The sequence below is a fragment of the Zingiber officinale genome, chromosome 7B, assembly GCF_018446385.1.
Source record: "Zingiber officinale cultivar Zhangliang chromosome 7B, Zo_v1.1, whole genome shotgun sequence".
Taxonomy (NCBI): Eukaryota; Viridiplantae; Streptophyta; class Magnoliopsida; order Zingiberales; family Zingiberaceae; genus Zingiber; species Zingiber officinale.
Genome location: NC_055999.1, coordinates 99909357 through 99981445, shown reverse-complemented (window position 1 = coordinate 99981445; position 72089 = coordinate 99909357). Strand labels below are relative to the sequence as shown.

General features: G+C 39.4%; 2 protein-coding genes and 1 long non-coding RNA gene across 3 annotated transcripts; all 3 read right to left on the bottom strand.

Moving 5' to 3' along the window:
- Positions 1-7052: 7052 nt before the first annotated feature.
- Positions 7053-10357, bottom strand: LOC122006513 (probable linoleate 9S-lipoxygenase 5). The gene is made up of 6 exons (XM_042562043.1): positions 10042-10357; positions 9658-9947; positions 8931-9519; positions 8366-8864; positions 8029-8292; positions 7053-7955 (listed from the first exon to the last, which is right to left on the bottom strand). The coding sequence occupies exons 1-6, from the start codon at positions 10223-10225 to the stop codon at positions 7208-7210; spliced, it is 2574 nt and encodes an 857-aa protein (XP_042417977.1). The 5' UTR covers positions 10226-10357; the 3' UTR covers positions 7053-7207.
- Positions 10358-22371: 12014 nt separating this feature from the next.
- On the bottom strand, positions 22372-40929 carry LOC122004615 (E3 ubiquitin-protein ligase RGLG2-like). The gene is made up of 4 exons (XM_042559473.1): positions 40828-40929; positions 22858-22950; positions 22654-22738; positions 22372-22589 (listed from the first exon to the last, which is right to left on the bottom strand). The coding sequence occupies exons 1-4, from the start codon at positions 40927-40929 to the stop codon at positions 22372-22374; spliced, it is 498 nt and encodes a 165-aa protein (XP_042415407.1).
- A 5678-nt stretch (positions 40930-46607) lies between these two features.
- Positions 46608-48215, bottom strand: LOC122003980. The gene is made up of 5 exons (XR_006118180.1): positions 48070-48215; positions 47774-47812; positions 47578-47641; positions 46762-47227; positions 46608-46669 (listed from the first exon to the last, which is right to left on the bottom strand). It is a non-coding gene; the product is annotated as an uncharacterized LOC122003980 (long non-coding RNA).
- Between the last annotated feature and the right edge of the window lie 23874 nt (positions 48216-72089).

The following is a 72089-nucleotide window of genomic DNA, read 5'->3' as shown; positions in this document are numbered from 1 at the left end:
GATCGGCGAGCACCGTCGTTAAAGATCAAGAGACGACGGCGTCTATAAACCCTCCGGCGGAAGATCGGCGAGCACCGTCGTTAAAGATCAAGAGGCCCGGCGTCTATAAACCCTCCGGCGGAAGATCTGAGCACCGTCGTTAAAGATCAAGAGACGAGGCGGCGTCTATAACCCCGCGCGGAAGATCGACGAGCACCGTCGTTAAAGATCAAGAGGCAGGCGGCGTCTATAAACCCTCCGAGCGGAAGATCGGCGAGCACCGTCGTTAAAGATCAAGAGGCGAGCGGCGTCTATAAACCCTCCGGGCGGAAGACCGACGAGCACCGTCGTTAAAGATCAAGAGACGAGCCGGCGTCTAAACCCCGAGCGGAAGACCGGCGAGCACCGTCGTTAAAGATCAAGAGACGAGCCGGCGTCTATAAACCCTCCGAGCGGAATACCGACGAGCACCGTCGTTAAAGATCAAGAGACGAGCCGTCTATAAACCCTCCGGCGGAATACCGCGAGCACCGTCGTTAAAGATCAAGAGGCGAGCCGTCTATAAACCCTCCGAGCGGAATACCGGCGAGCACCGTCGTTAAAGATCAAGAGACGGCCGGCGTCTATAAACCCTCCGGCGGAAGACCGTCGAGAAAGATCAAGAGGCGTCTATAAACCCTCCGAGCGGAATACCGACGAGCACCGGCGTTAAAGATCAAGAGGCGAGCCGGCGTCTATAAACCCTCCGCGTCGACGAGCACCGTCGTTAAAGATCAAGAGACGAGGCGTCTATAAACCCTCCGGGAGGAAGACCGTCGAGAGATCGGGCAGGCGTCTATAAATAATCCGAACGGAATATCGTCGACACTGCGATCATTCGTATTCCCCGCCGATTGTCGGACCGAAGCTATTTTCCGATCGGACTCGAGGTAAAAGGTTCGGATCGGCTTATAGCGAGCGATTCTGGCTAGCAGCCCAGATTGATATTCGGCCGGACGGAAGAGCTGGGGAAAACACTTCATTCTGGAAGAATGCACCTCGAATGCCCAAGGTATGATGTGATAGAAGACGAGCGGACCGTACAAGTGTCGGCCAGGGAACAGTGCAAAAGATAGAGTACACGAAAGGAAAGCATTTCATTAAAATTAGAACCTTAGGTCGAGCGGCCTAAGTACAAAAGGTTCATGTTCACCGAGCTGCGAAATTACAAAATTACTCGATATAGTCGTAGAGGTCCCTCGGAATGTTGCTCAGAGCTCCACTTGATCGCCGGCCGGAATATTGGTGGACTCCGGAAGAAGGCCCTTCGACTTCAGATAGGTCATAGTGGCCGTAATTGCCAGGTCGAAAGCCGAGTACATCCGCTCGCAAATTTTCTCCGAGAACTCGGGCGATCGGATGTAACTTTGTCGGAGAGCGGCGACTCGGCTCGGCTCGGCATCCTGGTATTCCTTGAAGGTTGCCTGGGAGCTTGTCAGGGCCTCATTCAGACGTTCAATCTTCTCCGCATCGGCCGAGCGGCCTGCCTTCTCCCGATCGAGCTGCTCCGTCAGCTCCTTTATCTTCAACTCCAGGCCCCGGGCCTCCACGTTTTTCTTCGCTCGGACTCGGCTAGGGCGTGGGCCTGATCACTGTTTTCTTCTGCTCAGCAGCCAGCAGAGTTTGAGTTTTCTTCAGCTCTTTTTGCAGCTCGGAGTAGGAAGGTCCTTGGGAGCCGCTCGGACCACCTGCCGCCCGCAGTTGCCTTATCTCCTCGTCCGCCATAGCCAGACGGTTGGAAACTGCTATCTCTTCCACCCACCTCTGAAACAAGAAGTCGCAGTTGTTAGAAGCCGAGCGGAAATATTTTAGGTAAAACAAAAAACAACGAAGAACTTACCCGTAGCAATTGGAGAGGGATCGCTACCGAGCCGCCGGCCCACATCTCAGGGGCCTTTCTAACGGTGTGCTCGGGCACGGCGTCTGGTCGAACTCTTGATCGGAAGGTGAAGAGTAACCGTGTGTGCTCGTGTGGGATCGTCGGGCGGCCAAGGTCGCATGGCGATTGCGGACGGACAAGTCGGCGCAGAACGGGGGCAGCAACGCGACCTGGTCGCACGACGGCCAGCGCATCTACCTCGGCAGGCGTCCGGTCCGATGAAATGGTCTCGGCCTGCCGTCACGGCGGCCCGGTCGGAGGGTTGGACCGCGAGCGGGGTCTCCACTCGGCGTCTCTTTTGCAGCGGCTGATCCTCCTCCCGAACGGACCCTTCCTCGGGGCCGTTGGTTCCCTGGAGGGGTAGCGCCGCTGTCCACATGCTGTTGAGAGGCTCGGCCTGGGTGCCGCTTTCTCCTTCGTGAGAACCGGCCATTTGAATACAGTTCATTTCTTTTGCCATGACCTCCCAGCCGCCTCTCTTTAGAACGCGGCCATCACGGTCCATGACGATGTCACTGCACAAGAGAAAAGAAATCGGTTAGCAATTAAAGCAAGTGCCAAAGCAAAGTTCTTACCGAAGGAAGCGGGGTCCGTATAGGACTCAGCCAAAATGTACATCACTCCCTCGTGAAGAAGCTTGTTGATGTCAAGTCGTAGACCGGCTAGTACATTTGCGGCGTGAAGATATCCGGTCGGGTCTTGAATTTCTTGATTCGGGAGGGATCAACACTTCTCCGGGTCGGAAAGTTTGGCTGGCCGGGCATGCGGAGGTAGAAATAATAGTCCTTCCAATGTTTATTGGAAGTGGGTAGTTTATTGAAGAAGACTAAACCGGGCCGAGCTTGGAACATAAAGGTGCCGGCTCTTGCTTAGGATAATAGAAATAAAAGACTCCTCGTCGGAGGGAATGTTGTGAATCTTGAACAAAGCGACAACGCGCAGAGGGAGAAGAAGGTTTGGTACTAAACTTCCGAGCAAGACGCCAAATATTGCAGACGTCGCTATAAAAGGATGGACGGGACCGCAGACGGCGGTGAATTGGTCGCGAAGACACAGAACCGGGCCTGATGGCCGGTGGATACAGCCGGCAGGCAAGATAAGTGACTTCGATATCCTCGGATTTCAAATGTAAAATATCAAAATCCCGTTGTTCAAACGAGATCGCATGGTAGTATACCATGGGCCTAAGGATTGTTCTTCGGGATGAGAAGAACTGGCCATGATCGGGACAGAAGAAATCAAAAAGGAAGTTTCAAAGACGGGGAAATGGAGTTTCAAAAACTAGAGCAGAAGTGCGAATTAGATATCGGAAAGGAAAAATGAGAGATCTAAAACCTTACTGAGGGGAGATGAATCGAGGAAAGGCGCCGGAAAGCGTCAGAAGGCAGCAACAAGATCGCCGGAGCCCCGCAACGCAGAGAGCAACAGTAGAGGTAACGGAGGCGTGCGAAGATGAGAAGGAAACGAGGAATTTATAGTGTGAGGGCCGGTCGGCCTCCACCGTCGGATCCAGGTCACGGGAATCAATGCATACATCTAGCCGTTTATTTCGAATTGCTTCGGTTACATCAAAATGCCATGCAACCGCCTCCGTCCTCTGATGGCATTGCTCCACGTGGCAGTCAATCATTCGTAGCATTTATTGAAGGTATGATCGACATTGATGTCGAAGATTGACGCAGAACGCGAGGAGATCCGGCAAAAGCCATCATTGATTCATTCAAGGATATCTCCGCCGCTGACCGGGCGTAGAATATTAGCATGGATGAGCCGTTCGGCTAGACTCACGATCTCGATCATCGGACTATTCGCCTCCTTTCGACTAGACTTGAAGGAAGGCAAGTGATCCATAGTGGGCCCCCCCCTTTTTCTTGCAAAGTCAACGCTAAGTGGAAGTCACCGGGCCCGCCACCCGGAGGAGAATGTGGTCCGACGACGGACGGGCCATAGAGGGTCCGATTGCGATTGAATTCACGTACCGTGGATGGAATCAGTACCGGAAAGGTCCGGCGGTTTGCACTCATAGTTGGTAGGCACCCTGTCAAATCGGGGTTCCGGCGCTCAGTTAAAAGGTCATGGGCCGAGGTGACCTTTTGACCGATCACATCATAAAGCACCCTGTTTGTTAGTCTCCACAAAGCACAAGTAAACCACTGCGGATGTCCGGTCGGATGTTTAGGTATCTTTCCGCTCGGACTACAAGTTTGGAGCAAAGGAAATGGCCGGAGGATTGTCATTCTCCAAATCTTGTGACAGGGGATTCTGCTGTCCCATCGAGGGCATGCTTTGACTGTAGCGATATGGGTCGGTAAACTTTCGACAGCCACGTACCTAGGAAAGGACAGTAAGCTTTCGACAGCCGCATACCTAGGATAGGACGGGGACACTTATGCACCTTGGTACACGTGCGAACCTTTCACTCTCTATATAAAGAACCTCGGCTGATCCAGGAGGAGGAGGGTATGTACTCACGAGACTGAGCCACCTTGTTCATCGTGATTTACCCGACTTGAGCGTCGGGGTCTCGACACTAGTTGGAGACCTACATCAGGATAGCCGGAGCATCTCGACACTAGTTGGAGACCTACATCAGCGAGCCTTGGAGCGTCACGTGCCCAGCGTCTGCTGACTTCTGGTTCGGACAGGATCACTAGGGATGGCAACGGGCGAGTTTAGGTCGAGTTTGATCAATCCCAGAACTCGTCCTATTAGAAAAAAAATAGGTCCGAACCCAAACCCACTCCGCCTACTTTTTCAACCCACCCCGACCTTGCTCAAAACCCGGGGGGTTCGAGCAGGTTGGACCAGCCAAACTGCTAAGCTTTATATATATATATATATATATATATATATATATATATATATAAGATAAATGATAATAATAATAATAATATATAGGGTGGGTTCATTGAAACTCGTAACCCACCTTGAACCCACTTCTAAACCCGGTCAACGGGTTTAGACCCAACTCGTAACTCGTTTGATCGAGTTTAAATCCACCCCGAATGGGACAGGCGAGACCGAATTTAAGCATGACTTATTGTCATCCCTATTTAAAACCAATCTCCTTAGATAGAGCAATGTTACTAGACAAACTAATGGCCCAAACATTAGGTCAAGGTAGGAGCATTAACAAAATTAGTCTATGAATAACTCCCTCGGATGATGTATTCTTATGTCATCTTATAATTGTTATTAAACTTTATTATTTAAATAATGAATCTTCATACGCCTAAATTTTCAACTTAATGTATATGTAAAATTTACTAGCTTAACTTCAAATCAAATGTATAATAAGAAAAAAATTAGAATATTTGACAGATCACATATAAATTTATTCTAATAAAACAAATATTCATAATATATATATATATATATATATATATATATATATATATATATATATATTCCTGATCGGTCTACAGACCGATCAGGGAAACCCCTGATCGGTCAGGGAACCTCCTGACCGATCAGGGAAACTCCTGATCGGTCTGTAGACCGATCAGAAAATGATCTGATCGGTCTACAGACCGATCAGGAGGTTCGGTCCAGAGACCGATCAGGAAGGCAATCCGCAGCGATCCTCACGGTTTTATCCGCAGCATAGCATTTCTCATATATATATATATATATATATCATAATTTTAGTAGGATAATTTTCCCCCAAATTCTAAATTAATTTTTTTTATTTCAAATATTTTAAGATTAAAAATTATATAGAGTAAAAGTGACTCTAATGCCAACTATTATGTATTTAAATCATACTAAATAAATATGATAATTGAATATAAAAAAATAAATCATTGTTACTTTTAATAATTGATATTTGAAGAATTCTTAAACATCACTTTTATTCCTTAATACTCTAGAACCTTGTAAAACACTCCAAATTTCTTCTAAGATGGTGTTATTATTCTCTAAATGTGTGTGTTTAAAGGTTCTAAAGGTCACTATTTATAAGAGTTTATTACCATCATTCAGTTAATTCTTAATATTATCATACTATATAAAAAGATATGATATACATTCAATCTTTAATATTGTCATACTATATAAAAAGATATGATATACATATTAAAGTAATATTTTAATTAATTATATATATTTAATTTAAATGTTACTCCTCTTAATTAAATCAAAATATTATAGATAAATAAAATCTCGACAAATATACATACTTAATAAGGAACAAATTATAATCGACATCAAATATTTCCAACACTTGTTACTTACAAAATCCGTCCCATTTCATTGCCCCGGGGCAATAAAAATGCTGCTGGCTTTAAGGAGGGTGATGCAACTTAATTATTTATTTCTCAAAAGCATTTAATTGTTAGTTTATTAAAATAATAGGATATATGCTAATCGTACATTTACTCAGTAAGTAAATTAGGCGAAAATAAAATTCAAAATCTATATATTTTTTTTTAAAAAAAAATCACACCGTTTATGGATAACATTTTGATTTTTGAGGCAAATGCTCTTTTTAAAATGAAAATAAATGACTAATAAAAAGAAAACTACCGAGAGTTTTGAGATGTTGAATTCCTCAACTTGGATCTAGACTTTTAGACTTCTTTAAGAACTTTAAGAGTTTTAGAGTATTTTTTCTATGAGCTTTTATGGCACTAAAAACTCTTGAACAAGTTGCATATATATATTCTACTGACCAAATACGTTTTGGGTTAGTCGATCAAACAAACAAACTTGTTTGATTGATTAAAATAGAGTTCAACAAAGTTCAAGGGTAGAATGAAATTCTAACTTAATTCTTATGACCCTTTAATATTTGATGGTCAATCCCAAACCTCATGACAAGCTTGCAAACTTCCTTCAAATATCTATAATCCTCTAAATCCAAAACCCTAAATCTGCCATCAATCATTCGTGCCTTTTAACATTATTGATGAGTGATGAGCTTGACTGACTCAGTCTTCCAGCAACCTCATTTTATATTTTATTTTTAATAATTTATTGATTTGTATATGTTATCCATATCACGTCCCATTCCCATGCAATAAACGTGTTCCTGCCTGCCATTAAATAAAAATTTAGGTAAGGAAGGCTTCCACAACCATTTCAACAATATGTATCGTACAAAATTAATATTTATTTTTTATTAAAAATAATAAATAAATAAAGGATGATCAAGATCTCGTTTAATTTTGACTGGGCATTTTGACGAACGACGAACAAATAATCGAATTTAATATTTAGTTTTAACACAAATAGTTTTTATTTATTTACGACACGGTGGTCGACTATGCAATAGCAACATCAGCAAACAGCAAACAGCAAACAGCAGCAATATCAAATGGAAACACTGTTCGGGATGCCCTTCCCGGTGATCCCCACTCCGCTGGTGGGGTACAGCAGCGTGTAGGGGACCTTGACCGGGCCGTTCCGGTTCTTGAACCTCCCTTCGCCGTTTCTCGCCACGATCTCCGCCTCGATCCCCCTCAGCGCCGCCCCGAACCTCTTGAAAGCGTCAAGCGCCGTCCGATCTGCCGTCCACTCCGCCGTGTCCCGCTGTCCCAGGTACACCTCGTCGGCCGAATGCGTCGACAGGATCTCGATCAGCGACACGCCGAGGATGGTCTGCAGCTGGCTGGTGATCGTCTTCAGGAACACCTTGTCCGGATCCCTCTCCAGCTCTGCGAACTCCTCCGTGCCGCGCTCCGGCATGAACCGACGACTGATGGTCGGCCGGTTGGGGAGGTAGCCGGCGTAGGGGTACTGTCCGAAGTTGACTGCTGCGTGGAGGGCAGAGGCCACCCAGATAATGGTGGTGCAGGTCTCCGTCAGCTCCGCGACGGTCTCCATCTTGGGCCACCACGGCTCGTGCTTCTTGTCGCCGTGCCCCTCTTCGCGCACCTCCTTCCACCACGCTTGCAGCTCGGCGTCGGCACGCACCGCCGCGTCGTTGGGGTAGTAGATGGCGCAGTAGTCTCTCACCCACGTTTCGATCGCCGACCATATCGCGAGGCCGTCCACGGCGTAAGGGTAATCCTTGATCAACAGTTCGATCTCGTCATTTGAATCCCTAACCGCGATTCCCCTGAATCAAGAAAATTTAACTTTTAATCTCTACACAAACAAAAAAGTATCCAACAAATGAGGAACAAATTTACCTCTTGATGAGATCGGCAGGAAGACCCTGCTCGGCGAAATTCCAGCTCTGATAAACCACCGACGACATCTCCATCGCGTACTTCGCCGGGAAGACCGTCAGCTCGAGGATGCCGCCGGCGTTGATGAGTATCTGCCGGGCGAAGGCGTTTATGTTCATGGTGTCGCGGTAATGGGGCGCGAGCAACTTGTTGATGGGGTGGAGCACGCTCAGGTGGCGATTGGTGGCGATCACGAATGGCTCCATCGTCGCGTGTGTGTTCAACCTTGAAAACACGAAATCAAAAAATGGGCATACGTTTGCTTCTGATTTGAGAGAGAATTGGCATAAGCACGCACCAGTGGCTGATGAGTTGGTGGACGCCAGAGTCGTCGACGGTGACATAAGCTTTGGCGAGCTGCCAAATGGATGCTTCGACGCCGGAGTCCGCCGGCGTATACACTTTGCTCACGGCGCCGTGTTGCTCTCCGTCGGGGTGCGGCAGGCTCAGCTCGATCGCCAACGGCTTCAGCGTGGAGTCGTCTCTCAGGAACAGCAGAGTTCTCGTGGCGTAGACCTTGTTGGCGGTGGAGTTGATCCTGTTCAGATACGGCATCAACGAGTCATGGTGGTCCAAGATGAACAGCCGGTTGCGGCCCAGCGCTTCTTCAATCATCAATCCTTCGAGGTTGTGCTCGATTTGAGCTGCCGTAATGGTGCTCCTGTGGTCGCCGTACTCTCTCTCGTCCAGCTTGCTCACAGGTGGGAACTCCTCGAGCCGTCTAATGCTTACCGGATTCACTCCGGCCAACATTTCCCGAGTAAACTCTTCGTCTGTTCTCCAAGCATACTTGTCCTCTGCACAGCGCCAGATGATCATGGTCAAAAACCAAAAATCTTAGCGGTAGATTACATGATACTGACCTTGGATGACTTGTGGCAGGGGAAGCTTAAGCAACCTCTGGTTGTCTTCCGTGCGGAACAACTCTCTGATCATCTCCAAGGGAATGCGTTCCCTTAGTTCGTCGATGAGCGTCTTGTTCACCACCGGCAAACCTCCCTCGTACAGCTTCAAAACGTCTTCAAAGGAGTCAAACTCGTTGGGCGTCTCGTCGCAGATGGCCTTGAGGACGGGGAGCACCGCTTGGCCCAAGGCTTTGATGGCGTAGGTGAGGAAGTCCGCCATTTTCAAGTGCCCGAACCGCTCGTCCCTGGGCACGTAGATGTCCAAGCTCATCGTCGCCGGCAGTCTACTCTCTGTCTCCGGATCTGTCTTGGAGGGCTTCCGGCCCGTCTTCCCACGGCGAGGGTAAGGGTAACGGGCGGAGCCGCCCAAGACCGGCCGAGCGAGAGATGTATTGCTGTCGGGATCGCCGAGGTCGTTGTAGTAAGCGTAGTCGTAAACTCGATCCCATTCTCGAAGTGGACCAGCCACATCTTCGCCTCTCAAGTTCTTGAGCTCGTCTTCTCTGTACGGTTTCAGTGGCAATGGCGTCTCCGCCGCAAAGTATGTCTGCAATAATAACAGTCGTCAAACTTCTTAAACGGCAAAAGACTTCTGATCAAATTAAATCTAAGTGATTAATGATTACATTTGAAGACAAACGCACAATTAAACTGCTAATCAATTGATTAATGATTAATTTCTCACCTTATTAGCGAAGAAGATGCGCTTGTAGTTGTACTTGTCTCGAGGGTAAACCCACGAGTTGCAGACGAAGTAAATCCGGCCCTCGCCGGGGAACTCCTTCAGGGTTATGCTCTTCAGGTAGAACTGCGAAGAGTGCCGGTTGACGACGATGACCGCACCGGGGATGCCCTGCTTCCCCTCCCATTTGAACGTCACACGGAAGGTGGACTCGCCGGCGGCTATGGCCGGAAGCTTGCTCACGTAGTCTTCCAAGTAGGCCTTCTCTCCGACGACTCCTCTGTTTCCGTTCTCTACGTGCAGACATCAAAGCCGACTCAGTCGCATGCTTTAATCATTACAGTCCCGTGACAAAAAACCACACAAAATGGAAATGAACAGACTTACTTGGGTCGCCGACGGTGGCGCTCACAAGCTGGAAGGAGATGCTTTGGCCAAGGAGCTCCTGCACGTTGTCGATGAGCGTGGCGGTGAAGTCGTTGAAGTCAAGCACGTTCTTCCTCATCAGCACCACCGTGGCCTCGACGGCCACGGCGTCGCCTTTGATCACGTGTTCAAGCACACTGTGCATCGTCTCGATCGATAACTGATCAGAAACAGCAGGGGATGGAAACAAACAAACAATGGATCATGAATGGAAACAGAGGCACGCATTTATAGAGGGAGGTGGAAGACGAAGAACGTGTCAATGAGAACTTCTCTTCATAATTTGGAATTGAACAAACAAACTCTCCCTTCTTTAGTACGCGATGGTTGACTGAGTCCCTCCTCAGTCAGTCAGCTTCACCGCGTGCGTTTACATCGCCGCCATGAATGAAAAAACCATTGGAAGGATTGATTAATCTACGCTGCTTATCCTTGAACAATACAAGGGTTAGGATTGGTAAACAACTGCGCATGGCAAGGACCAACCAAACGTGTACGACATGCATAAGTTGAACAGGACCAAGCTTTTGAAATTTACATAAGGGTAGCATCCATAATCGTTGGACCTCTCGAAGAACTCCTTAATTGTCACATTCGTATCACATCAAAAATAAAAAATCTTACATACCTTTCCACTATCAAAAAACCTCTCAACAATTTTCTTTCATGATCTCATACTTTTTAAATTAAACCTCTACACCATATATATATATATATATATATATATATATATATATATATATATATATATATATATATATATATATATCTTTTCTTAAATAAAAAAACATCTCTAATATTATATTTAAATTAAAAAACTTATTTTAATTAAAAAAATAATAAAAAAAGTGAAAAGCGAGTTCCATATGTATGAAGAATATATATATATATATTCAATCTGGACTTGTGAAGGCACATTTGTTGATCTAGTGTTTTTTAAGTATAAAACGAAGGAATAGAACAAATAAGTCAATGTTAATTGGAGTAAATTGATATATGAGGAGCTGATGAGATAGGCGTTGGGTGTAGAAAAAACAAGTTGTCTCCATTCATATAGGCTGGTCTAACTTGTGAAATTGGTATAGAATAACAAAATGATTGTTTAGATGAGCAAGTAAGAGTCTATTTATGACTGAGGAACCTTCCTCCTCCTCCTCCTATGCTAGTCGTTGCCTTGCATCGACCTCCTTTGAAATCTCATTATCAATCAAACTTCAAATTGGACGATTCCTCCTCTTAGACTAATCTCCAGCTATATTAGTCACTCGATGAGCTAAGAATGTAATTAAACATTTACTATGAATTAACTTGGCAAACAAGAGAGGGTGTAATGAATTTAAAATAAAAAGCAATCATGATTTATTCATTGTAATCTTAGATTAATCCAACAAAGAAATGTAACCAATTCAATCATAATTCGACAACCAAATAGCATAGCCTATCAATATTTCATCATAATCGAGTCAAAAATACTGGTGCAATTTAGAATTTGGACTTCTTATAAATTACGTTTTGGAGTCAAATTTTTAATGACATGCAATGCTTGCACCACGTATCCAGTAGCTCAACCAAAGTTTCTCGTGCTCATTTGTCTCAGAATTTAATATTTGTTTTATCTGTCTAATCAGCGAAATCTATCAATTGATTATTGAGGTGTCCCCTAAACACCAATAAATGACTTCACTTAAAAAAACAGGAAAAAGCTCAAAAGTCTTATAAGAAATGAATGCCTTTGGATCATATCACATGCACATTATACGTTTTCTTAAATCAAGTCTAATCGAATCAAATTTTTAAATATTTGAATTTAATTTATTTATAATCAAATCGAACTCGAAATTTATTTAACGAATATATTCATATCTTATGAGCTTATTCAAATTTTTATCGAGCATAAACGAATTTAATAAATATAAATTATAAATTTAAATATTCATTAAAAATTAAATTATATATTTAGAAAAAATTATAATATTTTTATTAAAATTTATAATTTTATTCTAATAAATAAATTTAAAGGGCATTTGATTCATTCTTAGGAATATGAATCGTAATAGAAATCATAGTATTGTGAAATGGGAATGGATATGAGCATGAATATCACTCTTAAAAGTAATGTTAGGTTAGTTGAATATTTTCTATCGGAATAAATTAAAATTTTTTTTTTTACCCTTAAAGGAAAATAAGAGAAAAAAAATAGATGTGAGAGAAAAATATGATGAGAGAGAAAGTGTGATGAGAAAAAATGAAAATAGAGAAAGTGCGAGAGAAAATGAGGAAAGAGAGTGTGATGGGAGAGAGCATGATGATAGAAGATGAGAGAAAAAATATGATGAGAGATGATGAAGAGAGAGAAAGTGTAACGAGAAAAAATTGAGGAGAGAGAGTGTGATGATGGATATTGAAGAGAGAGAGTATTATGAGAGAGAAAGTATGATAAGAGAGAAAGTGTGATGAGAGAGAAAGTGTGATGAGAAAAAATAGGAAAGCGAATGTGATGGGAGAGATTGAGGAGAGGGAAAGTATGATAAGAGAGAAAGTGTATTGACAAAAAAAGGGAGAGAGTGTGATCGGAAAGATTTAGGAGAGAGAAAGTGTGATGAGATAGAAAGCATGATGAGAGAGAAAGTGTGATGAAAAGAAAGAGAAAAGAGAGTGTGATGTGAGAGTAGAGCTGTCAAACGGGTCAACCCGTGGCGAGGCGGGTCGGCCCGTGGCGGGCCAACCATTTGGTGGGGTGGGGCGGGCCGACCCGTCAACTTGGCGAGTTGGGAAATCTCCAACCCAATCTAATCGAAAGCAAGTTGCGGGTTTGGCAGGCCAATCTGCGGGCCCATAATTTTTTTTAAAAAAATTCAACTTCTCTAATTTCCTCCAATAGGAAGATTTGCTTTCCATGTACCATCCTTAAATTGTATCTACCAACATGAGTAAATAAGAAAAGGAAAGAAAAAGAAGCACAAAAGATGATTCGGTCATGTAATGCCCCGCCTTCTACTGACTAGGCTGTAAGGCCGGGGGTTACATTATGCTAAACTATTCTAGAAATATCACTGAATATTAAGGTGCGGAAAAGTTGAACTAATTAAAACTCTCTGCTATTTGCTGTAAAATCTGGAATTTATATTTAGGATACACCTCTGAAGTTGTACATATGCTAAAGAAGGAAACTTAGCTTTCTATTCGATCAAAAACTGAAATTGGACACTTCTGGCTGAAATCAGACATTCCAATCGATCGGCTGATCAATTGGAGTTGTCTGATCGATCCACTGATTGATTCAACGTGCTACTGTGCACGGGGTCAATTCTGGATCAATCGGCTGATCGATCCAGCCTGGCCAATCGATCCAATGATCGATTCAGAGACTCTCTGTTCGCGGGATTAAATTCCCCGATCGATCGGCTGATCGATTGGAGCTCTGATTTCTGCCATTTCTACTGCATTTCACCTCTAATCCACATACAACACCATTGTATCAACTTAAAAGCATTGCTAACCTACTAGGCATGTCATTACTTTCATCATTCCTAGTTATTTAACTAATATCAAGACAACTAGGGGTCTAAGCATGATATAGTGCATACGTTCATAATTTATGACACTTAACATCCCAAAAGTACAGAAAAGTAACTAAACAGAAATACTAAGTCTTTAGGTGGGCTACTCCCCAAGGGTCTTTATTCCAAGTTCCTTCTCACACACATCTTGTAGCACTGCCCTCCAGCCTCTGCTAATCCATCTTCCCTTTACCTTTATCTGCATTATAAGGAAAATGAAACTATAAGCTTGGGAGCTTAGTAAGAACCATCTACCTCACAAAAACATGCATTCTAAGAAATCATGCTTTCAAAAGATGCTATTTGAAATTCATGCTAATGATCATGCTGAAAATGCTAAAACATGGCATATGGACATACAAGTCATAGAAATTAAAGACTGAACATAGAGCTATTCATTGTATCAACAAGCAAACTAAACCAATACATAAGTTAAGCTATTTGTTAAATCAATAATAAAACTAAACTGAAGCTAAGCTGTAATCACATATCTGGTTTGTGAAGTTTGAAAACTATTTTCATAAATAGGTAAAAAAATAATAATCATGCTGCTGTTGGGCCCGGCAACTGTACTTGCTATGCGCGTATCCCTAACTAGGCCCGAGATAGCAAGTCCCGAATCTAGTAGGGGTACTAGGTTATCTAAACTTAAGGACGACTATGGGAGCTCAACTCAAGGACAACTGAGAGTCCAGTACAGTGTCACTGATAAAAGTAAAATACTGTTTATAAACTGATTTATCTTATCTTTCTTTTACTAGGTTATTTGAACCTAGAGGCGACTGTGGGAGCCCACCCATTGGACCGTAGTCCCATATAAACTGTAGCAAGACTAATTATACGATTTAAAGTGCATCTAAGGCACCTAACTGAACTATTAAAACGCCTACTGTAGCATATAACTGTTTTAGGCATTTTATCGAGCACCTGGTGTGCTCTAACTCTGCATATGGCTGCACTAAGAACATAAAAGCATACGACTAGCTACTTATACTGCAGGTGAGGGGTTACTCACATCCTGTGCTAGTTTTCTTACAAATCCGATCGCTAGGTTTTCAAAGAAGAAGATCTCCTCTTTCGTCTAAGCGTTCTTCTCGCGGAGAGGAGCGTCCTCGTATCGGAGACGTCGCCGGAAGGTGCTCCTACGACCCTAGGGATGGAGCCCTAGTTCTCTTGGGCTTGGGCGCCGAGAAGGTGAGGAGGAGAAGGGGTCGGCGGTGAGGGTTTGAGGGAGAAAGGAAATTGTCGATTAAAAAAAAATAACTCTCCACTTAAATTCCCTATTTATATTAAGTGATTAATACCACCCAACTCGCCCATAAATACAATTGTTCTCCTCTTCTTTCAACACACCCCTGCTGGGGCCCCTTGATTACTAGAGTCATCTATAAGTCATAGAGTCCAATAGGTCTCGGGTTCAATTTCCGCTTAGGCTGTTTTACGTTTTTATTTAATTTTGCTACTTCTGTTACTCTAAAATTTCTATAAAAATATTCTAAAATTTCAGAAAAATAATAGAATATTTCTAAAATTAATTTGAGCATTTTTTAGCGTTGCAATCCCCCATACCTTATAAAAAGTTCATCCTCAAACTTAGAATAACTCTGGATACTTCTGTCTCATACTAGCTTCTGTCTCCCAAGTTGCCTTTTCTGTCATGTGATTTTGCCAAATGACTTTTACTAATGGTACCTCCTTGTTCCGCAATTTCTTAACTGCTCGATCTATTATCTGAATAGGCTGACTATCATAGTTGAGGTCTTCGCAGACTTGTACCTACTGGGGCTCAATCACCTGGGTGGCATCTAGGATATGCTTCTTCAGCATTGAGACATGAAATACGTTATGGATAGCTGACATCTCTTGGGGTAGCTCTAGCTCATATGCTACCTTGCCAACTCTCCTAGTGATAAGGTATGGTCCCACATATCTGGGACTCAATTTGCCCTTCTTCCCAAATCGCATTACTCCCTTCATGGGAGCCACTCGGAGGAATACTGTATCCCCAACTGAAAATTCTAAGGGTCGGCGCCGTGCATCACTGTCTCTATCCTCTGGCGGATCTGCTGTATAGTTGTTGTGGTATCTGCTACTAGATCTGTCTGAAGTTCTAGTTCTTTCTGTTCACCACTTTCATACCAGCAGATTGGAGATCTACACCTCCGCCCGTAGAGAGCCTCGTAGGGTGCCATGCCGATGGTGGCCTGATAGCTATTGTTGTATGCAAATTCTACTAAACACAGATATTTACACCAACTTCCCTTGAAGTCTAGGGCACATGCTCAGAGCATATCTTCAAGTACCTGATTTACTCGCTCCGTCTGGCCATCTGTCTAAGGATGGAAAGTTGTTCTAAACTTTAACTTGGTGCCCAATGCAAACTATACACACTCCCAGAAGTGTGACGTGAATCTACTGTCTCTGTCTGAAATAATGGTCTGTGGGACTCCATGCAGTCTGACAATCTCCTTGAGATACAACTGAGCTAGCTGCTCCATGGAGTAGGATATCCTGATACCTAAGAAGTGGGCTGATTTAGTCAATCTGTTGACTATGACCCAGATGACATCAAAACCATTCGTGGTTCTGGGTAGTCCCACTATGAAATCCATGGAAATATCCCCCACTTCCATTCTGGAATCTGAATAGGCTGCAGAACTCCTCTTGGTCTCTGGGGTTCTGCCTTGACCCTCTGACAGGTCAGACAGATACTGACATATCTAGCGATGTCTCTTTTCATCTCAGGCCACCAAAAACGTTTCTTTAGGTCTTGGTATATCTTAGTGGAACCAGGATGCATCGCATAAGGAGTCCTGTGAGCCTCGTCTAAAATCTTCCTCCGTAGTTCCTCCTGATCCGGAACGCATAGTCTGTCACCAAAATACAGTACCCCACTATCAGATACTCTGAACTCTCTACTTTGTGATTCTGCCAACCCTTGCTTGATTTTCTGAATTTCAAGGTCCTGATCCTGAGCTGTCTGGATGTTACCAAGCAGGGTAGGTGCTAAGGTCATAGTAGAGAGCTACCCAACTATCAATTCGAGACCGAAATATGTAATCTGCTTCTGTAGGGGCGGTGACATGGCTGCTAGGGATAGTAAGGTAGCACTGGACTTCCTGCTAAGTGCGTCTGCCACCTTATTGGCTTTTCCTGGGTGGTAGAGGATGTCTATGTCATAGTCCTTGACTAGCTTGAGCCATCTGCGCTGTCGCATATTCAGATCCTTCTGAGTGAAGAAGTACTTCAGACTCTGATGATCTGTATACACTCTACACTGAGCTCCATACAAGTAATGTCTCCAAATTTTGAGGGCGAAGACAACTGCTGCAAGCTCAAGGTCGTGAGTAGGGTAGTTCCTCTCATAGTCCTTGAGTTGTCTGGAGGCATAGGCGACCACCTTGCCATTTTGCATCAGTACTGCTCCTAGTCCCAATTTAGAGGCATCACTGTAAATATCAAAGTTGTCTGTGTTTTCTGACAGAGTTAGAATGGGGGCACTGGTCAATCTACTTTTGAGCTCAAGGAAGTTGTTCTCACAGTCCTCTGTCCACTGAAATTTTCTGTTCTTCCTGGTGAGAGCTGTCAGTGGGGAGGCTATCCTGGAGAAATCCTCTATAAATTTTCTGTAATAACATGCTAGTCCTAGAAAACTTCTGATTTCACTGGCGTTCTTAGGCATTTTCCAGTTACTCACAGCCTCTATCTTACTGGGGTCTACCATGATACCATCCTTGGAGATGATGTGACCCAGAAAGGATACCTGATCGAGCCAGAATTCACATTTCGTGAACTTGGCGTACAGCTGGTTCTGCTGAAGGGTCTGCAGTACTATTTTCAGGTGCTCTGCGTGTTCTTCCTGAGTTCTGGAATAGATAAGAATGTCATCGATGAATACGATAACAAACTTATCTATGTATTCTCAGAATACCATGTTCATGAGGTCTATGAAAGTAGCTGGATCATTCATCACGCCAAAGGGCATGACTACAAACTCATAATGTACGTATCTGGTCCTGAAAGCTATCTTGGGTATGTCACCTTCTTTAACTTTCACCTGGTGATATCCCGATCTGAGGTCTATTTTAGAGAACACTGTTGCTCCCTTTAGCTGATCAAACAGGTCATCTATCCTGGGAAGAGGATACCTGTTCTTAATCGTGACTTGGTTTAGTGCCCGGTAGTCTATACACAGACGCATGCTCCCGTCCTTCTTCTTCACGGACAATACAGGCGCTCCCCATGGTGAGTGACTAGGGCGTATGAATCCCTTGTCGAGCAGCTCCTGTAGTTGCTCCTGAAGTTCCTTCAGTTCTACTGGAGCCATGCGGTAGGGTGCTTTGGAGATGGGATTTGTACTGGGGATGAGTTCTATCTCAAATTCAATCTCTTTGTCCGGTGCTAGACCTGGTAACTCCTCGGGGAAGACTGCTGGGTAGTCACATACAACTCGGACCTCTTCTAGCTTTTGGTCCTTGTCCTGACTGGTATTGACTACATGTGCTAGGAACCCTGTACATCCTGACTCCAATAGTTTCTGTGCCTTCAAAGCTGAGAGAAACTTCTTGGCCTTTCTCTTTGGTTCTCCGATGTACCCAAACTGCACTTCTGCTTCAGGTTGGAATACAACTTTCTGTTTATGACACTCTATAGAGGCACCGTACTTGATCAGAAAATTCATTCCCAAGATGACATCATAGTCAGTCATATCTAGCACTATCAGATCACCAAAAAGCTCTCTGTCTGCTATAATGACTGGCACTGCTCAGAGCCAGTGCGTGGATGCCATGATTTTTCTTGAAGGTAATGTTGTCAAAAATTGACCACTAAGTATATCTGGAGGTATTGCTAACTTTTCGGCACATGCCCTGGATATATAAGAATGGGTTGCCCCAGTATCGAATAAGACAATTGCACTTTGCTGTAAAATACTGATCTGACCTGTAACAACTGTTGAGGCATTCACTACGTCCTCTCTAGTGAGTGAGTAGATCCTCACGTTCGTTGTGGTTGAGGGGGCTTCTAGTCTGCCTTGGCTGATGCGTGGACCATCTAAAGCATCCTGCATTTGGTGCGACTGTGCTGGCTTGCCTCCGTACTGAATCGGCTGTGATAAGGGAAAACTGGTCTTGTTCGGGCATTGCTTATCCATATGCCCTTTCTGGCCACATTCGAAGCATCCTCGTGTGCCCTTGCGACAAACTCCGGGGTGGAATTTCCCACAAGTAGAACACTTGGGATAGCTAGGCTGTTTACTAGCTGGTCCTCCTTTTGGGTAACTCCCTGGTTTACGTTTGTTACCGGAGTTCCCTTTCCAGTTAGAGCTGTGGCCTTGGTGTTTCTGAGTGCCTGAGCCTCCTTGGCTTTTGGACTCTGAGAAAGCTTGCTTCTGCTGCTTGATGCTGTTCTGGTAATGCTCGGTGATCAGAGCACTACTTATCAGTTCTTCAGTAGTTTGCGGCCTATGAACGCCGCTGGCCACGTTCATTGCTATTTCCGGCCTTAGCATTTTGAGCATCAACCGGACTCGTTCTCTTTCAGTGCTGACTAGTTCAGGGCATAGACGAGCTAGTCTGTTGAATTTCTTCACGGCCTCCTCAACTGAAAGGTTGCCCTGACGAAATTCAGTTAACTCATCGTAGTGGCGGTTTGTGACCCGTATGTGAAAGAACTCCTCAAAGAATTCTCTCTTGAAGTCAGCCCATGTCATCTGGTTCACTGGGCGCTTCGCTCTAATCCTCTCCCACCACATACGTGCGTCTCCTGTCAGGCAGAAGGATGCGCATTTCACCTTTTCATACTCTGGCAAGTCCAGAAGCTCCATCGTACTCTCCAGTGTTTTGAACCAGGCTTGGGCATCCCATGGTTCACTGGTTCCTGAGAAGTTCTCTAGCTTAATTTTCTGCCACTTGATCAGATAGGCTTCTCTCCTTGCCCCTACTGCTGGGGCTACTGGTGCTATAGGTTGGACTGGTGGAACCTCTATCACTACTGGGGTTGCTAAGTTAGGTTCCTGAGTGACAGTAGGAGTGCTCTGCTGATTAGCCCTTAGGGTGGCTATCTCCTGTTGCTGTTCAGCTAGTTATTTCTGTAACTGAGCCACTACTACTGTAAGGTCTGGAGGAGGCACTGAGCTACCTGTCTTATGCTGGGGCTCAGTAGCTGGTGCCCTTTTAGCTGGGTGTCCTCGTACCATTTTCTAGAGAGATAGAGGATATACATAACTAATACAATCATGTTTATATAACTACTACTACCATGTTAGATGCTATCATATATGAACATGCTTGAGTTATCTATAAACATGAAAGCAAGAAACATAAATAAAGTGAGAGATATTCTTACTTGGAAGCTGTAGGTTCAATGCTGATGTGTGTGTGGAGGAAGTATGGAACTTTGCTCTGATACCAGTGTGTAACGCCCCGCCTTCTACTGACTAGGCTGTAAGGCCGGGGGTTACATTATGCTAAACTATTCTAGAGATATCACTGAATATTAAGGTGCGGAAAAGCTGAACTAATTAAAACTCTCTGCTATTTGCTGTAAAATCTGGAATTTATATTTAGGATACACCTTTGAAGTTGTACATATGTTAAAGAAGGAAACTTAGCTTTCTATTCGATCAAAAACTGAAATTGGACACTTTTGGCTAAAATCAGACATTCCAATCGATCGGCTGATCGATTGGAGTTGTCTGATCGATCCACTGATCGATTCAACGTGCTACTGTGCACGGGGTCAATTCTAGATCGATTGGCTGATCGATCCAGCCTGGCCAATCGATCCAATGATCGATTCAGAGACTCTCTGTTCGCGGGATTAAATTTCATGATCAATCGACTGATCGATCCATGTCTAATCGATCAGCTGATCGATTCAACATCTTACTGTTCGCGGCAGATCACTTCCCAATCGATCGGCTGATCGATTGGGGACCCTCCAATCGATCGGCTGATCGATTGGAGCTCTGATTTCTGCCATTTCTGCTGCATTTCACCTCTAATCCACATACAACATCATTGTATCAACTTAAAAGCATTGCTAACTTACTAGGCATGTCATTACTTTCATCATTCCTAGTTATTTAACTAACATCAAGACAACTAGGGGTCTAAGCATGATATAGTGCATACGTTCATAATTTATGACGCTTAACATCCCAAAAGTGCAGAAAAGTAACTAAACAGAAATACTAAGTCTTTAGGTGGGCTACTCCCCAAGGGTCTTTATTCCAAGTTCCTTCTCACACACATCTTGTAGCACTGCCCTCCAGCCTCCGCTAATCCATCTTCCCTTTACCTTTATCTGCAGTATAAGGAAAATGAAACTATAAGCTTGGGAGCTTAGTAAGAACCATCTACCTCACAAAAACATGCATTCTAAGAAATCATGCTTTCAAAAGATGCTATTTGAAATTCATGCTGATGATCATGCTGAAAATGCTAAAACATGGCATATGGACATACAAGTCATAGAAATTAAAGACTGAACATAGAGCTATTCATTGTATCAACAAGCAAACTAAACCAATACATAAGTTAAGCTATTTGTTAAATCAATAATAAAACTAAACTGAAGCTAAGCTGTAATCACATATCTGGTTTGTGAAGTTTGAAAACTATTTTCATAAATAGGTAAAAAAATAATAATCATGTTGTTGTTGGGCCCGACAACTGTACTTGCTATGTGCGCATCCCTAACTATGCCCGAGGTAGCAAGTCCCAAATCTAGTAGGGGTACTAGGTTATCTAAACCTAAGAACGACTATGGGAGCCCAACCCAAGGACAACTGAGAGTCCAGTACAGTGCCACTGATAAAAGTAAAATACTGTTTATAAACTGATTTATCTTATCTTGCTTTTACTAGGTTATCTAAACCTAGAGCTAGGTTATCTGAACCTAGAGGCGACTGTGGGAGCCCACCCATTGGACCATAGTCTCATATAAACTGTAGCAAGACTAATTATACTATTTCAAGTGCATTTAAGGCACCTAACTGAACTATTAAAACGCCTACTGTAGCATATAACTGTTTTAGGCATTTTATCGAGCACCTGGTGTGCTCTAACTCTGCATATGGCTGCACTAAGAACATAAAAGCATACGACTAGCTACTTATACTGCAGGTGAGGGGTTACTCACATCATGTGCTAGTTTTCTTACAAATCCAATCGCTAGGTTTTCGAAGAAGAAGATATCCTCTTTCGTCTAAGCGTTCTTCTCGCGGAGAGGAGCATCCTCGTATCGGAGACGTCGCCGGAAGGTGCTTCTACGACCCTAGGGATGGAGCCCTAGTTCTCTTGGGCTTGGGCGCCGAGAAGGTGAGGAGGAGAAGGGGTCGGCGGTGAGGGTTTGAGGGAGAAAGGAAATTGTCGATTAAAAAAAAATAACTCTCCACTTAAATTCCCTATTTATATTAAGTGATTAATACCACCCAACTCGTCCATAAATATAATTGTTCTCCTTTTCTTTCAGCACACCCTTGTTAGTGCCCCTTGGTTACTAGAGTCATCTATAAGTTGTAGAGTCCAATAGGTCTCAGGTTCAATTCCCAAATAATAGAATATTTGTAAAATTAATTTGAGAATTTTCGAACGTTACAGGTCATGATACAGCTTAGAAAGCATGCATTCAAGCAATGGTTTGAAACTACATCATTAAACAATATTTTAAACCTTGGGTATATTAATTGGTGTAAGTAGCATATATAATAACTTAATATCATGATAATCTACTTCACTCCCAGAATTATATCATCAAGGAAAGTCAATATATTGTTTTGATTGAGCAGGATGCATGTATGCTTACCATCTCCGAAACCAAAGCATGGGATTAAGTTATCTTCGTCAAATGATGACAAGGTTCGTCCAATAATGGAAATTGCTTGTTCATAAGGATTTTTAGTAGTTCCAACGTGGTGCAAGCTGCTGCCATGGAATGAGTTCTTACCTGTCGATGGAGACAATCAATTAGATTTGTGCTTTAATGAACACAAGAATCCATCGACCTGTACCTGTCCACTCATTGCTTTTTGTGAAGTCAATTCCTACAATGAGATTTGATGATTCAAGCCCAGATTTTGTCAGCTCCTCTGTTACCTGTTGAAATTGCACGCCACAGAGCAATATAATGTGCGTTAATTATGGGCTTCTCAAACAGCTTTATTCTTAGGATATATAATCTGCACATCATGTCTTCCGTGAAATAAATAAATTACCTGCTGTAAGGAGGTAAAGCCATCGGCTATCCTCGAGAACTTACGTTCCAACTTGGGCTTCTTTACACTGGTCGGTGAAAAACTCCCCCTTCTCTGATTCGATTTCGAGGTCGTGTTAGTTGGAGACAGCGATGGGTATTTTAGAGAAAAGATAGAAAAGGTTGCGATTAAGATATATACATACAACAAGTTACCAAAAAAATTTACCAAACTTAAAAGTGGAGGCAATTACCATAAGAAGTCAAACTATGCAATTAATCTCACTTGGATATTAATCCCTAATAGAAGCAAAAAAAAAAAAAAAAATCAACTGTATTATTAGTACAAGGGAAAAGTTGTGAAACCTGACTAGTTGTTAAAAGAGGCTGTCCTTCAAGCCTCTTCAATTTATATTTGAAAACTGTAAAGCCCCATACCCTTTCTCAGCCCAATATTTCACCACCTATAAAAAATACAATCAATGGATTTTTGTTTGCAACAATTCCAATTTATAGTCCAGCACGAGCTGAAATAGGCCAGCACTAAAATTCTTTAAAAATTCAAAAAACTTTCATCGACAAGCTTCTACATCTTGATATGCAATCATTAAAAAGAGAATAAAAAATTACAACTTGAGATAAATTCACATAAAACGTTGCTTGAAGAAGAGATTGATGATTTAGGAAGATCAAAGCAGCGAAGGGTGAGATAGATGCATTGTGGGCTATACAAGAGTTGATAGTTGATATTTCAAGTAAAAAAAGATTCAACCATCTATGACCTCAATCTTATGATCAATAAAGTCGACAACCAGCTAAAAAAACTTTCATATCTTAAACCGTATCGTGTCCTTTTCCACGTCCATGAACATGTGTTTCTTAACTCGCGGGACAACCCAAGTCCATCGTGGCCCGACCCACGTGGGTCGTGGGCCTAGACAGGTCGGCCCGCGGCGGGTTTGGATTGATAAAATTCTGACCCAACCCACTTAGTTAGTTTGGCGGGGCGGGCTAATCCGACGGGCCCAACCCAAATTGACGGCTCTATGTGAGAGATTGAGGAGAGAGAAAATATGATGAAAAAAAAGAGGGAAGATAGTGTGATGGAAGATATTAAAGAGACAGAAAGTGTGATGAGAGAGAAAGTGTAATGAGAAAAAAAAAGAAAAAAATATGATGAAAGAGACTAAGGAGAGAGAAAGTGTGTGATAAAATGATGAGAGATAAAATATGATGAGAGAGAACAAGGAGAGAGAAAGTGATACGCAAGAAAATTAAATAAATATATTTTGATATTTGATATTTGATATAAGGGGAAAATTTTAGTTTTGGGTCAAAGGTATTTTTGGAATAAGTAAATATTTTGATTGTTGAAAATAGAGTAATGACTTATTGAAGGGGGAGACATGTGAACGAATCATTACTCAATTATAAGGATTCATTCCCTTATTTGTATTTCCATTCCTATAATTCAAACATCAACAATGGTAATCAATGATTGTTATTCTCATTCCCTACTCTTATTTCCCTAAACCAAACGCCTCCTTAATACATTTATCTATATATTTCATAAGTAGAATATAAATTTTTTAAACTAACATCAAAATTATTATTTTTTTATTTAAAAGTTGATTCATTAGCTTAACGAACATGTTCACGAGCTAACGAATCGAATATTACGAAGCTTGAGTTTGATTTGTTTATCTTAATGAATCTTATTAAACGAGCTCAAATAAAATTTTATCAAATCGAGTTTCGAATAATTTATGAGTAACTTGATTCTCCGTATCAAACAATTTTAAATTTTATATCAATAAGATATATGTAATAATTTTATATCCGGTATACATGATATGCCAGAGGACCATATCACAAGCACATTGTACTTCGGATCAGGCCATCATGCACGTCTCTGTCCGTATTAAAAAGAACATCTTTATAAGTTTTATATTATTTATATTATAATTTTAGTATTAAAAAAATATATACTATATATTGATACTAAATTTTATATTGTATTGAACAAATAATTTTTTAGCGAATCAGCAGATAAATTTTTAAAATATTTAAATTATATATCATAATTTTAAAATTACTAAATTATATTTCTATTTTATATTTTACTTTCGTCCTCAAATTAATTCAACTAGTAAAAAAAATCTATCGACTGTTTTTTTTCAGTCGAATCGATTTATTACTATATTTGAAAAATTCATCAATCAATTTCAACCAAAATAGATTGATAGATCTAGATATCTCAGAATAGTATGAAATTAGTTCCTATATGTTTATCCAGTTCTCCTGATTGTAAAAATACTATCAAATATCAATTTGACTTAATATATTGAGAGCGGTAATTTTTTTAACATGAATATATCAACTGATGGACCTAGAGATTTTAAAATGATATGAAATTAGTTCCTATATATGTGTGATTATAAAAATCTACCCAACATCAATTTGACTCAATATATTGAAAGTAGTGATTTTTTAATACAAATTAATTTTTTAAATATAAATTAATTTTTTGAATATATTCATGTTTAATAAATCATTGCTCTCAATATATTAAGTCAAATTTATGTTTAATAGTATTAATATAATCATAAGAACTAAAAGAACTCATAGGATCTGGTTTTACTTTATTCCGAACTGTCTGGGTCCATCAATTGATTTTGACTAAATGAACCTAAATTGATTTTTTTTAGGTTCATTCGACCATTGCTTTAAAAAAATTACTGCTCTCAATATATTACGTCAAATTGATATTTGATAATATTTTTATAAGCAAGAGAATTAGACGAATGCATAAGAATTGTTTCATGTCATTTCAAGATCTTTAGGTCTATCAAACAATTTTGGCAGAAACTGGTTGATGGACATAGAAACTTCAAAATGACATGAAACCAGTTTCTATGTGTCATCTAGTTCTTCTAATTGTAAAAATGCTATCAAATATAAATTAATCTAATATATTGTGTCATCTAGTTCTTCTAATTGTAAAAATACTATCAAATATAAATTAATCTAATATATTCATAGCAATGATTTTTTTAACACGAATATATCTGAAAAACTAATTCGTGGTAAAAAATCAATGCTCTCAATATATTTGATCAAATTGATGTTTGATAGTATTTTTGTAATTAAGAGAACTAGACACATTCCAAGGTTTTTATAATCCATCTATTTTGGTTAAAATTAGCTGATGGATTTTTCAACACACAGGAAAAAATCGGTTAGAATTGATTTGCGGACTATGATAAAATGAAAAGTGAGGTGATTTGATAATTTTAAAATTATTATAATAAACTTATCTATTACTGGTCCAGTAAAAAAATTATATATATTAAATTTTTGATTTTTTTTTCACACCTAATCTATCGTCGTGTTCTTCCGTTTTGTCCTGTTGATCATTTTGTTTACTTGAATATCTACGAGCTTGTGTGGCATTGGAGAGTCCTTTCAGATGAGTCTAATGGTTAGCGTATGAAGTATTGTCATAATGAGGTCTGGAGTTCGAGTCTCGATAAAGCGGAGGTAAATATCTCCCTTATGTGTTAGTGACTATTCTAAAGATTAATAGCCGCCCGTGATTTACCTCCTCAGTATTAACCTTGGGACGGATTGATGGGAATACTGAGGCATATTCGTCTTTTTTTTACCACAATTGTGTGGCCTTGGAGAGAAGAAGCCAAATTTGGAAGCTGATGTGGGAAGAAATATATATAGAGCTACATGGCAGGAGTCTTGATCAGCATAAACCTGGATGATGGGGAGATGAGTAGAGGTCTTATGTGGCACCTGATCCATATAGACTCCACGTCGGATACCCTTGGCTTAGTTAATATAGACTTAACTTGGCATGCTCTGGACTCGGTCAGCGCAAGTCGAGTCCTATAGAGTTCCAACTGCGTCTGGATTGAGATGGGATGACTTCGGAAGAGCTCGGCAGAACTTTTGGGGAGTTTGACAATGCAGTACAACAACACTCACAAAGAGTTTGTGGATATCATCCTGTCCATGAACGTCGACGAGTAAACCTCTGTTACCAACTTTGCCAATCACTTAATAACAATGAGGATGATGACGTTGTTAGGAGTCTGAACGAAAGTAAATAAGAAGAAGAGAGTTAGAATGATAATCAGGGATTCTCCGGCACAGTCGCTTCGATGCTCAAGTTAAAGGATGAAGAAGATAAGTATTAAGTTTTTGATATACGTAGATGTTTTTATATACCTGAATACCAAAAAGGATTATCCTTTTTCCATGTTGTCATTATTTAATTCCTTAAATAATGTGAGATTTGTTCACGTCATTATTTTTTTCTTGAAATAATTCAAGATTTGTATGATGATTATCCTTTTCATAAAATAATCTAAGATTTATGTGATGATTTATCCTTTTTCTAAAAATGGTCTTGTGCCCTGTGTCACCATGAGACTGGGAAGCCAAGGAGGTAGTGACTCGAGACTCGAGAGCTGGAAGGCCCGAGAGTCAAGAGCCAAGAGGATAAGGAGTCAGGAGACCGAGAGTCGAGAGGCCGAGGAGTTGGGAGGCCCGAGAGGCCGGGAGGCTCGAGAGGTCTAGAGGCTAAGGAGTCGGGAGGTCTGAGAGGTCGGGAGGCTAAAGAGCCGGGAGTTAGAAGGCTGAGAGCCAGGAGGCTTGAGAGGCTGAGGAGCAGGAAGGTCTGAGAGGTAGGGAGGCTGAGGAGTCGGGAGGCCCGAGACTTTCCTCTTGGAACCGCCTCAGCAGGTTTCACTAATCTTCTCTTATCCATGTGACTCCTACTGATCATTCCCTGAATCACAAGTTTCTCCTTAGTCCAGTCGAAGAAGACAAGAGTCTGACTGATTGAACTATTGTGTAATTTGAATGATCCCAGCTGCCTTGACTACTTAAGCTATGTGGTGGATTCATTACATATTTATGAAAAGATTATGCATTAAATGTCAGCATGACTGGGTTATCATATCCTTAAATGTAACCATTCTTTTTAAGCACATCGCCTGCATCATCCATCCCAATTCTTGTGCCCAAAAATGTACCAGAAAGTCTCTGAGGTTGCATCACATAAATGTGATGGGACTCACAGCAGGGAAAACTAGGAATCTTTTAACAAGTAATGATTACTCTTGAGTTTTTATTTGTCCCATGTATTTGATCCCACGGTGGAAAATCTATCCCGCCCTTATAACAGTAGAGATCCAACAATCCCTATTAAACAAGTCAGGTTACACTACAAAAAATAAGACATTTTGGGACAAAATTAGGGACGAATTTTAAAAAAAAATTCGTTGCAAAAATTTTAGGGACAAAATTTGGGACGAAAATTTTTTCGTCCCAAAATGGTTGATGCCAACTTTTGGAACGAATTAGGGATTGTTGCAAATTTGGGAACGAATTTGGGGACGAATTTGGCGACGAATAAAATTTTCGTCCCCAAATTCGTTGCAAAAAAGTATACAAATTTGCAACGAAAATTATTTTTGTTGCAAACTTAGGAACAAATTTGGGGACGAATTCACATAAATTTTCTGCCAAATTTGTCTCTATTTTTGCAACAAATTTGGGGACGAATTTGGTGACAAATTATATTTTGTTGCCAAATTTGTCCCTAATATTGCAACGAATTTGGGGACAAATTCGGTGACAAAATTTTTTTTGTTGCCATTTTTGTTCCTAAGTTTGCAACGAATAATAAATTTGTTGCAAAACTGGCAACGAATTTGGCAACAAAAACTTGCCAAATTCTTTGATAATCATAAGATCAATTTTCGTCCCAGAATTCGTCCCAGATTCTGGGACAAATTTTGGGACGAATTTTGTGGATTCGTCCCAGAATTCGTCCTAGAATCTGGGACGAATTCTGGGACGAAAATAATTTTATCCCAAATTACGATAGAATTGGGACAAATCATTTTCGTTGCCAAATTCGTCCCTATATCAAATATTTTTTCCACCTTCAATTTATTTCTGCAATACAATCCAAATACATAAAAACCAAATTCAAATAACAAATAATATGCATTCAACACATCCTAATTTAACATTCAACACATCCTAATTTAACATTCAACACATCAACTCATAATTCAAAAAATATAAAGATTTCAACAAAGTTTATAAAATCCATCTTGTTCAACAAAGTTTACAAGTTCAACAACCCAATGTTTTATAAGTCCATCATCCATCCAACAACACTAAGAATACATATAGTCATCTTCGTGTGCCACAAAATCTTTGATCCCCATCAAATCTCCTTTGCCTACATAACAACAAACAAATAAACTAGATTATGTGTAACAAGAAATATTGTAAATAGTATACGATATGGCCATGTAAAAAGAATAATTGGAAACAAAACATAAATGTGAAATTCCTTAAACATTCTAATAAAAGCCCTAATTCTAATAAAAGTCATATTTACCAACGATATGAATCATCCATGTCATAGCAACGGTAAATAAAATTATAAGCATTATTTTGAAGCTAAGTACATGTATCGTAACTATGATACAACCTAATATAATTGGCACATCATATAGAGAGAAAAAGAGAGAGATCTTGTGAAGTATGGTATTAGGGTTCAAATTTTCTCACTTAGTTAACTTTATTTTTCATTTTAATTTGCTGAATTTATAGTTTTGTCTTTGGTTGGTATTTAATGTAAACTAAAGGATGTTTAAAATAATTGTTCCTTTCATTGTGTTAACTAGTTGACAATTTCATATGAATAACTTTAGCACATTTTTAACAACTCTTTGCAAAATATTAAGGTAGGAGGATGCATCGTTATCTAGTAAAGAATTTTAGAATAGTGTGATGTAATTCTAGATGAAATATAGAACTTTTTGTTGGTGCAACCTTAGGTCAAGGCTGACCTGGTTGACCCGCTTCGAGGTGACTTGACTCGAGTTGTATTTTGATGTTTGACTTGGGAAGATTGTCGGTGCAACCTTAGGTCAAGGTTGACCTAGTTAAGTTGCATGTTGATGTTTGACACTCGTGAGAGAATTCTATTCTTGATATGGGACAAGAATAGATGTTTGGGAGATTATTGGTGCAACCGTAGGTCAGGGAGGTTGACACTAGAAAAGTCCAAGTATGGAGACTTGGCAACGGAAAAGTCCAAGCAGGGAGCTTGGCACTGGAAAAGTCCAAGTATGGAGACTTGGCACTGGAAAAGTCCAAGCAGGGAGCTTGGCACGCGAAAAGTCCAAGTATGGAGACTTGGCACGGGAAAAGTCCAAGTATGGAGACTTGGCACTGGAAAAGTCCAAGTATGGAGACTTGGCACGGAGAAGTCCAAGCAGTGAGCTTGGCACGAGGAAAAGTCCTAACTGGGATGTTAGGCAATGAGAAAGTCCTAACTGGGATGTTAGGCAGTGTGGAAAGTCCTGGTGAGTGAAGCCAGGCAGTGGGAAAGTCCTAACTGGGATGTTAGGCAGTTGGAAAGTCCTGGTGAGTGAAACCAGGCAAGGGAAAATCCAGATGGATCAGGGATGATCGGACTTCAGGTGTTGGAAAATCCAGATGGATCAGGGATGATCGGACTTCTGGTGTTGGAAAATCCAGATGGATCAGGGATGATCGGACTTCTGGTGTTGGAAAGTCCAAGTAGGTCAAAGGGATTGACCGGACACTTGGTGGGGAGTCTTAGCAGAGGGAGTGACCAGATGCTAAGCATGATGAACCAATAGGTCAAGGTTGACCGGATATTGGTTTGGACTTGGTTTGGGCAAAACCAAGCTCTGGATCGTCCTGGACCGATCCGATATCCAATGTTTCTGATCGGTCTTGTGACCGATCGATTCCACCGCGAAGCATCAGTTCTGATCGGTCCACGGACCGATCGGGCAATGATCGAGCGGAGAAAGAAGCTCCCGATCGGTCCTCTGGACCGATCGGTGTATCCGATCGGTCTCACGGTCGATCAAGAGGCGAGTGCGATTCTGCATGCGAGAGAGCTGGGAGGCTGGATCGGTCGGGGACCGATCAGATGGCCCGATCGGTCCGCACCGATCGGGATTGATCGCGACACCTGATCGATGCCGGGACCATCGGTGTCGGCAAGAAGGGTTCATACGCCTAGGCCGATCGGCCTGACCGATCGAGTTCTAGCTGCCTTGACGGCAACGGCTAGTTTCTTCACCGTTTCTTCGGCGGTATAAAAGGATCGAGGCATCTTACGTGCGACAACTCTTCTTCCTCCTTCCTGTTGCTAATTCCTGCTTGAGTTTTGTTGAGCTCGTCCAAAGCTTCGTGAGCTTCATTGAGAGCAATTCTTGTTAGAGTTTTAAGTCTTTGCTTCATCACTCGACGAGAAAGCAAGATTGGTAGAGTGCTTGTGTATTCTTATTGTATTTCTTGCTTACTCTTTGTTCTTGTACTCTTTGTTTGCTGTTGCAAATGTTTGTGGCGAGGTTTCTCCACCCACAAGGAGTATATTGTATTAGCCGGTTCTCCGGGGACTCATCCACCGACGGATTGACTGGACTCGTCCACCTTACGGACACGCCGAGGAGTAGGAGCCCTAATCTCCGAACCTCGTTACATCCTCGTGTTAAGGTTTGGTTTTCTTCTCTTTCGTTTCTTTGTATTTTCCATTGCGCTAACGAATTGTAGGAAGAAACGAGATTTGGGGTCGGCTATTCACACCCCCCTCTCTAGCCGTACGAAGGATCCCAACAAGTGGTATCAGAGCGAGGCCGCTCTTCATCGGATCAACACCCGTGGGAGCAAAGCTAGAGAATGGATCTCTATGGAGAAGATGTCACCATTCCACCCTTCTACGAATGCGGCGACTTCGCGTATTGGAAGGTAAGGATGAAGTACTTTCTTATGACTAACATAATGAATTGGTTTTGTGTACAAGAAGGTTTTACTCCTCCGGTGGATAAGGAAGGAAAACCACTTGAGAAGAAGGAGTGGACAAGAGAACAAATTCACAAATCCGAAATCAACGAAGAGGTAACGAGAATAATTGAATTTTCATTGCCTACTAACATCTTGTGTAAGATAGGTTACAACAATGCCAAGGAATTATGGGATAACTTGGCCAAGTACCATGAGGAGAGCTCCACTTCAAGCCATGAAGAGGAGCCTAGTGAGCCAAGTAGCTCACATCATGGAGGGAGCAAATTAGAAGTTGAGGGTTACTCAACATCTAAGGACGAAGAGGAGGAAAGTTCTTCTTCAAGTTCGAGCAAGAAGAAGAAGCTTCTACCTCCGAAAGGGATGAAGAAGAGAGCATCCATCCACCCTCAACCCTAGGTAACTCGAGCAATTTAAGTTCAATTAAATTACGCATTATGTGCTTTGAGTGTAGGGAACATGGACATTACAAGAGTAAGTGTCCAAAGAGGGTAAGAAAGACTCCACCGGCGCCAAAGGTCAAGGAAGCCGGAGTCCCGATACGCAAAGGCAAGGAGCACGTGGTGTGCTTCCAATGCAAGCAAAGGGGACACTATAGGAGCCAATGTCCGAGGGGGAGGCAACCTCACAAGGGCAAGAGACCGGGCACATCGATAGGGGGAGCTAAGGCAAACCCTAAGGTAACCTCTAAGGTTCATTATTGCAATTCTAATAAAACTCATGCTAGTAGTTTTGTTGCAATTGTTAATAATGATAAGCATGTTAACTTTAGGAACCAATTCATGTGCTTAGGAGCTAAACATGTTAGCCTAGGTAAGGATAACACTAGAAATACCAACCCTAGGATTAACGCTTCTAAAGTTAAGGAAAACCTAGGTAGAAATCCCAAGAAGACTAGACACATGCCTAGGAATATCTCAAGAGAAAATGACAAATTAAAACTTGAGGTATTGGAGAGGGAAAATCAAGTCTTGAGGTCAAGACTTGATAATTTAGAAAAGGCTCTTAAAAACATGGAGAAGTCATCTCTAGGGTTTAAGAGTCAAAAACCCAAGTCCAAGGACAAGAAAGGTTTGGGTCACAAACCTAAGTCTCAAATGGTCAAGCCCACTTACCACAATGTTCCATTTGATTATGGAACAAAACCTAGGGCTAGGAAGACCATTACCAAGGTTACAAGGGGAGTCACCCCTATAGTTGACCTTGATGAGACCCAAATGACCAAGGCTTCAAAGCCTAAGAGGGTCATTAGGAGGGTTGCTAGGGGAGTTATCCCTAGTGAATATTTAGTGAACCCAATGAGCTCTAATAGGTATTGGGTTCCTAGGAGCATCTTCTCTACCCCATAAATGGGTTAGAGAGTGTCAACTCCAATAAGAAGGGTAGTTAACCCAACTTTGAGGAAATTGACACTCAAGGAGCATTTTCAAGGTTTTGTGAACCTTTGAAAATGAAATGAATTATCATTTACTCCTTTGAAGAGTTAAATGTGCCTAAAGATTGGAAATCTCATTTTTAATCTCAATTGGCACAATTTGGAAAAACCTAGAAAAATATCAAATTGGGATTTTGATATTCTCTTAGGTAATCAAGGCAATCCGGGCCTTAATTTAGAAGTGCTACTCTTGTAAAATTTTAAATGGTATAAATCAAACAAGAGATCAAGAAATGCCAATTTGGGTTTTGACATTTTCTTGGAGCACTTTGGGCAATCTAGGATTAGAATTTAAGTTAGCTAAGTGATTAAGGATACTTAGATAGGGAATTTAGATATTTTATTTGTGCTAACTTGCCATGATTGGTTGCCATATGTCATGCCATGACATCATATTTAATTTAATTATCATTTGAAATGTCATGATAATGATTAGGTTATCTATATGTCATGTGTTAGTTTAGTTTCAAACTTTATGCCATGTCATCATCTCTTGCATTAATAATCAATTGAATTGATTTAAGGATGAAAAACACATTTTGATATTGAGATCAAATTTGTGTTTAGAAAATGCATGAGACCTTAGTCTAAGATACCTAAACCCATATCTCACATCAAATTGCCTTGAATATGGTTTGATACACCTTAGATGTGTGTGAGATATTAGGATCATGAGTTAGGATCAAGGTGCATAGTCCTTGTATCTAGATGAGCCTAATTCAAGAAAGGAGGATCATAGGGAAAGCTTGTGTACAAGTCATGTACATCTAGCCCTAAGATTATGGTCCTAAATTCAAATGGTTTTAAAAGCATTTTAAAATTGATTTGAAAAACCTTGATGAAGCTTTCCTAGTGATAGCATTCATCATTGAACATTGTGATACAAAGTTGAGTTAAACTTGAACTATTTCAAAGTTTTTGAACTTTGTATCAAGATTGAAAAATGGAAGTTATTTTCATAGAAAACTATTTTTCCTTGATAGTATGTGTTATGAGGAGTGTATCCTCAAAGTTTCATAATTTTTGAAATTTTCTAGAATTGTTTATGGGTTTCTGAATTTCGGGTAAAAATTCAGGAATTCTGATAAGGGATCTTGGATCGGTCACTGGACCGATCCAGAAAGGAGTGGATCGGTCACTGGACCGATCCAGAGAAGTGTGGATCGGTCCGGAGACCAATCCAGTAAGAGGCAGTCCGATCCCAGTGAATGTGGATCGGTCTGGGGACCGATCCAATGGGATCCTGATCGGTCTGGTGACCGATCAGGGCATGCCAAAAGCTGAATTTCAACTGTATATCTGAAATTCCAGCTGTGAAAGTTTGTGGTTTAGGTTTCTAAGGGTTTGAAACTCTCCAAGACATTGTTGGTGCAATGGTCAAGGGGGAGTTGACCTTTAGGGGGAGTTTTATCTAATTGTCAAGGGGGAGTTGACTTTTAGGAGGAGTTTTTACTCCTTAAGACTTTTGAGGATTAGTGATATGGGGTTATCACTAAGTTGATTGTTGAGTTTAGTATCAAGGGGGAAATTAAGAGTTTCAATGAAAGGTATGGGACTTTCATTAGGAAGAAACTCTTGACCTTGATACTCTCCTTTTCTTTTTGATGTGTGTCAAAAAGGGGAGAGTGTTCATTGGAGAATTATTGGAGAACCCAAGTTAGGTTATCGGGTTAACCTAAGCTAGGGGAAGAATGTCAAGGAATGTTCAAGGTAGAACATTGGAATTCTTTTTGATGTGTGTCAAAAAGGGGGAGAATTATTGGAGAACCCAAGTTAGGTTATCGGGTTAACCTAAGGGGAGAATGTCCAGAGAATGTTCAAGGAAAGAACATTGGACATTGGAAGATGGTTAGAAAACCTAAGTTAGGTTATCGGGTTAACCTAACTTGATTATGGGTTTTGTCAAACATCAAAAAGGGGGAGATTGTTGGTGCAACCTTAGGTCAAGGTTGACCTGGTTGACCCGACTCGAGGTGACTTGACTCGAGTTGTATTTTGATGTTTGACTTGGGAAGATTGTCGGTGCAACCTTAGGTCAAGGTTGACCTAGTTAAGTTGCATGTTGATGTTTGACACTCGTGAGAGAATTCTATTCTTGATATGGGACAAGAATAGATGTTTGGGAGATTATTGGTGCAATGTAGGTCAAGGTTGACTGGTTGACTGATTCGGAAAAAGTCCAAGTATGGAGACTTGCACGGAAAAGTCCAAGGGAGCTTGGCACTGGAAAAGTCAAGTATGGAGACTTGGCACGGAAGGTTGAGCGATTGGCGAAAAGTCCAAGTATGGAGACTTGCAGGAAAAGTCCAAGTATGGAGACTTGCTTGAAAAGTCCAAGTATGGAGACTTGGCACGGAGAAGTCCAAGCAGTGAGCTTGGCACGAGGAAAAGTCCTAAGCGGGATGTTAGGCAATGAGAAAGTCCTAAGCGGGATGTTAGGCGGTGTGAAAGTCCGGTGAGTGAAGCCGGGCAGTGAAAGTCCTAACTGGGATGTTAGGCGGTTGGAAAGTCCGGTGAGTGAAACCAGGCAGGAAAATCCAGATGGATCAGGGATGATCGGACTTCAGGTGTTGGAAAATCCAGATGGATCAGGGATGATCGGACTTCTGGTGTTGGAAAATCCAGATGGATCAGGGATGATCGGACTTCTGGTGTTGGAAAGTCCAAGTAGGTCAAAGGGATTGACCGGACACTTGGTGGGGAGTCTTAGCAGGTCAAGGGAGTGACCAGATGCTAAGCATGATGAACCAATAGGTCAAGGTTGACCGGATATTGGTTTGGACTTGGTTTGGGCAAAAACCAAGCTCTGGATCGGTCTCCAGACCGATCCAGTGATACTCAGTGTTTCCTGATCGGTCTTGTGACCGATCAGATTCCACTCAGTAGCATACTGTGGAGTTCCTGATCGGTCCACAGACCGATCAGGCAATGATCAGAAGCGGAGAAAAGAAGCTCCTGATCGGTCCCTGGACCGATCAGGTGTATGCCGATCGGTCTCCACGGTCGATCAAGAGACGAGTGCGATTCTCTGTCTGTGAGAGAGCTGGGAGAGCTGGGATCGGTCTGGGGACCGATCAGGACAGAGCCTGATCGGTCCGCAGACCGATCAGGGATTCGATCGCGACACCTGATCGGTCTGGGGACCGATCAGGTGTCGAATAGAGGGTTCATACGCCTAGGCTGATTGGTGTCGGCCTTTTTGCATGTCACAAGGCGCTCCAAATTAATAAAGATTGGAACCCATTTAAGCTAAAGAAAATGCGTGTAGTAAGGAGTCCCAAGTCGTATTTTTCCAAGGATAACTAATATGTGTGTGCATTCTAGAATTGGTTCCAATCAAAAATCTAATTTAACTTGAATACAATTAAACCCCAAAAGTATCATCCAATCCTCATTCACACTAAATTCAATCATTAAGCTCAAATTCTCAATCACAGATGCATTGAACAGATGACCACAACCAAAAATCTCGAGTTAAGCATTCACAAGTTTATCCTCATCACATCAACCATAGATTTTTTAACACAATGTTAGCTAACTAAATAACCAAAATTAAATAACTAATGTAAATCAGAACTCTAATTCGAAACCAAAACTAATTGCAAACTAATTTTGAAACTGAACATGGTTTTAAATTACAGAAATCTAACGGAATCAGATTGCAAGTAAGAAAACAGTAATTGAATTTCAATTGAGATTCAAACAAAATGAAATGGAAAGGAACAAAATCAGATCTGATGATCTGAGCAAATTCATGGACAATTCTAAGACAAAGTAAGGAAACTAAAACCCTAAACATTCCTCAACCAAATCCCGTAGCAAAGACTCCTCCAATCTGCTGTAAAACCAACAGAAATGCTCTCGGAACCCCTATAAGCATTCAACAACAATCAAACAAGCTTCCAGATATTTCCATAGGGCACTCACAGCTCACGGAAACCTCCGTTCAAGCTCCATCCATCTGGAAATCTCATCAGCCGAAGAAACAGAGCAAAGGTTCTATGATTTGCAAAGCTAAGTAAATTGATCAGATCTACTTAACCTCGCTGCGGAATGACGATCGGAAAAGGTCTAGTAGCTCTCAGGAGACCTCCCTCTAAGCTCTGGTGGATGCGAAGATCGCCGATTGGGAGACCTCCACAATCGGAATCGCGGCAGAGAGCAGAACCTGAGTCGCGTCCGAGAAACCTCTCTCAACACTCTCTGATCACTGGAAGATGAACGCCGGCAGCTGGAAGTCGTTGTCGGTGAAGAAGAAGACGAACCGGATCTGATCTGAGGAATGGGAGCATCGGCGCCGCAAGGAAGAAGAAGATGGCACTGTAGCAAAATCGCGAACACGCCGAGCCCAGCTACTGTAGCTTCTCACGCAGGTTTTTAAACCTCCTCAGTTCAGATCCAACGGCTGAGATTCATTTGGGCTAGATCAACGGTGGAAAGTCATCCAAAATCCGATCTAAATGTACTGATGTTGATCTAGGGTCTGGATCTACTCTCCTGTAGGTCGGATCGATCAGATCATCACTGGATGGTCTAGATCAGCCCAGTCTTCAATGAACGGTCCAGATTAATCCGGCTGGATCAATGGCTGGATGAACTCAGATCTGGATCAAAACTTCTGGATTTTCATAAATGGCTCAGATCTGCTCCCCTTTAAGTTGGATCGGCCAGATCTTCAACGGATGGCTCAGATCTACTCAATCTTGGATGAACGGCCTATAATGCTCCGAGGCTTGATCTTCTTGTTTAGCCCTTGATTTGAGCCCAAATGCAGCCTGATCTGATCGGGTCCATGACCCTTTTGATGCCTACAAAATAATAAGCAAATATTAGCATCAAATACCATGAAAATAGACTAATTTGTAATTAGGTCCAAAATTGATACAAAGTATAAAAATGTAGTGTAAATGTGGATTCTATATATGAAAACTACATCAAACCATGATTGTGTGAATGAGAATAGTATAGTAAAATCATGGTTATCAAATTCCCCCACACTTACTCTTGAACGTCCCGTGAAAGTAAAGAAAACTAAAAAATCATCTCCATAGAAAATTCCCTAGCAATACCTAAAAGATAGTAAAAGGTAATTAACTAAGATCATCTTAAAAATCACAAACAATCATGAATACAATCCAAACAATAATCAGTAGGTATGGTAGTTTCAATCCAATTGAAAAATTAAGCAAAATGCAATCTCACAAGGGATTTACCTATTCTAGCTCTCACACTCAAAATATGTATTAGTGGAGCTCATTCAATGCAACTCACAACATTTCACTACCATAAGCTTGCTTATTTTCTAATTCTCCACCACTATAAACATAGCATACATGAATCAAAAGGAATTTATCATCAAAAATTTAAAATGGAGCAATAAGAACAATTTAAGTGAATGAAGTGGCAAAGGAAAAGGCTTAAATGAAGAAAATGAGAGAATGAGAGTATGAGAGGAATATACTTGATGAGTTGACCATTTGATGTGAAAAGAGATTAATACCATTTTTTTTTATCAATTCAAAAGATCAAGCTAACCTCCCCTTCAATTTGATGGCAAACAAAGAATCTTGATACTCTTTTGATACATTCTTTGGATGTGCCATTTTTCTCTTCTTCACTCTTTTTGCTGGATTTTTAACTTCAATTCAGCATTTCAAAGCTAAAATCATCTCACAATAATTAATCAACAAGAATCCCCTCCCCCACACTTAAAATTTTGACCGTCTCGGGCAATAAAGAACCACATGCTTTCCAATTCTTAACACACTTCAAAAACCACTGTTTACTCTGTTACTGCTGCAGAATTCTTTACTTTCTCTGTATATCCGAATACAACATGAACAAATAACATTACAAATTGGGCATTTAACTTGGTTTAGTCACTGTCCAAGAAGTACATAAGAGAAGGTGGCACAAAATAGGATTGGTAGTGCATATTTTGAAATCTGAAATTTAAATTTGCAAACAGATTTTCCGAAATTCATTGTCATTATCACAGCTTCAAATCTGATCAGTGATTCCATTATCCAGCAGAATTCATTTTCAGAATTGGAAAGAAAGAACACCAAATGATAATAAAAGAACAAAAGCTTCACAAAATTCTATTTCAGCCAATGGCAGCATCATTTTTCTGTTCTGTTTCTCTCTAGTAATCTGTTTCCAAATTAATCCGTTGAACATGATCAACTGAATTGAGCAGAATTCACAGAACTGTAGCATAAAAATCAGATTCTGCAACTTTTTCAATCAACAACTACTTGCAGATTTTCAATCAAACAGATTTTTACAGATTCTGTTCAGTTCTGTAAAATTCTGTTCTTTAGTGTCCAGAATCCTATACAATGAAATTTAAACACCACATGAAGCTCTGAAAAATAGGCAATTGATAATGAATCGAAATGGCTTTAACATCAGTCATCTCGGATCAGTAATAGCCAGAAAACTTGGCACACGAAAATTGAATGTCCTACTTGAGTATCACCCTCTAATCTTTCCTTCCAACAGAACCGAAGATCAGCAGGAATCAGAATCATAGTTCTGTTTGCAAAAATTAGCTTCAACAACACAATTTGGCACACTAACACTTAAGTTGGTACATTCTTTCACTCCTTGTTTATCTTGTATACTTCATTTGAAGAAAAGTTCTATTATCACAAATGTCAAGGCTTCAACTTCCATTTCAAAACTTCCTCAAAAACAGCAACAATAATGTTTCAAAGACTGAGCTTTCACTTCACATAAGACATAGTTCATTAATATCCTAATGTTTATCACATAAATCCACAAGACAAGCTGAAAATTTCCGAAATCAGGTTCAATTCAAGGTCCCTTTCTGTTGTGTTCCTTCTTCCCAATGGTTTGATACCCAAATAGATTGTAGAATGTTGCAATTCATGAGGTAGCTGTTCAGATTCAAATCCATGTTTCAGAATTCAAGTTTAGAAATTAAAGTTCAGGAAAATCTTCTTTTGATCCAACTCACTACTGATAATAATTGGCACATAGATTTGTATCAAAATCCACTTCAAAACTAAAACATATTGCAATGCAATCAAACAACCCAAATCCAGAACTTATATTTCCTGGACATTCACTATGCATGCTGAATTCTGATTTTCCAGTTTTCAATTTCAGCAATTTGAATTCAATGTGATTTCAACTCAATGTGTTACAACTGAATGCATCTTCTTATTATCCCACTCTTTTCAATTTCTGCAGCTTTGTCCATCTATGAAGTCAAATTTCATAGTGCAGCCTTAAAGAACTAATTTCCAGAAATACAGATTCAAAGAATTGAGAAACAGCAACTGAAATTCGATTTCAGAAATATATTTCCAGCAGGATGTTATTTAGGTTAAGTATCAGCCCTTTGATTTCCTGCACCTCAAAATTTTGGCAAACAAGAAACGTGAAATCAAATGATAAACAAAAACTGACACTTCACAGATCAATTTCAGAACAAATTGCTGCTATTCTGAAATCTGTAGATCAGATTTAGAATGAATTGTTGAAAGGTTAGCACCATTGCATTCTTCATTTTTTTTTTTTCTGCACAGAAGCAGTCTTCATTTCTGCAGAATTCAGCACTGCAGTAAACTCCATTCTGCATTTCTTCTCTGTTTCCACATTCTCTGCACAAGCTTCTCAAATCATGGAGATTCCAATTTCACAAAGAGTTGCCTTTAGAACAGAATCCATATAAAGTTGAATTTCAATTCCTTCAAATCTGATATTGACTCTGATAATTGATTTCCTCTTCAGGGCTGCTTCTTCATCCAGCATCTTCGTTTCAGAAATCTGTATTTCTAGGAATTTCTGCTCGAATCATGAATATTTGTAGATTTCTGCAGAATTTAGCAAAGCAACTACTCTCTTGCTTCAACTCTCCTATCTCAGTTGAGGATTACTACAAAAAGCTGTAGCAATGCTCTTAATCAGCCACTCCAAATGTAAGTCAATATTTCAACATTTCCAAACCTTCTTACCACATTTCTGAATTTTATCTCTGTTTCTTCACTGTTTGTACAGAATTGGGTAGCTTTCCTTCAATTACAAGAAATAGTCTTCCTTGATATCAATTCTGAATTACTGCGACTCAGAATTTCAGAAACTTGACACTTCTAAATCCTGTCCAGCAGGTTTGTAAATACATGACAAGCAACCAAACACCATTTGCAAGAGCTTCTTTATCTCTCTTCACTCATTTGATAGTTATGATATCATCTTGAAGTGTTTCATGAGTAGAATGATACATTTGCATCCATAAAGATCATATAAGAAACTCCATCACAGAAACCTGCACAGATCATGTTTCCAGTGACTGTCTTCCATATTCTTCATCTTCACTATTTTTGTATCAAGTACTAACCCTTTCTTCCTTATTCCCAGATTAAATGATGTCATTTCCAATTGCTTTACTAGTGAAATGATACCCACCAATTGAATTCCGAATTCTAATCTTCAGTAGCTACAAATGCCCACTGTTCCGGCACCTTTGTATCTAGATAGAATTTCAGCATTCATATCACTTATCTCACTTGCGCCATGAAAGGTAGTATACCATTTGTTTCTAGCTTGTTCTTCAATTTCAATTAAGCTTTCCTCATTTAGCTATTGCATTCCAATTATTGATACAAATCTGATACAACTTGCACCTCAATTTTCAGCTTTGCACTTCAATTCTGCACATAAATCATGCATATTTCCATTCTGCCGATTTCCAGAATTCCAAGCTGTTCACAGTTCAAAATTTCACTTCCTCCTCCAAACAAAAGAATTCAATCAAAACTAACACCTCCCCCACACTTAATCTCTTGTCCATTAAATCAATCAAACTCATCAAGAATTCAAACAAAACTCCCAATGAAATAGAGCAACCAAAGGTAATAAAAGGATAAAATGCAAGAGGGAAATGTTTAAAGAAAATAATAAGGAAAGGAATTAGAAAGTATGAATGGGAACAAAATTGACTAAACCCTCAATTTCCATGCACACATATGCTATTGTGACTTTGAAAAGAAGCAAAGCAAGTTCTAGAGTTTCAATTGCTATGAGTGCATGCCACACAATATAAAATAATGTTTAGGCTTAAAGTGGTCCTCTCTAGGTATTTTTATATGCAAACAAGCTCAATTAATCAATATAGAATCCACCACCAAATTAACCAATATCATGTGAGAAAAGCATCCAATCATGTCACATGACCTAAAATTGTTGATCAAATTTAAGAGACTTTTACCATCTTAAAAGTATTACTTAGAAAATTCCCATGAAGACTTTTATTCAAATTGAAAATGCTATGTACTAACAAAATGCAAAGTATGAAAGTAAAATGCAAAGTATGGAACTAAAGAACGTATAAAGAATTTATTAGAGAAAAAACTAAACACAAAGCATGAATTTAAAAATGCAAAAGAAAGCTAAATTAGAACCAACTCCCCTTCATTCCGGTGGTCGAAGAAGATTGAGAAGAATAATCCATGCCGGTAGTGGAGTACTTTTGGTTCCACTCAAATCCTTTTTATTCTTCATTTTTCCTTTCAAAGCTTTTTCTGGAGGACGGAGGCGGTTCAGTTCAAGCATCCACTCCGGAAGCTTATGTTCTCCTACAACATCAATCAAAGAAAACGTCTCCCACACGCATGTGAGGTAAAAAGAAGATAGGAGAATATTAGTGTGGGTAAAATATGTATCAAGAAATGAATCACATCTAATAAAGTCAACAATTGGTACCTCAATGAAATTTTCTGATAAATCACAAGAAAAACTCACCTTTTCATGTTGAAAGGTACCTGGAGTGGTGATTGTTACCTCCTTTTCATCATGATATGGCTCAAGCTCTTGTTCTGGTGAATGTACATCCTCATGTAGTGATTCTTGGGTGCTTGGCTCCATAGCACAAGTCCCTACACTTACATCTTCAACTCTTGGTGATTCTTGAGGTAATGCTTCCAGTAAGCATTCCCCTACACTTAAATAATCTTCAACAACATATTCAGAACCTGAATCACTAACAACATCTTCAACAACAAAATCATTAGGAACAGAAATTTGCATAATTACATAATCATCACAAAAAATATTAGAAAATTCGTGTGAAGTAATGGGAGTAGGGTCAGGCCTGACAGAATCGCTACTTTCCATCTCTCCTCTGGAGTTTTGTGCTTGCGACTGATTAATAGATGATGTAATTTGATCTAATTGAATCTGTATGTTCTGCATCCTTGAAAATTGTTGCTCTTGATGTTCGATCATTTGTTGCATCATCTCTCTGAGTTTCCATGTTGATTCATCCATCTGAGGTTCGTTTTGTTGAAAAGGTTGTGGGATAAAATTTGTTGAAACTTCTTGAAATCCATATGAACTCTGGTAGGTAGGATATGGCTCAACAAATGGTCCTTGTGCACTTTCATACCTGAAACATAAATTATCCACCCAATTAGCATTAAAACCATTAGAAAATGATTCATACCTATTTTGTTGATCCATGTTTGGGTAAAACTGATACTCAGGTTGAAAACACTGATAATTCTCCATTCCACCTCCAAGATTCTGAAAATACGGATTCATGCTAAAGAAATCTCCTGTTCTTTCAAAACAACACTACAAATCAATGTTAGAAGATTCTAGAGCATAAAGTTTCAATCTTATAAAAACATGAACAGTAAAAGCAATTAATAATTCAAGAACAACCCAACATGAAAATATAAAAGAATAAGCAATCAAATCAATCAACATGCTAACAAAATAAAATCAATCAAATCCAAAATAAACACACATTGCTAGTTACCTCCCCGGCAACGGCGCCAAAATTTGGTGTCGGCCTTTTTGCATGTCACAAGGCGCTCCAAATTAATAAAGATTGGAACCCATTTAAGCTAAAGAAAATGCGTGTAGTAAGGAGTCCCAAGTCGTATTTTTCCAAGGATAACTAATATGTGTGTGCATTCTAGAATTGGTTCCAATCAAAAATCTAATTTAACTTGAATACAATTAAACCCCAAAAGTATCATCCAATCCTCATTCACACTAAATTCAATCATTAAGCTCAAATTCTCAATCACAGATGCATTGAACAGATGACCACAACCAAAAATCTCGAGTTAAGCATTCACAAGTTTATCCTCATCACATCAACCATAGATTTTTGAACACAATGTTAGCTAACTAAATAACCAAAATTAAATAACTAATGTAAATCAGAACTCTAATTCGAAACCAAAACTAATTGCAAACTAATTTTGAAACTGAACATGGTTTTAAATTACAGAAATCTAACGGAATCAGATTGCAAGTAAGAAAACAGTAATTGAATTTCAATTGAGATTCAAACAAAATGAAATGGAAAGGAACAAAATCAGATCTGATGATCTGAGCAAATTCATGGACAATTCTAAGACAAAGTAAGGAAACTAAAACCCTAAACATTCCTCAACCAAATCCCGTAGCAAAGACTCCTCCAATCTGCTGTAAAACCAACAGAAATGCTCTCGGAACCCCTATAAGCATTCAACAACAATCAAACAAGCTTCCAGATATTTCCATAGGGCACTCACAGCTCACGGAAACCTCCGTTCAAGCTCCATCCATCTGGAAACCTCATCAGCCGAAGAAACAGAGCAAAGGTTCTATGATTTGCAAAGCTAAGTAAATTGATCAGATCTACTTAACCTCGCTGCGGAATGACGATCGGAAAAGGTCCAGTAGCTCTCAGGAGACCTCCCTCTAAGCTCTGGTGGATGCGAAGATCGCCGATTGGGAGACCTCCACAATCGGAATCGCGGCAGTGAGCAGAACCTGAGTCGCGTCCGAGAAACCTCTCTCAACACTCTCTGATCACCGGAAGATGGAAGTCGTTGTCGGTGAAGAAGAAGACGAACCGGATCTGATCTGAGGAATGGGAGCATCGGCGCCGCAAGGAAGAAGAAGATGGCACTGTAGCAAAATCGCGAACACGCCGAGCCCAGCTACTGTAGCTTCTCACGCAGGTTTTTAAACCTCCTCAGTTCAGATCCAACGGCTGAGATTCATTTGGGCTAGATCAACGGTGGAAAGTCATCCAAAATCCGATCTAAATGTACTGATGTTGATCTAGGGTCTGGATCTACTCTCCTGTAGGTCGGATCGATCAGATCATCACTGGATGGTCTAGATCAGCCCAGTCTTCAATGAACGGTCCAGATTAATCCGGCTGGATCAATGGCTGGATGAACTCAGATCTGGATCAAAACTTCTGGATCTTCATAAATGGCTCAGATCTGCTCCCCTTTAAGTTGGATCGGCCAGATCTTCAACGGATGGCTCAGATCTACTCAATCTTGGATGAACGGCCTATAATGCTCCGAGGCTTGATCTTCTTGTTTAGCCCTTGATTTGAGCCCAAATGCAGCCTGATCTGATCGGGTCCATGACCCTTTTGATGCCTACAAAATAATAAGCAAATATTAGCATCAAATACCATGAAAATAGACTAATTTGTAATTAGGTCCAAAATTGATACAAAGTATAAAAATGTAGTGTAAATGTGGATTCTATATATGAAAACTACATCAAACCATGATTGTGTGAATGAGAATAGTATAGTAAAATCATGGTTATCACTGATCGGTCTGGTGACCGATCAGAGTTCTAGCCGTTGCGACGCAACGGCTAGTTTCTTCGCTGTTTCTTCTTCGCAGGTATAAAAGGATCGAGGGCATCTTCTGTGCGACAACTCTTCTTCCTCCTTCCTGTTGCTAAGTGCTGCTGTGCTTGAGTTTTGTTGAGCTCGTCCAAAGCTTCGCGTGAGCTTCACCGACTGGAACAGCTGCTGCTGCTTCATCCGGACTCCAGTCGACGAGAAAGCAAGATTGGTAGAGTGCTTGTGTATTCTTATTGTATTTCTTGCTTACTCTTTGTTCTTGTACTCTTTGTTTGCTGTTGCAAACGTTTGTGGCGAGGTTTCTCCACCCACAAGGAGTATATTGTATTAGCCGGTTCTCCGGGGACTCATCCACCGACGGATTGACTGGACTCGTCCACCTTACGGACACGCCGAGGAGTAGGAGCCCTAATCTCCGAACCTCGTTACATCCTCGTGTTAAGGTTTGGTTTTCTTCTCTTTCGTTTCTTTGTATTTTCCGCTGCGCTAACGAATTGTAGGAAGAAACGCGAGAGATTTGGGGTCGGCTATTCACACCCCCCTCTCTAGCCGTACGAAGGATCCCAACACTTTTATGTATCTATATAGTTTTGAGACTGTACATAGATCAAATTCAGAACTTTTATGCATCATTATCATTGAAGACAAAACAAGAAAGAGCAGCTTATCAAAAGAAGGAACACAATTAAACAACTATTTAAAGCTAACTTTAACATAATTATTTAAAGTTAACTTTATATAATTAAACAACTATAACATAATTATTTAAAGCTAACTGTATATATAGATCAGTAAATGCATATTAATGAACTTAGGAATACCGAAAAGAGGTGAACAAATACAGCTGTCTTCAACTACAGTGAGATCACACCAAATTGAGACCTGCACAAACAACATTATCAAATCAGGACAAAAATAAAGTTAGAGTATTAGAGACTTCATTCATATTGCCTAGTTAGAGACTCCAAACGAACCTCTGGATTAGTAGCTCGAGAATCTCTATCAAAGTGCCTTCCTCTTTTTGTTCCTTTCTTCTTTTTATCTTTTTTACCCAAATCATTGGATTCATGTGCCAAAGTATGAGGACCATTTGATATTATAGATTGCTCCAAATTTATGCATTTCAGATATAGAGTTTGCCAGACAAACATTTTCCTTCTTTGAATTACAATACAAGCATAACTCAAGTAAATAACAGAATATGAAACATAATTGAAACAGAGTAAAATTGAGTTCACATTTTCAAAGAATCAACAAAGCTCCTACAACAATATGTTATTTATTGCTTCCATGTACCACATGAACCCAGCCAAACAATAAACCAATTAAACAACGAATAAAATACAACTGAACCCCACAACTTACCTTGAACCTTCTGCACCTTCTTCCTGACCTATCCTTACAACCTTCACAATGTATACGGACTATAAGAACACATGTCTGCAATTGAAAACATGTACTGATTAATACGCATGAAAGTCAATATTTTCTACAAATAATTCAATTCTCATTTCATTAAAAAAAATAGAAACTAAAAATTAAAAACATATTATTGAAGAAATCACAATGAAATCCTGAACAATGTACTTGGTGTTGATTTCTTAGCAAAGATTTGGATATACCATTTTGATTAGTCATCTCGTCAAAGAGTCTCTGAGTTATCTGAAACGATTCTTAATAAATAAATGGCAAATCTAAAATCATTTAACTGAGCTCTTACTAGTTTCTAGAACTAAAACCCTCATCAACGATCTCTAACCCTTGCAGAATCGAGGACAAATAAAACTAACCTTATTCATTGGCTTTGTAGGATCGAGGAGTTATCTTGGATAGCCATAAACCAGGGAAACAATACTGCAGAGGCAAATCAAGCATAAGAGAAGGCGCATATCAATGGTAAAGAGCAGAAAAGAGATCAATCCTAAGTCAAGTGCGAGAAATCAAACCAAATTTAGGAAAACAAGCATGTTTTTATAGGAAACTTACATCAAGATGCTGCTGCATGATCTTGGGCTTCTTCTTCAACTGCAGAGGGAGACGGCGGTTAGCCACGGCAAGGCCCACGCCGGCGGCCAGACGCCGGCCAGCCAGCGCCTGGCAGTGTCCAGCCACACGCCTGGCAGTGGCCAGCCACACGCCGGCCAAGCAGCGGCCTGGCGGCGGCCAGGTAGGGCCTGGCGCCGTCCAGGCAGCGCCGCCGGGCAGGCAGCGCCTAGCGGCGGCCAGCACGCGCCGGAGAGAGGGAGATCCGAGAGAGGGAGATTCGAGAGCAGTGGGCTTACCAATCGAAAACCTTCCACGGCCGGAGATCAAGCGGTCGTCGCATATCACGCCGCCATCGTCGGTTGGAGATGTGGCCGAAACCCTGGAAATCGCAGGTTGGAAGGGGAACGGGGGAGAAAGAAATGGGGAAGAAAACAAGAATCGGAATGGGATGTAGACATAGGGTTATTAGTATCAAAATTTTTTTGTTCCCAATTTCGACCCTAATCTGGGACGAATCTTGGATTCGTCCCAAAATCTGGGACGAATCTTGGATTCGTCCCAAAATCTGGGACGAATCCAGGATTCATCCCAGAATTTATTTTTTTTTTTAATAAGAAAGGGAAAAAATCAAAAGGAATAAATACAGACCTAGAGACATCGGAATTTAATGAAACAAGTTTCTATGCGTTCGTATCATTGTCCTGATCGTAAATCTATCAATAAAAATATTTTTTACCAAATATATATATATTTGGAATTTTTTAATCCCAATTTGACCTTATTTGGTGTTAAAAATTCAAATTACTGAAAATAATAATAAAAAATTATGGATGATGACGTATTTACTGTAACGACCCAATTTTCCCTATTTTGAGTTCTGAATATCTTTAAAAATATTTGAAAATGCTTTTAAAATATTCTAGAGATTTTTAGGAATTTTTAGAGTATTTTTATGCAATTTTTGGAGTCCGTTTGGTATTTTTACCGAGTGGAGAAAGTTTTAAAAAAAAAAAAAAAACAAAGTGCAAGAGCTAGGATTCGAACCCAGCTTCTCGGGCCCAAGCTGTAATCGGCCCAACCAACCAACTGAGCTACACGATTTTTGTTAACCTTATATGGAGCGAATAATATCTAAGCAGTAGTAAATGAATAGAGAATAAATAGGAAGAAAAATAGTTGCAGCTGAGACTCGAACCCGCGAGCCGCGTATTAAGCAGAACGCAGCCAACCAACTGTGCCAGCGGCTATTGTTAATTAAGGAGAGAACGGACAATATTTAAGGGTTAACAGAGAACAAATTACCTAGGTTATAAAGAGAGGACTTTAGTGATTTTCGGACAAAAACCTAAACTCCTCTTCTCTCTCGCGACGGCGCCGACTCTTTCAGGCGGAAACAGAGCCGAATCTAGGGCTTGTCTTCGGCGGCCGGCGAGGACTTCTTCCGACGAGATCTCCACACCTTCGTGATCCCCTCGTCGAGAAGAACAAGTAGATACCAAGAGATCGTTGAGGAAAACAACTTCTCCGAACCCTAGCAGCCCTATCTCTTCGGTTGTAAGTCCAAGAACCCAATGTAAGTGCTTCTCACCTGCGGTAGGAGTAGCTCTCGGGGTTTTGTTTTGCATTTTTGTTGTGAAATGAACAATAGCAACCTTTTCATTCTAGCATATGGATTAGATTGCAACCCTTGCTTTAACAATTCGGTTTAAGTTTTTGGGTTAAGTTCTTTTGGCCATTTTAATGCACGGACAGAGTTTTTGATGTTTTCCTTGATTGTCACAGCATGCTTTTTGGATGTTTTTACCTTACATTTCAAGCATGTCTAAGTAGCTATGCTTCTTTCCAATCATGGCATGATTAAAGAATGGTTAAGATTCAAAAATGCTTAGTTTCACAAGTTTGTCATTTGAAACCTGTTACTGCCGTGAGCTTCCTAAGACCATGTGGGTTGTTAATTCTGATTGAGTTTGTTTTGGATATATCCAGATACTTATTAGTGGCATATGGTTTTAGAATCCCGTGCATAATGTATATATGTGAGAAATACAAGCAAAGTAAGACTATGGTCACAAATTGATCTTGAATTCCAGAAGTTAGAATCAAAGCACACTAAGTGCTTAAATAAATGCCAAGGCATTTTATTACAAGAAGTATTTAAAGAAGGATATAAAGAAAAGTATTTTACTTTTAAAGGGCATGTACCGGACACAATGTCCAAGGGATGGGCTCCAAGTTGCCTCTAGACATAAGGTCTAGAAGTGTCTTAATGGTTTTGGGATTAGCTACCTCAATTCTCATTAAGAAAGGCGCGCAAAGTGGTACAATGCCGGGCCCAAGTAAAGTTGAATATTATTTTTAAAGTATACAAGTATTTATTTGGAAACAAACAGAACAAGTTCTTTTATCAAAGTTGCCACTTTTAGCAAATTAAATTGTTGTTTCCTTTAGAGATGCATGATGTAGTTTCATTTGCTATTTTCATGTTGAGCATGTATTTCCCTGCTTTCTTTTATGCTTATGCATTCCGTATCGGATTTTGTGAGTAGAAAGCACTTACTAAGCTTTTAGCTTATAGATACTACCTTTCCTCCTACTGCAGATACAGATAAAAATAAAGGAAAGGCTAAAATGGCATAGAAGAAGGCGACAAGGAGACACTGGTGATGTGTGTGTGGATGACGGAGATGGAAGATTTGGGGACCTTGCTTTTAAATTTCTGCAAGTTAAATTATTTAGGTTTCTTCTTAAATAACTAGGAGAATTAATAAAAAAATTCAGACTCTTTATGCTCTCCCTGTTTTACTGTTTTGAAGTTGGTCAAATACTTTTGTGATGTTGAACTATGGAAGCTACGGGACTAAGAAAGAATTTATTTGGAATCTTTATTCAATTGTTAAGAAGTATTTGTTTGATTGTATTGCCAGTACTGGGAACGTTATTGGTTTTGCTGTTTCAAAGTTGCTTAAATGCTTTAGTTCTAATGAATTTCTAGAGTTGTTGTGATGCAGTATACAGTAGGTTAATGTTAAATCTGGAGTTTTGATTTGCATGCTACCTGTTTTAGTTTTGACACTGCTAAGAAGTCAATACTATCCACTGATTTAATTGCAATATATGGCATTGCTGACATATACGATTCTGTAGTCAACTTGATATACATACAATAATTATGAACTCATAACACTTGGATGTATAATTCGTTTATTTGATATGCTAGTCCTGTTATTGAAATAGATCTTCCATTAATGAGTTTAAGGGTGGCTGTAGTTTAGATGTGTACCTCACTTTTGGTGGTGTGTTAATAGAAGTTTTAGTTGCTGTACAGCTGGGAAATCCATGATAAACCGTAGGTCACTCTTCTAAATGAGTATGCTTTAATTGCTTTATTATGCTGAGTTGAGTTTTGGGGACCAGCACCTGTTTTGGTTACCTTGTAATGCTGAAACGTCTTGTAGCACTGCCGAAGTGTTTACCTGCCGTTGAAAATTATGTTGCTTGCTGGAAATCTTGGAATTCGGCTGGAGGTGTTTATTTGAAAATGCCTTTGTGATTTTTTTTGTTACCTGCCAAAGTATCTGCAAATGCCTCTTAGTTGTTTATTTAGTTGTTACGAAATTGCAGTGAGATGTTTTAATTGGTGGCAGCATAATTACTACCTTCTTGCATGTATGCTTGCTATAAAGAAAGCAGTAAGAATTCAAATAAATGATGGAGTTTTATGCTCAGATTATTTCTCCGTAGAATTTTAAATATTTCTGATATTAGAGTAAGTAACTTCGGTTAGGTAGAGTTTAAGTAAGTAACAGTCACCCTCAGAGTAGTAGTAGGAAGGGTGGGTTGTTACAGTTGGTATCAGAGCAGGTCCATTTTCCCGCAACACACACACATCAGCATCATCCTTGCCGCTTTCAAGTAAGAAAGTATTTAAGTTCTTTCTTTATTGCTTTCCTTTATTTACATTATTATTTGCAGTATGGATTGATAGTTATAAGTGAATGAGTAAGATAAGAGTTTTATTCTTTTAGCTATTTCCTTTCTTAATATATAAATTGGTATGTTTAGAAAGGGTAGAGAAATCATCAAATTTTCTTATTTGTTTAACTAGATGTCGAGAAGAGGACGTCCCCGTACCGCTCGGGTTGAGGACCAAGTTCAGGAGAATGAGGTGCCAGGCTCAACTGAGCCCAATCTTTCTGAAGTTGTTGCCCAACTTCAGAAACAAGTAGCAGCAAGAAAGTAATTGCCAATCGATGGCAAATCAACAACGATCCCTCCTACTCCTCAAACAAGAATGTGGAGACTCCGGTAATCGAGGTTCCACCACCGCCCAAGGAGTCGCCACGACCCGAGACAAGAAGCCTACCTCATACGGGGTGGCTGAAACCGAGAGTTTCTCGAGCACAATCGAGCCTGGGATGCCAGGGCTTGGTTCAAGACACGGAGAGCACCATGGAACTTCTTGATGGCCAGTCGAGAAAGTCAAGTGTGCCTCCTTCTGCCTATCAGGAGATGGGAGAGAGTCAGCAAGAGGGCAATCAATCAGATGAAATGGATTGATTTTGAGACAGAATTCTACGACGAGTTCTTTCGCCAAAAGATCACCAACAAGCACTACGAGGAGTTTATGGAGTTCAGACAGGGGGATCTGACAGTAGAGGAAGCAGTTAAAAGATTCAACAGGTTAGCTCGTCTCTGCCCAGAATTAGTAAGTACAGAGAAGGAGCGAGTCAGACTAATGCTCAGAATGCTGAAGCCTGTGATATCACTTAATGTGAGCAGTGGGACTCATCAGCCCCTGACTGGAGAAGAGTTGGTCAGTAGAGCCTTAGTAGCTGAGCACTACCTGAGCAGCATGAAGGCACAAAGAGAGCAACACAAGCCAATCAAGATGGAGACCAAGACTGGGGAAATCAGAAACCGGTCAAATAATCGAATCGAAAGGCAAGGCACTAAAAGAAAGCGGTGGAATTCGTGAAGTAACGTAAGGGAGGACCGAAACCAAACAGACTAAGCTCCTTCCTGTCCCAAATGTGGAGAACACATTCAGAGCTCGCCTCTTGGGTAAGACGGATGTTATTCTTGTGGTCAAGAAGGACACATGGCAAACAAGGTCCTAACAAGTTCAAAGCACCCCAGCCCCAATACAATATGGAGCCAAGCCTCAACTACATTATATGCCCGCAACTCTGGAAGGACCTCGGATCGATCAAGGAAGGTTGAAGCTCCACCGCCCACCTTTGACAATGCGAGTATTCTCCTTACCAAAGAGGAAGCTGCTAGTGCCTCCATCGTAACAGTCAAGTAGTTATTTTTCAACATATAGCTACTGCACTATTTGATATCGGGCGACCCATTCTTTTGTATCCATACCTTTGCCAAGGAATTACGGTACCTACAGAAAGCATGAATTCCAAGTTCCTGACAACCCTACCTTCTGGGGAAGTCATGGAATCTAGTCAATGGCTTCGGTCTGCACCAGTCAGAATTTCAGACCGAGAGCTATGTGTTAATCTGGTAGTCCTCGCTATGCAGGATTTCGATATCATTTTGGGTATGGATTTTCTCAGCAAGTACAGTGCTTCAGTGGACTGCCGCAGAAGAAAAGTGATCTTTAGTCCAGAAGGTGAACCATCCTTTGAATTTACAGGAGTACCAAAGAGGAAGACCCAGAAATTCCTCTCTTCTCTCACAGCTCACCAGATGTTAGCTAAAGGGTGTACTGGTTTTCTTGCATTCATTGTGAGTACAGAGGAAGAAGAAAGACCTAAGCAGGAGGAAGTTCGAGTAGTCTGTGAGTATCCAGAGGTGTTCCCAGAAGAGCTACCTGGACTACCTCCCAATAGAGAGGTGGAGTTTGAGATTGAACTGGTTCCTGCACGGTCCAATTTCAAAAGCTCCATACCGCATGTCCCCAGCAGAGTTGAAAGAGCTACAAGAACAACTTCAGGAGCTACTTGACAAGGGTTTCATACGCCCTAGTCACTCACCATGGGGAGCTCCTGTGTTGTTTGTCAAGAAGAAGGATGGATCTATGCGGATGTGCATAGATTATAGGGCTCTGAATCAGGTGACCATCAAGAACAAGTATCCACTGCCCAGGATCGATGATTTATTTGATCAATTGAAAGGTGCAACAGTGTTCTCCAAGATAGATCTGCGCTCTGGGTACCATCAGTTGAAAGTGAAGGAGAGTGACATACCCAGAACAGCTTTCAGGACCAGATACGGACACTACGAATTCGTAGTCATGCCTTTTGGTGTGACTAATGCACCTGCAGTCTTCATGGACTTGATGAATAGAGTGTTCAGAGAATACCTCGACAAGTTTGTCATTGTGTTCATAGACGACATTCTAGTCTATTCCAGAACTTCAGAGGAGCATGACACGCACTTGAGAATAGTTCTGCAGACCCTTCAACAAAAGCAACTCTATGCTAAATTCTCAAAGTGCGAGTTCGTTGGAACAAGTGGCATTTTAGGGCACATTGTTTCAAAAGAAGGTATTCTGTAGATCCAGCCAAAGTAGAAGCGGTCAAGAATTGGAAGAGACCCAAGAATGCCAGGGAGATCGAAGCTTCCTTGGTTTAGCTGGGTACTACAGGAAATTTGTGGAGGACTTTTCCAGGATAGCCTCTCCACTTACAACCAGGAAGGACAAGAAGTTTGAATGGTCGATAAATGTGAGCAGAGCTTCAAGAACTCAAGAGGAGACTGACCGGTGCTCCTATCTTGACTGCTCCAGAGATGACAAGAGTTTTGACATCTACGATGATGCTTCCAAGATGGGCTTAGGAGCTGTACTCATGCAGAAGGAAAAGTTATAGCTTATGCTTCCAGACAACTCAAAGACTACGAGAAGAACTACCCCACTCATGATCTTGAGTTGGCAGCTGTGGTCTTTGCACTGAAACTCGCGACACTATTTGTATGTAGTCCAGTGTAGAATCTTCACAGATCATCAGAGTCTTAAGTACTTCTTCACTCAGAAGGACTTAAACATGAGACAGCGTAGGTGGCTAGAGTTGGTCAAAGATTATGACTGTGAAATCCTCTACCACCCAGGTAAAGCTAATAAAGTGGCAGATGCATTAAGCAGGAAGTCCAGTGTATCCTTGATGTCCTTATCATCATTAGCCCTGCCACTACAGAAGGAGTTGTCAGATTTCGGACTTGAAATTATTTATGGGCAACTTTCTGCATTGACCCTAGAGTCAACCCTACTTGAGGATATACAGAAAAAGCAAAGTGAAGATCCAGATATCCAAAAGATCAAGCAAGGAATACAAGAAGAAGGAAATTCAGAATTTCGAGTATCAGACAGTGAAATTCTTTATCAGGGAAATCGCCTTTGTGTTCCCAATGATGAAGAGCTGAGAAAGAGAATTTTAGAAGAGACCCATAGTACGCCATATTCTATGCATCCTGGTTCTACCAAGATGTACCAAGACGTGAAACAGAAATTCTGGTGGTCTGGACTCAAAAGAGATGTCGCTAAATATGTCAATACCTGTCTGACATGCCAGAGAGTCAAAGCAGAACACCAGAGACCAGGAGGGATGCTACAACCTCTCTCAATACCAGAGTGGAAGTGGGAAGACATATCCATGGACTTTATAACAGGTCTCCCAAGAACTACGAATGGATATGATGCAATATGGGTGATAGTGGACAGATTGACCAAGTCTGCTCATTTTTTTAGCCATCAAAGTGTCTCACTCTATAGAGCAGTTAGCACAGCTGTATGTTAAAGAGGTGATCAGACTTCACGGAGTTCCTAAATCTATTATTTCTGATAGAGATGGGCGCTTCACCTCTCACTTTTGGGAGTGTGTACAGACTGCACTAGGCACCAAGCTCAAGTTCAGCACAGCCTTCCATCCTCAGACTGATGGACAGACAGAGCGAGTAAATCAGATCCTAGAAGATATGCTCAGGGCTTGTGCATTAGATTTTAAAGGCAGTTGGTGCAAGTATCTGTGCTTAGCTGAGTTTGCCTACAACAACAGCTACCAAGCCACCATCAGGATGGCACCATATGAGGCGTTGTATGGCAGAAAGTGCAGATCACCTATATGCTGGCAAGAAGCAGAAGTGGGAAGAAATATTCATGGACATTAGAACAGGTGTTAGAAGAAACCACGAATGAATATGATGCGATTGGGAATAGTAGACAGAAAAGCTATCTGACACACTCGTAGGCCACTGGAATTTCAAGTAGGAGATTCAGTTTTCTCAAAGTTGCTCCTATGAAGGGAGTGATGAGATTTGGCAAGAAGGGCAAATTAAGTCCTCGCTACGTAGGACCTTACTGATTACAGACAGGATTGGAAAGTAGCTAGACTTACCACCGGACATGTCAATGATACACAATGTGTTTCATGTCTCCATGTTAAAGAAGTGCCTCCATGACCCTAGTCAAGTGATTGAGCCTCAGTCAGTGCAGATCCAAGCGGATCTTAGTTTTGAGAGTAGACCTACACGGATAGTGGACAGAGCGATCAAGAGACTAAGAAGCAAGGAAGTACCACTAACACGAGGAAGTCACTTGGGAGCGGGAGGACAGTATGAGGCAAAAATATCCAGAACTATTCTAAGTTCGAGGACGAACTTTTTATAAGGTATGGGGAATTGTAACGACCCAATTTTCCCTATTTTGAGTTCTGAATATCTTTAAAAATATTTGAAAATGCTTTTAAAATATTCTAGAGATTTTTAGGAATTTTTAGAGTATTTTTATGCAATTTTTGGAGTCCGTTTGGTATTTTTACCGAGTGGAGAAAGTTTTAAAAAAAACAAAGTGCAAGAGCTAGGATTCGAACCCAGCTTCTCGGGCCCAAGCTGTAATCGGCCCAACCAACCAACTGAGCTACACGATTTTTGTTAACCTTATATGGAGCGAATAATATCTAAGCAGTAGTAAATGAATAGAGAATAAATAGGAAGAAAAATAGTTGCAGCTGAGACTCGAACCCGCGAGCCGCGTATTAAGCAGAACGCAGCCAACCAACTGTGCCAGCGGCTATTGTTAATTAAGGAGAGAACGGACAATATTTAAGGGTTAACAGAGAACAAATTACCTAGGTTATAAAGAGAGGACTTTAGTGATTTTCGGACAAAAACCTAAACTCCTCTTCTCTCTCGCGACGGCGCCGACTCTTTCAGGCGGAAACAGAGCCGAATCTAGGGCTTGTCTTCGGCGGCCGGCGAGGACTTCTTCCGACGAGATCTCCACACCTTCGTGATCCCCTCGTCGAGAAGAACAAGTAGATACCAAGAGATCGTTGAGGAAAACAACTTCTCCGAACCCTAGCAGCCCTATCTCTTCGGTTGTAAGTCCAAGAACCCAATGTAAGTGCTTCTCACCTGCGGTAGGAGTAGCTCTCGGGGTTTTGTTTTGCATTTTTGTTGTGAAATGAACAATAGCAACCTTTTCATTCTAGCATATGGATTAGATTGCAACCCTTGCTTTAACAATTCGGTTTAAGTTTTTGGGTTAAGTTCTTTTGGCCATTTTAATGCACGGACAGAGTTTTGATGTTTTCCTTGATTGTCACAGCATGCTTTTTGGATGTTTTTACCTTACATTTCAAGCATGTCTAAGTAGCTATGCTTCTTCCAATCATGGCATGATTAAAGAATGGTTAAGATTCAAAAATGCTTAGTTTCACAAGTTTGTCATTTGGAACCTGTTACTGCCGTGAGCTTCCTAAGACCATGTGGGTTGTTAATTCTGATTGAGTTTGTTTTGGATATATCCAGATACTTATTAGTGGCATATGGTTTTAGAATCCCGTGCATAATGTATATATGTGAGAAATACAAGCAAAGTAAGACTATGGTCACAAATTGATCTTGAATTCCAGAAGTTAGAATCAAAGCACACTAAGTGCTTAAATAAATGCCAAGGCATTTTATTACAAGAAGTATTTAAAGAAGGATATAAAGAAAAGTATTTTACTTTTAAAGGGCATGTACCGGACACAATGTCCAAGGGATGGGCTCCAAGTTGCCCCTAGACATAAGGTCTAGAAGTGTCTTAATGGTTTTGGGATTAGCTACCTCAATTCTCATTAAGAAAGGCGCGCAAAGTGGTACAATGCCGGGCCCAAGTAAAGTTGAATATTATTTTAAAGTATACAAGTATTTATTTGGAAACAAACAGAACAAGTTCTTTTATCAAAGTTGCCAATTTTAGCAAATTAAATTGTTGTTTCCTTTAGAGATGCATGATGTAGTTTCATTTGCTATTTTCATGTTGAGCATGTATTTCCCTGCTTTCTTTTATGCTTATGCATTCCGTATCGGATTTTGTGAGTAGAAAGCACTTACTAAGCTTTTAGCTTATAGATACTACCTTTCCTCCTACTGCAGATATGAGATAAAAATAAAGGAAAGGCTAAAATGGCATAGAAGAAGGCGACAAGGAGACACTGGTGATGTGTGTGTGGATGACGGAGATGGAAGATTTGGGGACCTTGCTTTTAAATTTCTGCAAGTTAAATTATTTAGGTTTCTTCTTAAATAACTAGGAGAATTAATAAAAAAATTCAGACTCTTTATGCTCTCCCTGTTTTACTGTTTTGAAGTTGGTCAAATACTTTTGTGATGTTGAACTATGGAAGCTACGGGACTAAGAAAGAATTTATTTGGAATCTTTATTCAATTGTTAAGAAGTATTTGTTTGATTGTATTGCCAGTACTGGGAACGTTATTGGTTTTGCTGTTTCAAAGTTGCTTAAATGCTTTAGTTCTAATGAATTTCTAGAGTTGTTGTGATGCAGTATACAGTAGGTTAATGTTAAATCTGGAGTTTTGATTTGCATGCTACCTGTTTTAGTTTTGACACTGCTAAGAAGTCAATACTATCCACTGATTTAATTGCAATATATGGCATTGCTGACATATACGATTCTGTAGTCAACTTGATATACATACAATAATTATGAACTCATAACACTTGGATGTATAATTCGTTTATTTGATATGCTAGTCCTGTTATTGAAATAGATCTTCTGTTAATGAGTTTAAGGGTGGCTGTAGTTTAGATGTGTACCTCACTTTTGGTGGTGTGTGTTAACAGCAGTTTTAGTTGCTGTACAGCTGGGAAATCCATGATAAACCGTAGGTCACTCTTCTAAATGAGTATGCTTTAATTGCTTTATTATGCTGAGTTGAGTTTTGGGGACCAGCACCTGTTTTGGTTACCTTGTAATGCTGAAACGTCTTGTAGCACTGCCGAAGTGTTTACCTGCCGTTGAAAATTATGTTGCTTGCTGGAAATCTTGGAATTCGGCTGGAGGTGTTTATTTGAAAATGCCTTTGTGTTTTTTTTGTTACCTGCCAAAATATCTGCAAATGCCTCTTAGTTGTTTATTTAGTTGTTACGAAATTACAGTGAGATGTTTTAATTGGTGGCGGAATAATTACTACCTTCTTGCATGTATGCTTGCTATAAAGCGAGTAAGAATTCAAATAAATGATGGAGTTTTATGCTCAGATTATTTCTCCGTAGAATTTTAAATATTTCTGATATTAGAGTAAGTAACTTCGGTTAGGTAGAGTTTAAGTAAGTAACAGTCACCCTCAGAGTAGTAGTAGGAAGGGTGGGTTGTTACAGTTGGTATCAGAGCAGGTCCATTTTCCCGCAACACACACACATCAGCATCATCCTTGCCGCTTTCAAGTAAGAAAGTATTTAAGTTCTTTCTTTATTGCTTTCCTTTATTTACATTATTATTTGCAGTATGGATTGATAGTTATAAGTGAATGAGTAAGATAAGAGTTTTATTCTTTTAGCTATTTCCTTTCTTAATATATAAATTGGTATGTTTAGAAAGGGTAGAGAAATCATCAAATTTTCTTATTTGTTTAACTAGATGTCGAGAAGAGGACGTCCCCGTACCGCTCGGGTTGAGGACCAAGTTCAGGAGAATGAGGTGCCAGGCTCAATCGAGCCCAATCTTTTCTGAAGTTGTTGCCCAACTCCTGAAACAAGTAGCAGAGCAGCAGCAAGTAATTGCCAATCTGATGGCAAATCAACAACCACCCTCCTACTCCTCAAACAGAACCGTGGAGACTCCAGGGGTAATCGAGGTTCCACCACTGCCCAAGGAGTCGTCACAGCACCCAGAGACAAGAAGCCTACCTCATACAGTGGTGAAACTGAAACCAGAGAGTTTCTCAGCACAACTGAGCCCTAGGATGCCCAGGCTTGGTTCAAGACACTGGAGAGCACCATGGAACTTCTTGACCCGGAAGTCGAGAAAGTCAAGTGTGCCTCCTTCCCTGACTGGAGACGCACGCATGTGGTGGGAGAGAGTCAAAGCAAGAGGGCAATCAATCGGATGAAATGGATTGATTTTGAGACGAATTCTACGACGAGTTCTTTTCGCCAAAAGATCACCAACAAGCACTACGAGGAGTTTATGGAGTTCAGACAGGATGAGCGGTAGATTCAAGCTCGTCTCTGCCCTGCATTAGTAAGTGCAGAGAAGGAGCGAGTCGGACTAATGCGATACTGAAGCCTGTGATATCACTTAATGTGAGCAGGACTCATCACTGCGAGAAGAGTTGGTCGAGAGCCTTAGTAGTGAGCACTACACCGAAAGCGATGAAGGCACAAAGAGAGCAACACAAGCCAATCAAGATGGAGACCAAGACTGGGGGAAATCAGAAACCTCAAATAATCGAACTGGAAAGGCAAGGGCACTAAAAGCGGTGGAATTGGAAGTAACTGAGGGAGGACCGAACCAAGCAGACTAAGCTCCTTCCTGTCCCAAATGTGGAGAACACATTCAGAGCACGCCTCTTGGGTAAGACGATGTTATTCTTTGGTCAAGAAGGACACATGGCCAAACAAAGGTCCTAACAAGTTCAAAGCACCCCAGCCACAGCCAATACAATATGGAGCCCAGCCTCAACTACATTATATGCCCGCAGCACTGGAAGGACCTCAGATCGGTCAAGGAAGGTTGGAAGCTCCACCAGTTCCAGCCTTTGACAATGCCAGAGTATTCTCCCTTACCAAAGAGGAAGTCGCTAGTGCCTCCACGGTCGTAACAGGTCAAGTAGTTATTTTTCAACATATAGCTACTGCACTATTTGATCTTGGGCGACCCATTCTTTTGTATCCATACCTTTTGCCAAGTACAGGTACCTCTGAAAGCATGAATTCCAAGTTCGACAACCCTACCTTCGGGAAGTCATGGAATCTAGTCAGTGGCTTCGATCTGTATTAGTCGAATTTCAGACCGTGCACGAAACTCTCGCCATGCAGGATTTCGATATCATTTTGGGTATGGATTTTCTCAGCAAGTATGCCGCAGAAGAAAAGTGATCTTTAGTCGAAGGTGAACCATCCTTTGAATTTACAGAGTACCAAAGAGGAAGACCGAAATTCCTCTCTTCTCTCATGACTCACGGATGTTAGCTAAAGGTGTCTTGGTTTCTTGCATTCATTGTGAGTACGAGAGAAGAAGAAAGACCTAAGGGAGGAAGTTCGAGTAGTCTGTGAGTATCCGGAGGTGTTCCAAGAGCTACTGACTACCTCAATAGAGAGGTGGAGTTTGAGATTGAACTGGTTCTGAACGGTCCAATTTCAAAAGCTCCATACCGCATGTCCCCAGCAGAGTTGAAAGAGCTACAAGAACAACTTCAGGAGCTACTTGACAAGGGTTTCATACGCCCTAGTCACTCACCATGGGGAGCTCCTGTGTTGTTTGTCAAGAAGAAGGATGGATCTATGCGGATGTGCATAGATTATAGGGCTCTGAATCAGGTGACCATCAAGAACAAGTATCCACTGCCCAGGATCGATGATTTATTTGATCAATTGAAAGGTGCAACAGTGTTCTCCAAGATAGATCTGCGCTCTGGGTACCATCAGTTGAAAGTGAAGGAGAGTGACATACCCAGAACAGCTTTCAGGACCAGATACGGACACTACGAATTCGTAGTCATGCCTTTTGGTCTGATTACTTGACTAGGGTCTCTGTTTCCCCACTGTCTTGTCTTCTATCTTGCCTGGCTTATGTTGCGTTTGTTGTGCCTTGTTGCGTATTTTTACGTAATTTTTGGAGGTCGTTTAGTATGTTTACAAAAAGAAAGAAGTTTTGACAAAAAAATGTAGAAGTTGAGACTTGAACCCAAGACCTCCGGCCGAACTCAACTTAACCGAACGCAGCCAGCCAACTGGGCTGCGCGTGATTTGTTAATCAAGTATATAGCGAGATGTATTTAAGTTATGGTAAAGAACAGAAATAAAACTCAAGTTATAAGGAGAGGACTTAAGTTATTTCCCGTGACCTAATTCCTTCTCACCTCTTCTCCTCTCACGCACACGCGCGGCGCGGCGAGGCGATTTTCTGCTCTCGGCGGAAGAAAGGGCGACGGAGCTAGGTTTCCTCCCTCCGGCGCCGGCTAAGGGTTTTTCCGGCCGGTCTTCACCGTGCGTGATCACCTCAACGAGGAGAACTCGAAGACGCGAAGAAGAGGCCGAGATCATGAGTTTCTCCGAAGCCCTAGAAGCCGATCTCGGCTGTAAGTCCAAGAAATCCAAGGTGAGTTGCTACTCACCTGCAGTAGGATAGCTCCGAGATTTTCGTTTCCTTGCTTTCGGAAATTGTTGTGCCGAATTTATTGTGCTAAGGGTTTAGGTCCCTCTTGGTTAAGATCAAGTTGTATAGGGCTTATTGAACCAAGGTTGTTTCAGATTATAGAGTACAGAATTGGGATAGTCCGGAAATTTAAGAGTAGTATGCTTCCTTGGGCTTTTCCTCTTAAGTTCTGTTGTAGCAAAAATCCAAGATTCTGTTGTGCTGTAAAAGTATAAGTATTGTAGTGTATTTTAGCTTGTTTTCTGTGATTCTGTGAAGGTATAGTTTGAATAAGTTACATGGGTTTTGATTGTAAAATTTACAACAAGTTTAACTTGAGTTAGGCAAAGAAAAGGGGCACGGATAGTTTTTTAGGGTTGCTGTGCAATCCGGTTATTTAGTTGACCATGAGAAAACATATGCTTGTTGATTAGCATGTAGTTCCCTTCATGTTGTTACCTTGTTAGAGGATTTAAAGGGATTCTTGTTAAGAATTTGTTAAGAGTTTATTAGGAGTCTTTCTTTTAATTGCTAAAGAAATTAGAGATTTCACATGCTATTTGTAATGCTAGATTTGAGTTAGCTGCCTTTTCTTTAAGCAAGTGCATATTCGTTTATGTTTTAATTTAGTTTCCTCAAGCAAATGCAGATTTGATTTCTGTTCAGTTTTGTTCCTCCCAATTGCACATGCTAGTTTAACTCTTTCTTACATGTTCCATAATTTATTTAATGCTTTAGTTAGTGCTATAAATTGTGGAATTGGCTACCTTTATTAATGTTGATGTTGTGCTAAAAAGGGGGCAGTTTAGTGCTTATGAAAGAAAAAGTTTTGGATGTAGTTTACTGATAACGTTTTGTTCCTTTGATACACATGTTTAACTCAACCTCCAAAGCATACAGTTAGTTAGTATGCAGATTTTATTAAGCTTAGTTAGTATGCAGATTTTATTAAGCTTAGTATAGTGCAGATTTTGTAAGTATAAAGTGCAGATTTTGTAAGCTTATAGAATGCAGATTTTTGTTAAGTGTGCAGATTTTAGTAAGCTCAAGTTGCTTTTCTTTGCTCTATTTTTACAGCATGATTAGTAAGCTCAAGTTGCTTTCTTTGCTCTATTTTATAGCATGATTAGTAAGCTCAAGTTGCTTTTCTTTGCTCTATTTTTACAGCATGATTAGTAAGTTTAAAGTTGCTTTCTTTGCTCTATTTTATAGCATGATTAGTAAGCTCAAGTTGCTTTTCTTTGCTCTATTTTTACAGCATGATTAGTAAGCTCAAGTTGCTTTCTTTGCTCTATTTTATAGCATGATTAGTAAGCTCAAGTTGCTTTCCATTTTCTATTTTAACAAGCATGAACAGCCATGTATTTTAATGGAAAAATAAGAATCCTATTAAATACTTTTAGAAGTATTAACAAGTAAAAGGAAGAAAAAGAAAAGAAAGAGAAAGGCCAAGGTCTTAAGTAGATCCCAAAGTCAAGACTTTAGGGATTTTGGCACACAAGGTGCTTATTAAATGCCAAGGCATTTTATTATAAGAAGTATTTAAAGATAAAAAGTATTTTACTTTTAAAGGGCATGTACCGGACACAAGATCCAAGGGATGGGCTCCAAGTTGCCCCTAGGCACATGGCCTAGAAGGGATGGGCTCCAAGTTGCCCCTAGGCACAAGGCCTAGAAGTATCTTAGTAGTTTCGGGATTAGCTACCTCGATCCTTACTAAGAATGCGCGCAAAGTGGTACAATGCCGGGCCCAAAAGAAGTTGATTATTATTTTCAAGTATTAAAAGTATAAGTTTATGAACAAGTAAAAATAAGTTTTACATAAGAATAAAAGTACTAAAGAATGAGTTTTAAGCAAGTGAAATAAAAGAATCAGCTTAGAACAAATAAAACAAGTTTCACTTTGTTTTAAAGATCAGTAAGTTTAGCTTCCTTTTATGCTAGCAGCTTTTACATGTTTAGTTTTCTTACATGTTATTGATTTGCTAGTTGATGAGCATGTTTAGCTATACATGTTAGCTTTTCAGTTAGTTGATTCCTTTGCTATTTATGAGCATGAGTATCTTTACATGTTAGCATTCAGTTTTAGCATGTTTTTATTTATATACATGCATATCGTGATTTTGTGAGTTAGATAGCGCTCACTAAGCATTTTGCTTATAGATACTACTTTTCTCCTACTGCAGATAAAGGAAAAGGAAAGCTAAAGTATAAGAAGGAAGGCGGCGAGGAGATGTTGTAACGGTGTGTGATGCCAGGACTATGGAGAGATCATGAGTTTGCTAAGGAAACTGTCAAGACTCCTTTTGAGTTTTTCTTTCAGTTATTAAGTTGATAGAGATTGTATTAGTTGTTTCCTTTGTCTATGTTGATTAATTGAGTCTATTCCGCATTGTTAGTTGAGTTATTTCCTATTGTTGGAGTTATATAGTTTTCTATTGCTTTAGTGTCGTGCTATTATTTCTGCGTGGTTGTGAAAAATATGTTCCAGCCGCCTGTGGCTGTGTATATAGTGTTTGTATCCCAGTTTGGGGTCACCGGTACAGGGGAGACTCTGCCGAAATTTTTCGGTAGGGATTTCTCGAAGTTTAAGTAGCGTACCGGTTAAGTGGAGTTAGTAGTCAAGTAATGGTCCACCTTTAGAGAGTAGTAGTAGTGTAGAAAGGTGGGTCGTTACAGTAGTAGTTTATTTGTTTCTTGCTATTAGATTATTCAGCATGTTTAGCTTTATTTGCTTTCAGCATGCAGTTATAGTTTTATTCTTATGAGCATGATTAGCTACACATGTTTAGTATTTCAGTTAGTATGATTCCTTTATTGGATTATGAGCATGATTAGCTATACATGTTAGTTTTTCAGTTAGTATGATTCCTTCATTGGATTATGAGCATGATTAGCTATACATGTTAGTATTTCAGTTAGTATGATTCCTTCATTGGATTATGAGCATGATTAGCTATACATGTTTAGTATTTCAGATAGTATGATTCCTTTGCTATTTATGAGCATGAGTAGCTTTACATGTTAGCATTCAGTTTTAGCATGTTTTTATTTATATACATGCATATCGAGTTTTTGTGAGTAGATAGCGCTCACTAAGCTTTATGCTTATAGACTGCACTTCCTCCTACTGCAGATAAAGGAAAGGAAAAGATTTAGCAAGGAAGGCGACAAGGTGGTGGTGATGAAGGTGTGTGATGGCTGGACTATGGAGAGATCCAGAGTTTGCTAGCAAATGTTCAGGACTTACCTGTTTAGAGTTTCAGTTTATGTTCTAGTTCTCTTTAAATGTTATTATGAGTTGAGATTGTAATTAAGTTTATTCCGTACTTGTAGTTGGGTCCTATTGTTAGGGTGATATAGTTGTTTGCTATTGTTAGAGTAGTTCCTTCTTCTTATTGCGTTATTATACTGCGTGGTTGTGAAAAAGTATGTTCCAGCCGCCTGTGGCTGTGTATACATTGTTTGTATTGATGATTTGGTCACTGGTATAGGGGAGATTCTGTCGAAATTTTTCGTTAGAGATTCCTTGTGGTTTTTAATTATACCGGTTAAGTGGAGTTAGTAGTTAAGTAACGGTCACTCTTAGAGAGTAGTAGTAGTAGTAAGAAGGGTGGTCATTACATATTTGAAATTTTTTAATCCCAATTTGACCTTATTTGGTGTTAAAAATTCAAATTATTGAAAATAATAATTAAAAATTATGGATGATGACGTATTTACGATTAGCTCAACGATACCAATGCATAGAAACTTGTTTCATCAAATTCCGAGGTCTCTAGGTCCATATTTAAGCCTTACATGTTTCATTTTAATTATTTAAAAATAATTTTAGGTTTGGGACGAATTCTGGATTCGTCCCAAATTCTGGGATGAATCCAAAAGTTTGGGACGAATCTCTGGATTCGTCCCAAAATTTGGGACGAATCCAGAGATTCGTCCCAAAAATTTAATCATTTAAAAAAAAAAAAACAAACTTGGACGGCTTAAATACGGACCTAGAGACATCGGAATTTGATGAAACAAGTTTCTATGTGCTCGTCTCATTGTCATGATCATAAATCTATCAATAAAAATATTTTTTACCAAATATATATATATTTGGAATTTTTTAATCCCAATTTGACCTAATTTGGTGTTAAAAATACAAATCACTGAAAATAATAATTAAAAATTATGGATGATGATGTATTTATGATCAGCTCAATGATACGGATGCATAGAAACTTGTTTCATCAAATTCCGAGGCCTCTAGGTCCTTATTTAAGTTTTCGGACACTAATTTACAAACGTTCAGTACACAACACATTTTTAGTTAGTATCAATCTATAGATGTTTTAAAAAATATCTATATAGAGATATCGAAATTTGATGAAACAAGTTTCTATGTGCTCGCCTCATTGTCATGATCGTAAATCTATATATAAAAATATTTTTTACCAAATATATATATATTTGGAATATTTTAATCCCAATTTAACCTAATTTGGTGTTAAAAATTCAAATCACTGAAAATAATAATTAAAAATTATGGATGATGATGTATTTACGATCAGCTCAACGATACGGATGCATAGAAACTTGTTTCATCAAATTCTGAGGTCTCTAGGTCCTTATTTAAGTTTTCGGACACTAATTTACAAACGTTCAGTACACAACACATTTTTAGTTAGTATCAATCTATAGATGTTTTAAAAAATATCTACATAGAGATATCGGAATTTGATGAAACAAGTTTCTATGTGCTCGCCTCATTGTCATGATCATAAATCTATCAATAAAAATATTTTTTACCAAATATATATATATTTGAAATTTTTTAATCCTAATTTGACCTAATTTGGTGTTAAAAATTCAAATTACTGAAAATAATAATTAAAAATTATGGATGATGATGTATTTACGATCAGCTCAACGATACGAATGCATAGAAACTTGTTTCATCAAATTCCGAGGTCTCTAGGTCCATATTTAAGCCTTACATGTTTCATTTTAATTATTTAAAAATAATTTTAGGTTTGGGACGAATTCTGGATTCGTCCCAAATTTTGGGACGAATCCATGAATTCGTCCCAAAATTTGGGACGAATCCAGAATTCGTGCAAAAAATTTAATCATTTTTTTAAAAAATAAACAAACTTGGACGAGTTAAATACGGACCTAGAGACATCAGAATTTGATGAAATAAGTTTCTATATGCTCATCTCATTGTCATGATCATAAATCTATCAATAAAAATATTTTTTACCAAATATATATATATTTGGAATTTTTTTAATCCCAATTTGACCTAATTTGGTGTTAAAAATTCAAATTACTGAAAATAATAATTAAAAATTATGGATGATGACGTATTTACGATCAGCTCAACGATACGAATGCATAGAAACTTGTTTCATCAAATTCCAAGGTCTCTAGGTCCATATTTAAGCCTTACATGTTTCATTTTAATTAGTTTAAAATAATTTTAGGTTTGGGACGAATCCAGAATTCGTCCCAAAAATTTAATCATTTTATTAAAAAATAAACAAACTTGGACGGCTTAAATAAGGACCTAGAGACATCGGAATTTGATGAAATAAGTTTCTATGTGCTCGTCTCATTGTCATGATCATAAACCTATCAATAAAAATATTTTTTAACAAATATATATATATTTGGAATTTTTTAATCCCAATTTGACCTTATTTGGTGTTAAAAATTCAAATTACTGAAAATAATAATTAAAAATTATGGATGATGACGTATTTACGATTAGCTCAACGATACCAATGCATAGAAACTTGTTTCATCAAATTCCGAGGTCTCTAGGTCCATATTTAAGCCTTACATGTTTCATTTTAATTATTTAAAATAATTTTAGGTTTGGGACGAATTCTGGATTCGTCCCAAATTCTGGACTAATCCAGATTTCCCAAAGTTTGGGACGAATCTCTGGATTCATCCCAATTTGGGACGAATCCATAGATTCGTCCCAAAAATAATCATTTTTAAAAATAAACAAACTTGGGCGGCATAAATACGGACCTAGAGACATCGGATTTGATGAAACAAGTTTCTATGTGCTCGCTCATTGTCATGATCATAAATCTATCAATAAAAATATTTTTACCAAATATATATATATTTGGAATTTTTAATCAATTTGACCTAATTTGGTGTTAAAATTCAAATCACTGAAAATAATAATTAAAAATTATGGATGATGATGTATTTACGATCAGCTCAACGATACGGATGCATAGAAACTTGTTTCATCAAATTCCGAGGTCTCTAGGTCCTTATTTAAGTTTTCGGACACTAATTTACAAACGTTCAGTACACAACACATTTTTAGTTAGTATCAATCTATAGATGTTTTAAAAAATATCTACATAGAGATATCGGAATTTGATGAAACAAGTTTCTATGTGCTCGCCTCATTGTCATGATCATAAATCTATCAATAAAAATATTTTTTACCAAATATATATATATTTGGAATTTTTTAATCCCAATTTGACCTAATTTGGTGTTAAAAATTCAAATCACTGAAAATAATAATTAAAAATTATGGATGATGATGTATTTACGATCAGCTCAACGATACGGATGCATAGAAACTTGTTTCATCAAATTCTGAGGTCTCTAGGTCCTTATTTAAGTTTTCGGACACTAATTTACAAACGTTCAGTACACAACACATTTTTAGTTAGTATCAATCTATAGATGTTTTAAAAAATATCTACATAGAGATATCGGAATTTGATGAAACAAGTTTCTATGTGCTCGCCTCATTGTCATGATCATAAATCTATCAATAAAAATATTTTTTACCAAATATATATATATATTTGGAATTTTTTAATCCTAATTTGACCTAATTTGGTGTTAAAAATTCAAATTACAGAAAATAATAATTAAAAATTATGGATGATGACGTATTTACGATCAGCTCAACGATACAAATGCATAGAAACTTGTTTCATCAAATTCCGAGGTCTCTAGGTCCATATTTAAGCCTTACATGTTTCATTTTAATTATTTAAAAATAATTTTAGGTTTGGGACAAATTCTGGATTCGTCCCAAATTTTGGGACGAATCCAGGAATTCGTCCCAAAATTTGGGACGAATCCAGAATTCGTCCAAAAAATTTAATCATTTTTTTAAAAAATAAACAAACTTGGACGAGTTAAATACGGACCTAGAGACATCGGAATTTGATGAAATAAGTTTCTATATGCTCATCTCATTGTCATGATCATAAATCTAGCAATAAAAATATTTTTTACCAAATATATATATATTTGGAATTTTTTTAATCCCAATTTGACCTAATTTGGTGTTAAAAATTCAAATTACTGAAAATAATAATTAAAAATTATGGATGATGACGTATTTACGATCAGCTCAACGATACGAATGCATAGAAACTTATTTCATCAAATTCCGAGGTCTCTAGGTCCATATTTAAGCCTTACATGTTTCATTTTAATTATTTTAAAATAATTTTAGGTTTGGGACGAATCCAGAATTCGTCCCAAAAATTTAATCATTTTATTAAAAAATAAACAAACTTGGACGGCTTAAATACGGACCTAGAGACATCGGAATTTGATGAAATAAGTTTTTATGTGCTCGTCTCATTGTCATGATCATAAATCTATCAATAAAAATATTTTTTAACAAATATATATATATTTGGAATTTTTTAATCCCAATTTGACCTTATTTGGTGTTAAAAATTCAAATTACTGAAAATAATAATTAAAAATTATGGATGATGACGTATTTACGATTAGCTCAACGATACCAATGCATAGAAACTTGTTTCATCAAATTAAGTCTCTAGGTCCATATTTAAGCCTTACATGTTTCATTTTAATTATTTAAAATAATTTTAGGTTTGGGACGATTTGGATTCGTCCCAAATTTGGGATGAATCCAGGAATTCGTCCCAAAGTTTGGGACGAATCTCGATTCATCCCAAAATTTGGGACGAATCGAGGATTCAAAAATAATCATTTTTTAAAAATAAACAACTTGGAGGCTTAAATACGGACCTAGAGACATCGAATTTGATGAAACAAGTTTCTATGTGCTCGTCTCATTGTCATGATCATAAATCTATCAATAAAATATTTTTACCAAATATATATATATTTGGAATTTTTAATCAATTTGACCTAATTTGGTGTTAAAAATTGAAATCACTGAAAATAATAATTAAAAATTATGGATGATGATGTATTTACGATCAGCTCAACGATACGGATGCATAGAAACTTGTTTCATCAAATTCTGAGGCCTCTAGGTCCTTATTTAAGTTTTCGGACACTAATTTACAAACGTTTAGTACACAACACATTTTTAGTTAGTATCAATCTATAGATGTTTTAAAAAATATCTATATAGAGATATCGGAATTTGATGAAACAAGTTTCTATGTGCTCGCCTCATTGTCATGATCATAAATCTATATATAAAAATATTTTTTACCAAATATATATATATTTGGAATTTTTTAATCCCAATTTGACCTGATTTGGTGTTAAAAATTCAAATCACTGAAAATAATAATTAAAAATTATGGATGATGATGTATTTACGATCAGCTCAACGATACGGATGCATAGAAACTTGTTTCATCAAATTCTGAGGTCTCTAGGTCCTTATTTAAGTTTTCGGACACTAATTTACAAACGTTCAGTACACAACACATTTTTAGTTAGTATCAATCTATAGATGTTTTAAAAAATATCTACATAGAGATATCGGAATTTGATGAAACAAGTTTCTATGTGCTCGCCTCATTGTCATGATCATAAATCTATCAATAAAAATATTTTTTACCAAATATATATATATTTGGAATTTTTTAATCCTAATTTGACCTAATTTGGTGTTAAAAATTCAAATTACTGAAAATAATAATTAAAAATTATGGATGATGACGTATTTACGATCAGCTCAACGATACGAATGCATAGAAACTTGTTTCATCAAATTCCGAGGTCTCTAGGTCCATATTTAAGCCTTACATGTTTCATTTTAATTATTTAAAAATAATTTTAGGTTTGGGACGAATTCTGGATTCGTCCCAAATTTTGGGACGAATCCATGAATTCGTCCCAAAATTTGGGACGAATCCAGAAAAATTTAATCATTTTTTTAAAAAATAAACAAACTTGGACGAGTTAAATACGGACCTAGAGACATCGGAATTTGATGAAATAAGTTTCTATATGCTCATCTCATTGTCATGATCATAAATCTATCAATAAAAATATTTTTACCAAATATATATATATTTGGAATTTTTAATCAATTTGACCTAATTTGGTGTTAAAATTCAAATTACTGAAAATAATAATTAAAATTATGGATGATGACGTATTTACGATCAGCTCAACGATACGAATGCATAGAAACTTGTTTCATCAAATTCGAGTCTCTAGGTCCATATTTAAGCCTTACATGTTTCATTTTAATTATTTTAAAATAATTTTAGGTTTGGGACGAATCTGAATCCAGTCCCAAAATTAATCATTTTATTAAAAATAAACAAACTTGGGCGGCTTAAATACGGACATCGGAATTTGATGAAATAAGTTTCTATGTGCTCGTCTCATTGTCATGATCATAAATCTATCAATAAAAATATTTTTTAACATATATATATATATTTGGAATTTTTTAATCCCAATTTGACCTTATTTGGTGTTAAAAATTCAAATTACTG

What these genes read in the sequence shown, in the direction of transcription:
- LOC122004615 (XM_042559473.1), bottom strand. Translation starts at nt 40,929, where the DNA reads ATGCTGGATGAAGAAGCAGCCCTGAAGAGGAAATCAATTATCAGAGTC. An exon ending in GCTTTACCTCCTTACAGCAG is followed by an intron (nt 22,739 to 22,857) that starts GTAATTTATTTA and finishes CAATTTCAACAG; the next exon opens with GTAACAGAGGAGCTGACAAA. An exon ending in AAAAAGCAATGAGTGGACAG is followed by an intron (nt 22,590 to 22,653) that starts GTACAGGTCGAT and finishes CTCCATCGACAG; the next exon opens with GTAAGAACTCATTCCATGGC.
- LOC122006513 (XM_042562043.1), bottom strand. Translation starts at nt 10,225, where the DNA reads ATGCACAGTGTGCTTGAACACGTGATCAAAGGCGACGCCGTGGCCGTC. An exon ending in CCTGCCACAAGTCATCCAAG is followed by an intron (nt 8,865 to 8,930) that starts GTCAGTATCATG and finishes GGCGCTGTGCAG; the next exon opens with AGGACAAGTATGCTTGGAGA. An exon ending in CACCAACTCATCAGCCACTG is followed by an intron (nt 8,293 to 8,365) that starts GTGCGTGCTTAT and finishes CGTGTTTTCAAG; the next exon opens with GTTGAACACACACGCGACGA.